Source organism: Gossypium raimondii, chromosome 7 (genome assembly GCF_025698545.1).
Source record: "Gossypium raimondii isolate GPD5lz chromosome 7, ASM2569854v1, whole genome shotgun sequence".
NCBI classification, from domain to species: domain Eukaryota; kingdom Viridiplantae; phylum Streptophyta; class Magnoliopsida; order Malvales; family Malvaceae; genus Gossypium; species Gossypium raimondii.
This window is the reverse complement of record NC_068571.1, coordinates 758,173-830,261: the sequence shown is the minus strand read 5'-3', so window position 1 is coordinate 830,261 and position 72,089 is coordinate 758,173. Positions and strand designations below refer to the sequence as shown.

Here is a 72,089-nt window from a genome sequence, read left to right as displayed (position 1 = left end):
CTAATTTAGTAAAAAAATTATTTAATTGTTGTTATAGATTCAAAGCTGATATAAAGGGTAAAAATAAAATATAAAAAATGGTTCTACAATAAACTTGAGTATTGCATTCAACCCTTACTATAACAGCCTCATTTGTCTGCTAAAATTTTGGATGTTACACAAAGATGACTATTATGCACCTATAACTACATACAAGACACTTATGACACCATTTGAGATTCAAATCATGTTTGATTTAAAAAAAAAAATTAAAAGCTATAATATATTAATCAAATTATTCCAAATATATGCATAATAGAAATTATGAACAAAGCAGAGACTAAATCAAGCATACAACAAAGTTTAATAGATTCGAGCTTGAAAAAAGGACTAATTTGAAAATTTTTAAAACTTTGGAACTAAGTTTCGACGCTAAAGGAACAAGTACCGATACTTTTATGGTAGGTATCGTTACTAAAATCGGTATCGATACCATTTTGACATTTTCCCATTATCAAAAACACTATTCATTTGGTAATACATCGATACATTGGTCAATAGTATCAATACTTTTACCAAAATAGTCAAAATCTAAGTTTTATGTACCATTCATCCTCAAATCTACAAACCAATACAATAGTACATATAGGCATTCAACCAAACTGTATAAATATTAATCAAAACTTTCCAAAATACCATAGTTCTACTAAGATCAACTAACTTTCTAAAGTACCATAATTGATTCTCAAATTATAATCATATCTATACATTTCATACGAAGGTAACAACAATGCATAATCTTAATACAAATTAATTATATCAAACTAATTTTCAAGGCAATCAAAGCATCAACATCCTCATTTGCACATTTACCTTTCAAAATCAATACATGTATCATTTAATTTATTTAACTATATCCAAGCATCAAAGCATGACATTTCATATATACATTCCATCATCATATACAATACCTTTACTTGCAAAGCACATACCATTCAACCTTTAAATTTGACCATTTATACAAACACATTTAACCATTCAAATACTTTAATCATAACTTACTATATTACCTTCATACTCATTCATAATATACCAATTGAACATTCAATTTTGATTTTTCAAAGGACCAAAGTCATCATCATTCCAAGTAAACTCTCATTCACATCAAAACTATATACATATCATATGCACATTCAAGACAAACATTTTATATTTGGATCATTTCACTATCATCTCATAATAATCTCTTATTTACATTAAAACCTAGACACATGCCACATAATCGGTTAAGGACAATTCAAAAGTTTACCGAGACTGAAGTTGGATAGTGTGAGTTCTAGAGTGATCCGACAGACACGTTTTGCAAAATGTCAACTATAGAAATAGAAAATGAAACAGAGTAAGCATTACGAATGCTTAATAAGTTCATAGGAATTAAAATTGTAACACCCCAAACCCGGCCTAAACGTTATGGCCGAATTTGGCGATATCACATTGAAGTGTTTTACGAAAACATAGTTTCAATGAAAAACCCGTTCTATATTAATTCTCGTTTATTAAAAACTCAAGTTATCTTTAGCAGTTTGTTGATCATATTAGTTTGTTACTATATTTAAAACATTGTTTGATGTAAAAGCTTTTACAGTATTTTACGAAAACATGGTGTCTTGCAAAACATTCATCTTTTGAAAATTCGCGTCCTACTACTATCAATAAGATTTAAAAAAAAAATCCCAAATTAAAAGTTAACAGTTTAAAGAGGCCTTATTACAACAAATACCCAATTTAAAATATTATCAGTGAAAATCCAGTTTAGAAGTAGGTGCGGTTGTGTGGCCACCTCCGAGTCTCTCGCAGCACCGGTCCCTAGGACTAGGGATTACCTGTAAGATAAACAGAGGGGTGAGTTTACGAAAACTCAGTGGGTAACCCCATATAAGCAAAATGGCTAATCAGGCCCTAGGCAAGTACAGTCTGGGCCTAAGCCCAATTTAATAACAATTCAGTTCAGTTGGGCCTTAGCCCATTACAGTATCAGTATCAATGTGGGCCTCAACCCATTACAGTGACAGTAACAGTTCAGACATGCAACCAAAAATCCTACCCAACCAGCCTCTACACTCCACTCTGTCCAGCCCAACACTCCATGTGGGGATAAAATCACCCACCTATCCCTACACTCTAAAATTAGCACCGGTTGTGGCACTAAACAGTATTTGCAGCAGAGCTACCAGTATAGTACACTTCCTCCAATCATAATAATCCCATTCCCATGCAACATATCATACATGTATGCAACATATTTATATATTTTGGCATGCATATATACAGTCATACATAACATAAAGCATACAGTCATTTTATAATATAGAGGCATAACAGTTATTTTACCACGTGGGGGCACAACAGTCATTTCATATCAGTTTTGGGGTCTAGGTCTACTTATCAACCCATCAGTAGATCCACAGTCGTCTCGGGCGACCCGTGCAACATTAACAGTCAAACAGTAAAATTGGGCCCAAGGCCCATAATGTGGGCCCACACACTCGTGTAGCCCACATAGCCTAGAATTGGTCTCGGACCTGAAATTTCACATTTTGGCCCAATTTTCTCCACACGCTTGTGTAGTTTACCCGTGTGACGTCCACAAGCCCATTGGGCCCACTCGGCTCATTTTAGCCCATTAAGGCCAAAAATGGCCTAAGACCATGAAATCGCTCATGGTGGCTGCAACAGTCTAATGCCCACGTTTTATGCATTTGGTTTACCACACGAGTGAGCGCACGCTCGTGTAGCGTCAATTGTCATATTTTCTAGCTTTTATCGGTTTATGATTTGGGTAGTGTTTACACACGTATTTTGGTATTTCATCGATATCGTTTACAGAGTACTGTTACACACCTTGGTTCTATTTGCTGAGAAAACCGCCCACGCCTTTGGAACCTACACCTGACCAACAATCCTCAATTATTCACTTAAGCAGTTACTTAATTGAATAAGCATAAGTTATCCCAATCGTTATAACCACAACAACATAACAACCTACCTTTGATTGAGTGATGAAAAAATTCGAATGCTTCAATACCACTTGCAACTCATTCACTGCTCGAGAAGTTCTAAAAACCAAAAAGAACACAAGAGTAGTCATCCTGTCAGTGTATGAAAGGAGTAGACTAGTTACAGATTAAGAGAAAACAAGAAGAAGTGGAGTGCTCTTACCCATTTGTCAAAGAATAGTCGTTACACCGAGGATACAGTAGCGATAGGGGAATGAAGTAATCCGCCTAAATACCAAGATGATAAGGGAAATCGGTTTAAAAGAGAAAGAGCAAAAAACATGAAGGAAGGGTAGAAGGTATATTCAGTCAGCAACAGAAAAAGAAAAGAAAAGGACTAGCCGAACACACACCTTGCATCATTCAGAAAAAAAGAAAGAGAGATACGGTAGACTTGAGCATAAAAAGAAATTTCAAACGAGAAAAAAGAAAGGAGACACTTGGAGTAATTTCAGCCAAATAGGAAGGTTGTCAAAAGTGGAACAGAAGCCAAAAAACTCCTACCACATTCGGCCAAAGAGAAGAAGAAAGAAAAAAACCCGGAATGAGGCATACCAAATCAAGAGTACCACTCTGGCCAAAATTCTTGAGTGCCAGAGTCCACTTCCTGCACAACACTCCTTCTCCCCTCATCGCCCTTGATTTTCTCCTAAAATCCCTCCTCAAATCTCTCCACCTGCACAACTCCCCTCAACCACTCAATTTGAATTCTCCTCAACCACTTCAGTGTTTTAGTCAAACTCCAACACTCCCTCCACGGCTCAGCAGCAAAATAAACACTCCCTTGCCTCTAGTAAGATTCAAACCTTAGACAACTAGCATAAGTAACACGCCACTTACCCCCTAGACCAGCAGGCTTTTTATGTCATGCTTTACCTACAATAATTTAAAAGCCTACTAACTATAGGCAAGGGTTTCCTTCCTTAAAAAAAATTTCCTACATATGCCCAGGCTTGGACCCAAGACTTCTTAGACACTCCCAAACACACCAAAATCACTTAACCACTAAAGAAAACAAGTAGTTGTGTTACAAACATGCAAAAATAAATACTTGAATTTTTGGGGCGTTACAAAAATATTAAGTTCACCTAGATTACAATTATTATAAAAATTTAGCTACTATATGACTTTCCTGTTTCCACATTTAACAACAATAAGATGACATCATCAAATGCGTCTCAAAGCAATTCTATTTAGATAGTACCATTCAACTTAATTTAATGTTGTTTAATTTGTTTCATCAAATATTTATATACTTCAATACATCATTCAATCATCATATAACACATCAATTTGAACACATATCATTATTTTAGTCATATAACATTTCTAATTTATACAATTCAATTCAAATCAATACCATTCTATCAAACCATTGAACATAATAAGCAACATTTACATCATTCCAATTTCATTTAATCATTTCTATTCACAATAGACAATATCAATTAGTCAATTTCTTTTAACCTTAACCATTTAGCCTGATGAACAATAGTAAATAGGTTCAGATACTCGGGTACCTACACCACACTTGTAACATCCCAACAATCAGGGGTTAGTAGAATCGGGTTTGTGAATTGAGAGAGAGTGGTCACGCTCTGATTTTTGAGATTATCTGTGTGTTTCTAGAAAATAAATGAGTTACTGGTTTTTTGGTTAAGTGTTAGTGAAATGGCTTTTGAAATCCAGGTTCGAATTCTTTCCTCCGTACCATTTTTATTAATTTTGTCTCAATATCTAGTTTGGCATGTCAAGTTTATCTTTAATTGTTATACATTTGTTAGTAAGAATGAGCCTATTGGTTCAATGGTGAAGCATTTTCTTTTTCCTTTGGTCTTAAATTCGAATCCTGTTATGTGCAAAAGTAGTAAATATTTTTTGTTAGGCTATTGTTTAATATTTTTAAAAAAAATTTGAGAATTATTCCCTAAAACTCTTTCTCTTTTTCCATCCCACTTCCCCTTCTTTCTCCATTTTGTTTTGCGTGTTGTTTCATTTTTTTGTTGTAGTTCTCCTTTGCTGAAATTTTTGGTGTTTCTTCTTCTGGTTATCTCTTCTTTTCCTTTCTTTCTGTTTGTTTCCATTAAATCAAAAATAACACTATTTTGTGTACTTCACAGCCGCCCTATCTTTTGTATCGACAGTCATTGCATTTTGTCGTACACAATCGGCAACCATCGCATTCTGTTGCACACAATCAAGCATACAACAAAGTTTAATAGATTTGACCTTGAAAAAAAGACTAATTTTAAAAATTTTTAAAACATTGGGACCGAGTTTTAATACTAAAGGAACAAGTACCAGTACTTTTATGGTAGGTATCGTTACTAAAATCGATACTGATACCATTTTGACATTCTGCCATTATCAAAAACTGTTCATTTGGTAATACACCAATACATTGGTCCCTGGTATCAATACATTTACCAAGATAGTCAAAATCATAAGTTTTATGTACCATTCATGCTTAAATCTACAGCCCAACACAATAGTGCATATAGGCATTCAACCAAACTATATAAATATTAATCAAAACTTTCCAAAATACCATAGTTCTACTAAGATCAGCTAACCTTCTAAAGTACCATAATTGATTCTCAAATTACAATCATATCTATACATTTCATACCAGGGTAACAATGCATAATCTTAATACAAATTCATTATATCAAACTAATTTTCAAGGCATTCAAAGCATCAACATCCTCATTCGCACATTTACCTTTCAAAATCAATACATGTATCATTTAATTTATTTAACTATATCCAAGCATCAAAGCATAACATTTCATATATACATTCCATCATCATATACAATACCTTTACTTGCAAAGCACAAACCATTCAACCTTTAAATTTGACCATTTATACAAACACATTTAACCATTCAAATACTTTAATCATAACTTATTATATTACCTTCATACTCATTCATAATATACCAATTGAGCATTCAATTCAAATTTCTTCAAAGTACCAAAGTCATCATCATTTCAAGTAGCCTCTCACTCACATCAAAGCTATATACATATCATATGCACATTCAAGACAAACATTGTATATCTGGATCATTTCACTATCATCTCATAATAATATATTATTCACATTAAAACCTAGACACATGCCACATAACCGGGTCAAGAACAATTCAAAAGTTTACTGAGATTGAAGTTGGATAGTGTGAGTTCTAGAGTGATCCGACTGACACGTTTTGCAAAATGTCAACTATAGAAACAGAAAATGAAACAGAGTAAGCATTACAAATGCTAAGTAAGTTCATAGGAATTAAAATATTAAGTTCACCTGAATTACAATTATTATAACAATTTAGCTACCATATGACTTTCCTGTTTCCACATTTAACAAACAATAATATGAGATCATCAGATGCAGTCTCAAAGCAATTCCATTTAGATAGTACCATTCAACTTAATTCAATTTCGTTTAATCAGTTTCATCAAATATTTATATACTTCAATACATCATTCAATCATCATATAACACATCAATTTCGGAACGCATATCATTATTTTAGTCATATAACATTTCTAATTTATACAATTCAATTCAAATCAATACCATTCCATCGAACCATTGAGCATAATAAGAAAAATTTACATCATTCCAATTTCATTTAACCATTTCCATTCACAATATACAATATTAATTAGTCAATTTCTTTTAACCTTAACCATATAGCCTGATGAACAATAGTAAATAGGTTCAGATACTCGGGTACCTACACCACACTTGTAACATCCCAAAAATCAAGGGTTAGTAGAATCTGGTTTGTGAATTGAGAGAGAGTGATCACGCTCTGGTTTTTTAGATTATCTGTGTGTTTCTAGAAAATAAATGAGTTACTGGTTTTTTGGTTAAGTGTTAGTGAAATGGCCTTTGAAACCCAGGTTTGAATCCTTCCCCCGTACCATTTTTACTAATTTTGTAACAATATCTAGTTTGACATATCAAGTTTATTTTTAATTGTTATGCATTTGTTAGTAAGAATGAGCCTATTGGTTTAATGGTTAAGCATTTTCTTTTTCCTTTGGTCTTAAATTCGAATCCTATTATGTGCAAAAGTAGTAAATATTTTTTGTTAGGAAATTGTTTAATATTTTTTTTAAAAATTTTGTGAATTATTCCCCAAAATTATTTTTCTTTTTCCATCCTACTTCCCTTTCTTTCTCTATTTTGTTTTGCGTGTTGTTTCCTTTTGTTGTTGTAGTTCTCATTTGCTGAAATTTTTGGTGTTTCTTTTTTTGGTTATCTTTTTTTTTTCTTTCTGTTTGTTTCCATTAAATCAAAAATAGCACTATTTTGTTCATTTCATTGCTGTCCTATCTTTTGTATCGACAGTCATTGCATTTTGTCGCATACAATCGACAACCACCGTATTTTGTTGCACACAATCGACAACCATCGCAATCTGTCACTCTCTATGCACCACAGTCGATAGCAGTAGTAGCCTTTTGGCAGCCGTGGTTGATTCCCTTAATGTTCCGCAACACTTATTTTCCACCCCTAGCCATTCACTACATAGATAGGTGTGGGTCCTAACCTTTTGTAATGTGTGTGTGTGTGTGTGTGTGTGTGTTGTGTGTGTGTGTGTGTGTGTGTGTGTGTGTGTGTGTGTGTGTGTGTGTGTGTGTTTTATTCATAAGTGAATCATGTGATTTGATGATAATCATATGCAATTGTGCCTTATTTGAAATCGTTCGATTGTGAACAATGTTTTTACTAGTGGTGGCTAAAAGTAAGTATTCCTCTAACTATTAAGTTGGTGTTAGTCGATGGACTATGAGTGTATTTCGATTATGGCCTAATACAGGTAAGTGAGTTGGGTGACATGATCGAAGGTGAGTATGCCCTGATTTGAGTTAGCTGAATGCGTATGTGTCCCTACTGTGTTGCTGAAAATGATACTTGCCTATTTCTGTGATGGCCGAATATGCCAATAACATGTTTTTAATCTATTAAACTATATGTGCAACTAGTATGTTTTGATATGTTTTATCTGCATATGGGCACGTCTAATTCGAGTAAGCTCATTTACCTGCAAATTCTGATTTGGAGGAAGTTCTAGTAGATTACGATATGTGATTCTGGCAATTTACCTGCAAATTATGATTTGGCAGTTAAACTGCATTACCTGTTTTTGGCGGTATTTCCACAATAAATATGACAGCTTGTCTACATAATTTCTGATGGCTAAAGATGCTTAAAGAAAGAAAAACAAAAGAATGCGGAAAACAAGGAGGGCTTAATTGATTAAGGTGGCACAAGGTGGTGGAGAGGGAGGAGAAAAAGAGAAAAATGAAAGAAAAATTCAAAAGAAAATATGAATATGGCTAGGTAGGGACAACATTCACACTAAAACCAAAAAATAAGGCATTCATAAGGGGACAAAGAAGTTAGAAAGAATTAACAATAAATTAATAAGGGAGTTACAAATAAAATTTGATCAATGAGTTACATAAGCTACATGCATGGACGATTTCACTAAAGACGTTGACCAAATTTGTTCAAAAATTAACAAATTTTTAAGAATGTGGAGACTTGAACTTGGTTCACAATGGAGTTACATAACTGACTTAACTACTATGCCATCATACTTTCTTGTTAAAACACTAACATCAACAACCTAAGATTTGGGGTGTGACACATTTCATGAATTTTTTAGGCATAAGTCTCAAGACATACCAGGCAAGTCTCGAGACATTAAACATTGAAGCTAAATTAGAGGTCCTTCAGCCCAGTGTCTCGAGACATAGGGGTTAATGTCTTGAGACATGGTCCCATTGTCTTGAAACATCAAACTTTGAAGCAAAAATATAGATTTAGGGGAGGCATATCTTAAGACATTGCCTTACATTTTGCTAGTTTGACCCAGGATTCATAACTTGGCCCCATTTTTTATTGCCTTTGAACCTAGCTTATTGTATAAGGGCTCGTTTAAGTTTATTTCGCATGCATAACATGTTTCAATTGCCACACTTACTATGTTTTAGCTTTAATTGATGTTTGATGTGTTTGTTTGAGTTACTTTGGCAAGGAATGTGGCATTTTGCATACAAATCTTCTAATTGGGTCAAGTGTAGGGTGTTACATAAATAATGGAAGAAACTTTTTGTGCATGTTATGAGAATTTAATCAAATTTATTATTTACACCTGACAATAATTCTATGTTGGGAAAATTGAAAAGCTCGCACGAAGCCATGAGATCTTTGTAGATTGAAAATCTAAACCTTTCAACATTCGTTTATTTGCATAGCTCACCATGAGGAATATTTAAGGATTGGAGAGTCTTGAGCACCAAAAGAGCTCATTCTAGGCCCATTGAGGCTTGGCAACACTCGGTTAGGGAGGTCACCAAAGGTAACAAAGGGTGTAACTTTTGACAATAATTGGAAAATTGCTAGAATTACAATAGCGGTTAAAGATCACATAAGCAATTTGATTGATAAAGTTAATGATCGTATCAACACTTCTTTTGCTCTCTCAGATGAAGCCGACACAACCAGACTAGGGGTGGAACTAGCAACGAGAAATGGATAGATCAAAGTTATCTTTTAATTGGATTACTTTGAGCTCATAAATAATGTTTGAAGATTGGCTCGGGTTTAATGACAATTGGATACTATTGTCTAAGACATTCTTGATCTATTTGCCTCTATATGTTTCTTACGTTTCAAAATTGTTATATGACAACTAATATGATCACTAATTAGGTGGAAAAATCCACTAAGAATTGGTGATGTTTGGTGGATTGGGTGACTTGCATTCCACTTCTACTATCTTTTTTTTTTGTCGTAATCAATCCATTGATGGAATAAAATGTTTTATTGGTATATAATTTTATGCACCATCAATGAATCAGATGATATATTGGAAAAGTTGATTTGAAAACAATGTTTTAAGGCACAACAAAAGTTTAAAAGTTTTCTTTCAATTCGACTGATTGTGATGTTTATAGCAACAAACCTTTTACCGATATTATACATGAGTTTTCGGATAATGTGTATTCTCCTCTGTACTCAATCTAAGTTTGATAGAGTGCGAGATCTATTTGCAAATCGATGAAAAATAATGTAAAGCTTTTAATAGCTAGAAAACAACAGACGATCTTTTTCAAAAGGTAGAATTTACTTTGAAAATAACTTGGCAATATTTTGATAGAATATCGATGTAGAGAAGTCTATATTTTAACTTAGCCCGTAGTCTCTATTTATAGAGAAAATAACAAGAGTTTCAGTAGAATAACATTAACTGAATAATGATATTTTAATAGGAAAAGTCGAATCCTACCAGGAGAGCACGTAAGGGGTGACATAAAACCCTCTTAGGAATTAGGGTTTGTTGCCTCTCTATTAAACCAGACCTAGTTGGGCCTTGTCATTTATGAGGTCAATTATATAAGTTATTTGATCTTTAAACCAAATCATAATTTTTCTAGCCCAGTAACTATTTTTCTTATACCTAAAAATATTATTTATTCATTTAATTATTTAAAATAATTAAACTTATTAAATTAGTTTCTTAATCCAATTCTAATTTCGTTAAAGTCTAGATGATTTTACGATGCTAGATTCCATGAGAAAATTAATGTAATTAACTTGTTCTTATGAGGACTTAATTAATTTAATTTCGCTCGAACTTCAATCATTTAATTACAAATTAGTTAAATAATAATTTGAAGAAATTAATTAATTTTCAAATAATCTCTTATTCATAGCGAAAAAATGCGCTCACTATGGATAGTGATATATGTGATATATTTCTCTAGTTTGTAAATTTACATTTTTTTCATATCATCGATTAATGCAAACAATCAAGGTTATACTGAGCTAGCGAAGAAACCGATTAGACATATAATTAGGGTTTAAATAGTTTGCAATTAAGTTTTGACTCTTCGTCTATTAATTACAACATTATTTAGTTATGGAGTCATTCCACTAAAGTATCATGACTGAGCTCTCCCTATTATATACCATTATGAAAACTACTTATCAAATTGTTTGTCCAATGATCTTTTCATATGTGTGTTACCTTTATAGGACATCCTAATCTCTTTGGGATAAATCCGTTTTCCCTATATGATTCTATTTTATCTCATGGTAACCATTACATCTTCCTTCATGAAAAGTCAATTACTAACAATCATTCGTCTTAGGACAAATAATCTGTGACCATGTTACTTTTCATCTATCATGTAATGCTAATGAGAGGATATCATTTACCCTTTTCTTAGGCAATGAATTACACTATTGTAAGCGAAGCTATGTCATGCAAAAGTCATATATCCAACGTACTAGCTTTTGGCTCTATTACCAATTGAATTCAGGATTTCAATACAACAAAGCATATGAGTCACGCACACGTAGTCCATCACTTACTCAGGGTTGGGGTAAGTCACACTATGAATGTTAAAAGTGAATAATTCCATAAACGAATCTAAGATTTATTCTACTTATGTCATGTTCGATGTGCTGTTAGTCCAAACAGTTACACCTATGTTTCTATCTTCTGGGAGTCATTCATTTCAATACCCCAGATAAGGTATCTCCTCATTTGAACTTGATAGTGACATATTAGTCTTTTAATTGATTTTCTCACTTTTGATTAGACTAAGGACTTATTTAGATTATCTACTAATACAAACTGTATTCTCACATTATGATCCAATCACATAATGCAACTTAGTATTAGTTAAACGTTAGATAGCCAGTGAACTAATATTTGTTTTTATTTTGTTTGACATGCACGAACTGTTGAGGACAATATATATAAAAGCTATTAATGATAAGGATAGAGTTTTATTAAACTAATTTATTGAAAAATTACAAATATATAAATGTAATCGTTGCACTAAATACACTAAATCTCAACAGATAAGACATGATGTATAAAATTATAATTATACTCATGTTTCACATGATTATATAAAGTCTAAACATATGAAATAGTGGGCAGAATTGATATGAAATTATTAATTGATCAACATTTATAGTTTATAATTAGATTTAAAGAGATTTTGTTTTAATTGATAAATGGAAATTGGAAGTGCAATGGTAGTTGAGAGAAGATATAGTCCTGCAAGCTGGGACGGGTTTGAACTTTGATTAATTAAACTACAATTAATGATTAAAATGGAAAAAATATATTATTTATGTTAAATGTGAATCGCTTGCTCAATAGATTACTATTAATTTGGTTCATACTTCAAGTTATTATTAAAAGAAATAGTCATAGATTTGGTCGGAACATATCAATAATATTATTCATATTATTTTCAAAATTTCAATCTATTATTATATGTATTTGATGATTTCTATTTTACTCTTTTATTACAAGATACTTCTAGTTGCTTATATTGTAAGAGATGTCGTATCGTTTGTCTCAAATCTTAAACCTGTAGTAAGAGTAACACCTTCATTTTCTAAACCTTCAAACATCTTCTATTGTATTCATAAAATAAATGAAATGAAATGGAGGTAAAATATTCAGATAATCCGCAGTTTTTATTTTGGTCATTTAATTTTTTAATTAAATTATTTGTAATTTTAATCACTTTATGTTAAACTGGCTTGATTATTAAACAAAATGATGATACAAAATAAATTTAATTCTCAATGTTTACTCATTTTAAATCTTAATGGTTCAAAAAAATAAAATAAAACGAATACCTCTAATGATAGAAGAAAATATTATATACAAGCTATGATTCACATGTAAACATGCATTAATCAAGACCATATTAACATTGAATATTTTTAATTATTTTTAAATTTTAATGGCATTATATATTTTAAATAATATATTAAATTCAAACAAATTTAAGTAATTTTTTGAATATTTTATATTTTATAAATTTTAATAACTTAGAATTTTTTATATTCTTTTGAATTATTATTTATAATTTTTTGAATTTTTAGAATCAATACTAAATTGATAAAATGTATAAATGTTGAGGATTAAATTTGTTAATTTTTTAAAAATATAAAACTAAATTAAAAATATATAAATATTGATAACTAAAATTTTACTACATCTCCCGTTGGACTCTTCATAATTCTTGAAAATATTTGTATCCTAAGTCTACTTAGACATGACATGAATTTGTAATGTGATCCTTTCAAATATAATCTTGGAAAAAAATATAATCATATCAAATACATATTCGTTTTGAACAATTACATTTGAATCCGAATAACATTGCTTGAAAAATGAATTAACTCTAGTTTAATTGCATAAAACAGATATGGAATAGCATGGAAGCCTTTGGAATCAAAGGAGATGGAGGACTGTTTGCATGTCCAAGCAGGCGTAGAAACCTATTGAGTTTATCAAAAACTGTAATATCTAGATTTTGAACGTCATTTCCTCTCCAAAAATTTTGGAATTATATTTTCTTTTTGATATAATCACATAAGTCATTATCCGTTATACGGTCTAAACTTAATCTTGTTTGAATCAAGATAATATTTAAATAAAATCCTCTAATAATATTGATTCTAAATTTCAATTTTAATCCAAATACTTAAAAAACAAGTCAACTCCCACCACTTATTCTGACTTAACATAATTGTCCAAAAATGTTTTTCCCATTTCATTTGACATGAAAAGAGAAAGGAATGGCAATGGAAATCTTTCCTTGATATACGTAAAAAGTTACACGGCAATTCAAGTGTTGGAGGTTCATTGTAATGCAACAAAAAGACAATGGCCTCCCCTCCCCCAAATGAATCAAAGATGGAGATTAGTAAATAAAAAGGGCATGGCAAAATGTGATCAATAGGGAACGTCTTCATCTGGCATGTCCCAAGTATCTTCCTGTGTGAGTATCATGCTTCATAAAAGCTACATAAGCTTCAGGTTTTTGAGGCTAAAGACACTAATATACAACAGCATCAATGTGTAACCAGGACCAGCAGCTCAACAACCAATAAAATCCACTAAAAACCAAACAAATTTAGCTAAACATAATACATAGTATGCAAAGAAGGAAAGGGGTAAAAGCTTCGCGTGACTTACGTTTCTTCTCATCTTGTTTATTCTCAAAGAACCTTTTCCTCTTACACTCTTCAATAACACCAGCTTCCATTACCTCTCTTTTTTGCTTCATTAATTTTGGGTATCTCGGCTTTGCTTTTTTGCACTTTCAATTTTGGGTTTCATTAAACATTGGGTCATAAAGCTTTGATTGGGTTAATTTGAGGTTAAGTATGGTCCAAAAGGTTCTGGTACTATATAGCCTTTTAGGGGTCTCGAATATTAATTAAGGAAAAGAGGTTTGCTCCAAGAAGATTATGGCCCTAAATTAATTTTTTTTCTTTTTTTTTGTTGCTAAATAATTTTAGTTTATATTATTATTTCACATATATTTTTGAAGGTTTTATTTTTTTCAAAGCTATTCTTTTGAGAATTTTAAAATTATAGTTTTTATATATATATAATAGAAAACCTTAAAAAAATAACACCTAAAAATGACGAATGGTATATTATGAAGCTGCCTTGGCTTACGAAACCAACAACTAATCAGCAAATACTTTCGAAATAAAATGAATGCACGCAGACAATTATAGATGTATATATTTTCCAAACATATTTGGATTATTCTTACAAGTTACAACTAGTTGTCTGAAATAGTTGACAGTCGTTGAAAGTGCAAATATTTTACACTTTGATGTGGACATTGGCGACTGTTATTTACCTTGATTTTGCCGCATGCATCGCCCTTTATATGCAATTGGTTGCTCAATGCCTCAATCCCTCCGACCCTTTTTATATATATATATATATATATATATATATATAATATTCTTTCTTTCTTTCTAAGTAGCCTTTGCCAAACTTCTAACCCTTTTGCCTATTCATTTCTTCTTCTTTTGTTCTCTTTTGAGATGAAGACGTTTCTATTACAAAGGTCTCCTCATTAAAGAAGGCGAGGAAAAACAATGGAGATGAAAAAAAAAATCTTGACATTAGACCCATTTAATCTAATATTTTAAAAAAATTGTATTAGTTCCAAAATCAATATGTGCATGCAGAAATTGAGCAGTGCCAAAAGCAATGCTACGAGAAGTGCCAACTGTTTCGGGCACATGTGAAGAACAAAGTAGAAAAATAATAAATATTTGATATGTTTACGCAATTCGGTTTTTCTACATCTGCACGACAAGCAATTACAAGCACTAACACTCACCAAATTAACAACCTCACTTTTATACCTAAGGTCTAGATCACTCTCCACTCAAGTTTTTCCCCTAAAAACTTAGGACAAAAACCAAGTGACTCATTTGATTACTTATAAAATGCACTCTAAAAACAAGTTCTAAACAATAGAATGAGTGCTAAAATTCTCCAAACCTTTTACCTACACAAGCTTTTCAATAGGTAAGAGTTTAAGGCTTGTTAAGATAAAGATCAATTACTATCATTCTTCCCATCAAGGCAACAAGGTAATCAAAATGAATAGTATCTTCAATATGACAAGGATAAGTCTTCAAATCTTTAAGATATATTACAAAGTTATTGATCCAATTCAATATTTTTAAAATAGGGAAGTTGATTTCCTTAATCAAATCCAAATCAATCTTGAAGATATGTTTTTATAACAAGTTTGGACATCATAGATGAGCTTGCACAAGTCCAAAGTATCAACTAGAGTCAAAGAGCAAGGATTTATGTTGCCAAAATTTGCCAACCTAAACATGGCAAGTTCCTTTAGCAGGCATAGCCACAACTAGTTGTCACTGGTTTAGGCACTGCTCAAAAACCACCTCAACAATCGCTCATTTTGGAAAATTTTTGAACAAAAACATAACAAGAGAACTATATACAACAATAAAAACAAATGATGCCCCAAAGTAACTCCCCCTTAATCAATTAAACTTAACAATCAAATAAATGAATACATTAACAATCAAAGTATAACATTTACATAATTTTTCTTTGTCTTATTCCCTCTTTTTGTTCAAACAAATATGCCAACACATTCCCTCTCAATGAGATGTTTTAATAGGTGGTGCAATGGATGCTAACTTGTAAACAACTTTGTATGTGGGAGATGTAACTTGTGGAACAAAAAGAATTTCTACAACGAAAACTAGAGGGAGTAAAAATATCTTCATATTGATTTTCAAAAGTTGTTACATCAGTTGCCACTTCACATTGATCTTTTCTCACTCATATCTGTTTCTGGTTGTATCTTGACTGAGTTGCAACTTGTCTTCTAACATTTTCCCATCTTAGGTCATTCAACATTTTATAGTTTTGATATGACCAACCATACTACAACAATGAAAAAAAATCCTACTCTTTTTTATGCTCCTCCTGTCCCTGAGATGGTCTCTGATTCTTCCTCCATACAAATTTTTGCTTCTAACTTCAAGTAGTGCTAGGAGCAGTGGGCACTGGTCCTGCTGCTTACTTCCACCTTTGATCTCTCAATATTTTAAAACACCTAGGTCTGATATAACCAAGAGATCCACAATAATGACAAATAACTTGATGGTTATAGATTACCTTTTTTTTTCATCATGGATCATAATAGGCTTCTTGGAGCATTCACCTTGGTTATCATTATTGGTAGTTTTGACAAACATTGTTGGACTTTACTTCACACATTTTCCTTTCTTCTCAACATAGCCAATGCCACATTTTGTTGAACTTATATTTTCAACAAAAAGGATTTCTTCAAGTTTACCACTACTGTTATTAAACCTTTTTTAGCATGGACTGTGTAGTCACAAAATCCTTCTAAGTAGTCTCCAAACTAGCAAACTTTTCAGCAAGCACAATATCCTTCAACTCTATCTTTTTAACCAACTTCTAGTTTTCTTCCTTGAGTTTGGATTTCCCATCTACTATTTCTGCATTCACATCACACTTTCTTCAATTTTTCTAGCATCGCTTTATAAGTTTGTAGGAACTCATCATTTAAATCTTCATGTAAATTAATGTAAGAGTTAAAGTATTTTTTAACAACGGATGCAACACTTCCATTGTTAACAATAAGGGCAACATGTTCCTTATCCTCTTCATTGATCATTACACTTTTATTTTTGTTTTTCGGAAAGCTCTTGGTAGTATCACACTTTCTTATTTATTTTGAACATCTTATTGACAACCTTGTTGAAGTTTTGAATAAGCAAATCTATATGCTCTTCAAGTTCTAAAACAACAATGTAACCAACAATTGCCATTGGTGTTGTAACGAGTAGTATTATATATTGGATCTGGTGCCCTGAGTGTAGTATATTTGTTTGTAAACTTGTAATTTTTCGAATAGATTAATTAATAAAACAAATTCATTGATTACATTAATATACTTTGTATAATTTTCCTAATGTAGTTTCTGCATGCAAAGCAAAATAGAAGCAAATATTGGCTCACTAGTTGTCTAATGTTTAAACTAATACTAAACGGTATTACGTGGTCGGATCGTAATACGGAAAAGCAACTTTTATTAGTTGATGAACCTAAACATGTCCTTAGTCTAATCGAAAATGAGCAAACAAATTGAAAGACTAATATGTCTTCTATCAAGTCTAATTGGGGAGATATCTTGTCTTGTGCATCGGAGCAGATGACTCCCCGAAGATACAGACATAGATGTGAGTGACTCAACTGTCAATACATTATACTGGACCCAAGAAGAATAGATCCCGATTCCGTTTATGGATTTATTCACTTGTGACATTCATAGTGTGGCATACCTAAATCTTTGGTGGATGATGGACTATGTATACATTCCATCCATTAAGCTGTTGTTGAATTTTCTCAATTACAAACGACAAGTACTTGCGATCACTCTTTTTTGGAATAGAGGAAGCCCCAAGTATTCACCTAGATCATCCACTTGTCAAAACCCTAATTTTGCAATAATTACTTTTACTAACTCAGACGATGTATTGCACGAATAATTACTAAATTAATTAATAATTTGTCCCACCACTTCCTCTTACTTCAAGTTAGAATGGAAAAGTAGAACCAATTAATTTGTAAAAAAATAAGTGTGAGAGTGAAGGTCTATTCCTTAATAGGCGAATAGGATCCCATCTTTTATCCTCAACTATTTTAGCAATACTATGGCTCAACTATTTCATACCTAAGACAAATAAGTAGGGCGATAAAGGGTCCCTTTGATGAACACCACACAATAGCAGCTTAAACTCGTCAATTAACCTTCAATTCTATAATACATGCATCGAAGAAGTCATAACACATTTCATTATAGGTCGCATTAAACTTCTTGAAAACCCTTCTTTTAAAAAAAATCCTCAAGAAAATCCTATCTTAGTTGATCATATGCCTTTTCAAGGTTTACTTTAATTACTATCTTAACCTTCTTGCATCTATGCAATCTCATTGAATGTATCACTTCTTGCACAATAACTATATTATTTGTAACATTTCTTCTGAATACAAAATTGGCTTGATTAGGTGAAACAATTTGTAGCATAATACTCATTAACCTATTTGTAATCATTTTAGTGATCACTTTATAGAGCACCAAGCACAGGCCTATAGGCTTTAATTTCTAAACCAATTTTGAACTAAACACATTCGGTATAAGGACAAAAAGTGTACAATTAGGTTGAAGATCAAATTGACCCCATTGAAATGTCACGGGCCAAAGTGCAAAGCCCGTGACCATGGCACAAGATGTACCCCATAGAGGTCTATCGATTAGATGGGGGACATTTAGCCCACAAGAACTGGCCCGATTCAGAGAGCCACTAAAGAAGCCTATCAGATTGAAGCCTGGTTGGCCCAATGATGAAGACATGGCAACTTAGGCAATTTTGGTAACTAATCTTAGAAGATAGAATAGAATCATATCTTGTAAGATTAGATTAGATTTGATATGGCAAATCTTGTAAATCCCTAAAATCAAGGGATATAGTGAATCTCGTCCGTCGATGTACATGTATCTTGACTGTCGATTTTGGGGGAGCTCAACTATAAATAGAGAGCCTCCCCCTCATTTGTAAATTATCCATTGTAGCTTGAATTCTTAAGAGTAATAGAATTCTTGAGCATTTACTCAAACACTTTGTGTGCTTTCTTTCTTTAGCTTTCTGTTGTTCTCTTGTGGCTTCTTTTGGCACAATCGCTTCCGCTATACAAATTGGTGCCTTGAAGGAGTTCTAAAAGAATCCTCTCTTTTGGGAGTTAAGGCTGACTTGGGCGAGTTTGGACGAACGGATCGTCTAAGGCCGCACGGATTGCAAGACGAAAGGTCTAGTCCCGTGACAAGTGGTATCCGAGCCAAGTTTGAACCAAGTTATATTCGAGTGGTTCGAAGGCACTATTGGGATGTCGAAAGAAGTCGTTGGTCAGAGTGAGCCAATGGAGACCCGTGGGAGGGCTAGAAAAGCCAGTCGCTCGAGGGAAATGCTAACAGCTTTGGAGAACCGAGTGGTCAATCTCGAGGAATCCGTAGGAAATGTAAAAGAGACGCTTGAATTAGTCGAGGGACGCACAGATGGGTTTGACTCAATGGAGGAGCAACTCAGAGATTTTGTGTTGGATTCTCTCGGTGCAAATAGGGTAAAGATAACGGAATTACTCGAGTCCATTGAGGTAAAGCTGGCAGAGAGGGATGAAGCTCTCGAGGATATGGTGCTAGCCATGCAGAAAGAAATGGAGGAGCTTAAGGGGGAGCTCGCGATCTACAAAGCCGCTTTGAGTAATGGGATTTTGGCTTCAAGACCGAAGCAACAGGCAATGGATGTTCCCAAACCGGAGAAGTTTAAGGGTGCACGATCCACGAGGGATGTGGATAACTTTTTGTGGGAAATAGAGCAATACTTCCGAGCGATGGGCATCGAGGATGATGCCACTAAGGTAAACACTGCTTCAATTTACTTTACTGATGTTGCTCTCTTGTGGTGGCGACGTAGGTCCACGGATGAGAAACGTAGAGGAACAGCTATTGGGACTTGGGAGGAGTTCCAAAGAGAGTTAAAGAAGCAGTTTTACCCTCAATATGCCGAGAAGGAGGCTCGGGCTAAGTTGCGTTGTCTCACGCAACAAGGCACTGTTCAGGAGTATGTGCGGGCATTTAGCGAGTTGATGCTTCAAATCTCTGACTTGAGTAAGAAAGAAGCTTTCTATTGGTTCGAGGATGGGTTAAAGCCGTGGGCAAAGCATGAGTTGCGAAGGCAAGGAATCACCGAACTTACTGTAGCCATGGCCGAAGCAGAGTCCTTTGTTGAGCTTGATCCGGTGGGAGACAAGCTTGAGGCATCTAAGCCCAATGGAAGGGGCAATGGTGAGAGAAACCATGAAAAAGATGAAGAGGGACATAGCGATGGGGGTAACAGTACTGATAGCACAAGTGGCAATGGGAAACCACGAGATGCGAAGCGGGGATTAGACAACCCAAGAGACAAGAGGAAGAAGATGAAATGCTTCCTTTGTCAATGACCACACATGGCGCGTAAATGTCCAAATAAAGTGATGATTTCGGCAAAGAAGGATGAGCCGAAAGAGGAGGCGAAGCCTACCGAGGGAAACACATCGAAAGTCAATTCGATAGTGCTCATTCCTGGGAAGAGGAATGAAAATGGGTTGATGTTTGTGGACATCAACATTGCGGGTCAGAAGCGGAGTGCTCTTATTGACACGGGAGCATTGGACTTGTTCATGTCGGAAAAGGCTGCGAAGAAGCTTGGTCTGTCGATTAGAAAATCGAATAAGAAGCTCAAGGTAGCAACTTCTGAAAAAGCCCCAACTGTGGGAGTAGTTCGTGATGTGGAACAACAAATCGGCGAATGGAAGAGCAAGGAAGAATTCGAGGTAATCCAATTAGATGATTACGATTTTGTGCTTGGCTTAAACTTCCTTGTCAGGATTCAGGCAACTTTGCAACTATGGGCCGATCAAATCCATATTGCCACCGGTCCATCAACAAAGAGTATTGTGCCGGTGCATCGGGATGTGAAAGTTGGGACTAAGGTGTTATAGTCAATCCAACTAGTCGAAGATGTTTCGTATGGGAGAAACATTAAATCGTCGAAATGGAATGCTACGAAAGCCCCTTCGGAAGTGTTAGTGGCACAAGGGACCGATATGAAGCCTGTGGGATCGACTGTGGAACTGACACCTTTGGGAAAGGTGGGTTGTGCATCGGGCTCCAAGGGAAAATGAGCAATGCAAAGACAGTCGAGACGAGTAAATGCTGCGAGTAAGGTACATTGCAAACACTCTGATAGTGTTTTGAATTTTGACTTGTTGGATTGGCAAGGTCGTAGGGGCCCTTTCAAAGTTCATAAGCGAGGAGGCCAAGGAACTGTGGGCGGTACGAAGCTGAGGTATGAGAATCGAGGGGATTCCAACAGAAACAAGTCAAAATTGGGGCAAGTTAAAGCAGAGGCTTCTTGCCAACAGAATGTACCGACGAGTGCAACGGTTCAAGATAAGAGGCGACGGAAGCCGAGGCATAAGTTCCGAAGGAAGGGACAACCCGAGGCAACGAGAAAAGATGAATCAAGTCAGTGTCATCCAGAAGTCGCAACGAGGGCGTTGCGAGAATGGGTGGGGGAGAATGTCACGGGCCAAAGTGCAAAGCCCGTGACCATGGCACAAGATGTGCCCCATAGAGGTCTATCGATTAGATGGGGGACATTTAGCCCACAAGAACTGGCCCGATTCAGAGAGCCACTAAAGAAGCCTATCAGATTGAAGCCTGGTTGGCCCAATGATGAAGACATGGCAACTTAGGCAATTTTGGTAACTAATCTTAGAAGATATAATAGAATCATATCTTGTAAGATTAGATTAGATTTGATATGGCAAATCTTGTAAATCCCTAAAATCAAGGGATATAGTGAATCTCGTCCGTCGATGTACATGTATCTTGACCGTCGATTTTGGGGGAGCTCAACTATAACTAGAGAGCCTCCCCCTCATTTGTAAATTATCCATTGTAGCTTGAATTCTTAAGAGTAATAGAATTCTTGAGCATTTACTCAAACACTTTGTGTGCTTTCTTTCTTTAGCTTTCTGTTGTTCTCTTGTGGCTTCTTTTGGCACAATCGCTTCCGCTATACAAATTGGTGCCTTGGAAGAGTTCTAAAAGAATCCTCTCTTTTAGGAGTTAAGGCTGACTTGGGTGAGTTTGGACGAACGGATCGCCTAAGGCCGCACGGATTGCGAGACGAAAGGTCTAGCCCCGTGACAGAAGCACCTCATTCACCAAAGTGCATATTAAATTCCCTACAACTTGCTATTGTTATAAAAACCTTCGTCTAAAGTCCATCAATACTTGAAGCCTTTAACAGGCAATAAAAAATAACACATTTTATATGACATCATTAGAAACATCTCAGTTTAAAAGAAATCCAAGTCTTTTTTCGAAATTCCTGCAAACTAACCTGTAATGGAAACCCACCGGAGCAATATTATCGTCCTCATATAGTTTTATAAAATAATTAATTACCTCTTCCTTGAGTACCTCCTAATAACACCACTTGCCATTTGATAGCCTCAATACCTCAATCTTGTTATGTTTTCTTCAAATCTTTATCGTCTCATGAAAATATTGGTTTTTATGTTTCCCAACATGAACCAATCTAAACGAGATTTTTTATTCGGAAATAAGTATTCATAATTAATAACTTCTTGGAGCTTGAAGTTTAATTTAAAACTCAATAAATCTATTAGAACCATGCCGCTTGAATACTTGTTAATCTCAACATTATTTTTTGCTTAAGAACTCTAATAATCCCAAAGACTTGTTTGTTCCACACCCATTTTGCCTTGGTGAAGGCTTCTGTAACACCCCTAACCCGTATCCGTTGCCGAATTAGGGTTACGAGGCATAACCAAACAAACACAACCATTTAAAAAAAAAAACCAAACTGATCACAAACATGGAAATTAAACCATTTTCTCATGGCTATTTATATTTTACAATCCAAATCTAACCAAAATCATATTCAAACCTATACATGCCATAAGGTCGAGTTCAAAATTTTAACAAAATACCAAAAGAAGTCGATAGTGTGATAGACTATGCTGATGATCCCCGAGCTCGTAACGCGTCTCCAAAATTTATAAATCAAATGGACAAAAACAATCAAAGTAAGCTTTCATAGCTTAGTAAGTTTATAGCATATCTAAAATACATATAAAAGAATGTATATTTAACTCATACACATAAACAAACATATGTATAGACATTATATGCATATAATCAAGTTACCAACATAATCATTAACTGCATATACTGATTTCTAGTGTATTTTTCGTTCGCACTTCATCGATCCATTTATATATAAATTTCCAAATACATATACCAATAACATATTTTTATATTTATCAATTACAAGTGCCGATACACTTATACAATTATAATCCACATATGTCGAATGCGTTCATATATATATATATCCAACAATTTCATGACAACCAATATATGCACATACTCAATAATCACAAAGATTCAAACGTTTATACACTCATCAAACACATTGAAACAAATGTTCATATATTTGTCCATTATATATAATCAAAAGCATATATATATATATATATATTTATACCCAATGCATATAATCACTTAATTTAAACAGATTCACTAGCACTTCATCTACTAGGTTTAAAGTCTAATTCAGGTTCACGGCACTTAGCCTGCTAGGCTTATAGCCCGATTCGGTTCCAAGACTTAGCCTGCTAGGCTTATAGCCCGATTCAGTTCACCAAAGACTTAGCCTGCTAGGCTTATAGCTCGATTCAATTCACCAAGCACTTAGCACGCTAGACATATAGTCTGAATAATTTCACGACAATAAATCGATTGATCTTGAGCTTTAACAAAAGAATCTCAATTCACGAAGTTGTATCTCTTATTTGTATATAAAATCCACACAAAATTCAGCTCAATATTCATAACTTATATCTTTAAAACACATGGATAAATATAAATCCCAATTATCAAATCTAACTTAAATAACTCAATAATTCAACCAAAACACATTTATGTATATATAACCTCATACTTTAGATTCCACTTCTAATATCATAAAATTTAACTTATAATATACTAGATACCTTTAACATTTGAATTCCATATATACCCATACAATTTCATATACCATCTCAATACAGGACCTTATACATGTACATATATGCATATTCAATCTAACAAACATATATTACTCTATACTTATATTCAAACAAGAACATATACCTATATACTCATACATATTCAATTTAATATATATATATATATATATATATAAATATAATTTCATACTTATACTCAATATAAATATTTATTCATAAGTATACATACTTATTCTCTCCAACTTATACAACTATTTTATACTAAATTCACACCTTATTCACACACACACACACACACACATGTTCGAATATATCTCATACCTTTGTAATTTCATACCTAATTTCAATACAACAAATTTTACATGTATATACATGTATATTCGAATATAATTTGTACATATATGTTCATACCTAAATTTATTTCAAGGACATTCATATGCATATTTGCATATTCATAGTCATTCGAATCTAGCATATATATATATATATATATATATATAATTTCATACTTTCAATTCCAATTTTATACTTTTAAAATCAACTCAACACACATGCCATTGATATACATGCTCATATGCTGATTTAATAAAATTAAATAGCTAATAGACTTACCTCGGACGATGGAAAATCAAAATCGGATGATTATTTGACTAATTTGGCTTTTCCCCGATCTAACTCCGGTTTCTTTGGTTCTCGAACTAAATATATTCAAAATAAGATAATTTATTTATTAACACATTCAATTTAATCCAAAAACACATAATTTGGCAAATTACTATTTTTCCCCTAATATTTACACCTTTTTGCAATTTACTCCCTATTGCATAAAACACAATTTATACAAAATTTGCCCATACCACACAAGGGCCGAATATTCATGGTTCTCATACAAGTCCACACATTACATTTATTTCACATTTTAGTCCCCAAAAAATTAATTTCACAATTTAGCCCTATTTACTCAATTTCACTAAAAATTCCAAAACAAAACATATTAATCTATCACATATCTTTCATTTTTCATCATCAACTATCACAAAGTCCAAGCATTCATCAATGGCACATTCAAAATCATCAACAATTCACAAAATTAAAACATGGGTTTTGAAGAACACAAAGCAACGATCTCAAAAACGTAAAAATTATCGAAAACCGAACAAAACACATACCCGAATTAAGCTCCCAAAGGTGCCGAATGTTTAAAGCTTCCAAAGCTTTATTTTTTCTTCTTAGAATCGGCCAAGAAAGATGAACACATGCATGGCCATTATTTATTTATTTAATACATATTAATATACATTTTACAATTTTAACCTTAATGGTTTAATTAGAAAACTATTTAATGGTTGTCTATTTTTGTCCATGCATAATTCTAATGATTAAATTACAACATAAGGACTCCATATAATAAAAATCATAGCAAATAGGTACCTTTGCATGTAGCATGCTAATTTTGCATTTTACACGATTAAATCCTTTTAATTAAATCGAGCACACCAACGATAAAATTTTCACACGAAATTTTCACACATATAAATTAACATACTGTAGACTAAAAAAAATAATATTAAAATATTTTTCTGACTCGAATTTGTGGTCCCGAAACCACTATTCCAATTAGGGTCAAAACCGGGTTGTTACAGCTTCAATGTTTTCAAATAAAATACCCCAATTTATTCCATGATTTGTAAACCAAATCAATAAAGGAATTATGCTCAAACCATCCAAAACAATCTAAAAGCTCAAGTTGTTTGATGGCTCTCTTCTCAATCAATTCTAACTAGCAACATGAGTTTTGACACATTCTTCACTCTAAGGTAGACGAATTGGAAGTGGTAATACATAATTTCTGAAGACATAGAGGCATTCCAGCACACCTAATACACTACAATTTAGAAAGCCTTAGTCTTCAATACATTGCAAAAATTTGAAACCCAACATAGAAATCAGTTTTTCAACTTGCAAGCTACTCAATCTAGTTTCTAAAAAAGAAACAATTCGGCTCATAATCTATGTAATATTCTTTCACAACTCAATCATATCATAGGCATGCATATTGCAGGCCATAATTAACCTCATATCTTACAATGCGTGGACGTTCCCATAATTGACCTCATCACCAAGCTTTTTAGCTTTTTCCACTCATATAATAGCGTCATTGGATTCAATGGCTACGTTTACTTGACCCACTATAATTTCCATAGCTTTTTTACTTGGAGCTAGGTTAAGCCTTTGTACCCAAAATTGAACATTTTACCCATCTTGCCATCTTTTTACCATTGGTTTATTAGGTGGTTTTAGTAGTGTTGATTTTTTATTTTTTTTCGAAATCACCTGAATTAATATTTTGGATCATCATTTTCATCCATAATCACTATAGAGTGTTTTATTCCATCCAACGATGAAGCAACTAACTGGGCTTTAAATTGGATTTCATTTAGACCTCTTACTTGCTCGACCTTATTCACTTCCCTTATTGGAGCCTTTCTTAATTGACCCGTTTATCCTATTGATAAATTGTGTTTGGGCTTTAGATCAAGATTAATAGCTCTCTTATTATTCAATTTAATGCCCCTTCATTATCTTTTTCAACCAAATTTACATCTAGACCCTTATTCGTTACTCATTGTTTCTTGACCCCAATGTTCATCTCTTTCCCCGTTTGTCATCGATTTCTCCTTTCCATCACCATCTTTGGACTGAAGTTATTACTTTCCAAACATAGTTTCTACCTTGCTTTTGAGTTACCAGAAAAACTGTGTCCGTATTTACCACAATTAAAACAAAAAAGCTTTATATTCAAATCCTTGAAAAGACCTTTTGATTTATAATTTTGAAACCAAAGGTTGTCACAAGTTCAAGCTTAATGTCATACAAGAAATTTGACCCCAGTTACCATTGTTCATTTGGAAATTAATTTTAAGTACTCTCTCAATTGCATCTCCAATCACTCAAAGTATACTTTTGTTGTATAAAGAACTCAACAACCTTGATATCTTCATCCAAGCCACAACCTCTTACAAATTAGGCTAGGAGGTTGAGAAATCAAGGTTTAAAGTTGCCCATTGATTGTCATTGGCCCTTCTAGTAAAACATTGATATAGTCATTGATGGATCTAAATCTACCCATAAAATAATCATTTTCTAGGAACCTGTTGTGATGGATTCCATATTGTAATTGCTTTATTCTAAAGGGCGTTGAGTCCTATCTACCTCCCCAAAAGTTTAAGAATTAGCATTTTGGGTATGCTCCTTTCAACTAACTCATGGACTCTATTAAATAATCTAGTGGAAGGGATCCTATTCACCTGCTCAATTATCACATCTCCCCAATTTAAATTAAAACCATCTTCATCAGATTCTACCATTTCACATGCACCCCTCTCCATGAATTCATTAACTTGTCTTTAAATGAGATTCTATTTTTCTTAGGAGGTCTCGACACTTGTCACCTTCATCAAGAAGGTCATCTTCTTGCCGCCTCACTTTTTTTGTAGCCTTACCCGGATTGTTAGTTTCTAGAGCAATCGTCTCTGGATCAATTTCCATTGTTTCAACTCATTTATCCATCATTCCTTCACTTTAATTACTACTTTTATTTGTAGATTGACAATAAGGCACGATTGAAGAAGTTTGAGATAGCTAGATTGTAGAATCTGAGCTTGTCATTCTCAAGATCAAGAGAGAGGCCATTCAAAAAGCATTTTTTTGCTTTGGAACATATTCAAAATATTTAATATATTTCAATATTTATAAGTGAAAGTTATAAAATAATCCAATATAAGTTAAACTAATGAACTCTCATAGTTATTAAAAGTTATATCACTTTATTATTGACAGAGTTGTGACTATTCGAATAAATATCTATTGAATAGTTATTATTATTGCAAAGACAACTATTGGAGAGTTATGCATGTCTAAAGAGACATGAAAATGTTGGGAAAAAATCTGGTTTGAAAATGGTTTTCTTGCATAGCGGAAAATAAAAATTTTGAAGACCAACTCAGTTTGCGATATTTATAGCAATAAGCCCTAGACCGAAATCATACATGTGTTTTCGGATAGATGGATCCTTATCGTTTCCAACTTCTAACCAAACGATCTTCTCCGCTATTCTCGTACCACGAATTCTTCGAGTGTTGATTTGAACAATTTGAATCAAACACAGAACTAGAAATAGTTTTCTTTTCTTTTAGGGTGAAAAAAGAAAATTCTCTTCTCAAATAGAACTCGACAAAATCGTTATTCCGAAAATGATATTTAATTCTTAGAAAATAAAAGTCTCTCTATTTTTGGGAAGAATAACAATATCTAGAACTTGTGTCAATAGCTCTATCAATCTCATCTATTTATAGGGATAGAATGTAGAACTCTTGTTAATTGTAGAAGTTTATTTCAACTTAAAAAGTGAAATCCTAGTTCAACTAGGATGTAGGGGGTGGTAACCTTAGTTAATGATACTAGGGTTTGCCGTCCCCCCTTGTTACATAAGGGGCTGTTGAGCCTCTTCCATATCGAAGTCCAATTATAGTAATTTTCGAGATTTTAACCAAATACTTTATAATTTGATCCAACCCAATATTTATTTTTTATTTCCCAAAAATAAACTTCAATATATTTCCAATTAAATAATTTTCTCAACCCAATTCTAATTTCGTTAAAATCATGACAACTTCACCGTAAAAGTATCTATAAAAAATATATTTAATATTTTTGCATTCAACAGTTCACTATGATCAAATGATTTATTTCTATTTTCGATCTTTATTTAATTCAGAAAAACATAAATTCATTTTTCAGGTCATATTCATTTTTCATTTTCATTTTCATTTTGGAGAAAACCTTAATCATTTCCAAATGTTTCCTATTTCTCCATTTCACATTTTGTTAATTTCTATTCATCTGATTTAACATGCAATTCATTTTTGGTTTCAACGAGCTAGCGGAGGGACCGATTGGACATGTTCAGTTCAGGCTCAATTATTTATAATTAAGTTCTTGTTTTTCATCTATTAATTATAAACCAAAAATGAATTGCATGTTGAATCAGATTGTACATATTCAATTCAGGCTCAATTATTTATAATTAAGTTCTTGTTTTTCATCTATTAATTATAAACTCATTTAGTCAAGAAGTCATTTCACTATAGTATCGTGACTAAGCTCTCCCTAGCAGTATACCATTACAAAAGCAACTCGATTAGTTAGCCCAATGACCTTGTCATAAGTGTGTTACCCTCATAGGATATCCTTAATCTCTTTGGGATAATATTCGTTCTCCCAATATTATTCTATTTTATCTCATGGTAATCATTACATCTTCCTTCATGAAAAGTCAATTACTACCAAATAATAATCAAGTCATTTATCACAAAGACAAACGATCCATGACCATGTTTACTTTTCATCAACCATGTAATGTCAATGAGAGGATATCATTTACCCATGTCTCGGACTATGAATTTCACTATTGTGAATGACGCTACATACTGCAGAAGTCGTACACCCAACGCATTAGCTTTCGGTTCTTTATATATTCAAACACAGGTTTTTACTTACATCAAAGTGTACGAGTCACATATGCATAGTCTATCATCCACTCAGGATTTAGGTATGTCACACCATGAATGGCAGAAGTGAATAAATCCATAAACAGATTTAGAATCTTTTCTTTTTTGGTCCAATCTGATGTACTATCAGTCTAGTCTGTAACAGCCTAATTTTCAGTAGTGTTGGAAACAGTGATTCGAGATCACTAAATCTGACCGGTGAGTTTTAAAATCTAATAAATAAATACATATGAGACAAGTGTGATTATAGAAGAATTCTTGAATTAGTGAATTTTGTGTTTTAAAAAGAATTTAATAGGTAAATTAGGTCTAAAACGAGGTATCGTGACCTCAAATTCATAAGTCGAGCCATAAATATTTTTATAAATATTTATGGAGTTTAATTGAGTTAGTATAAAAGTTCCGTTAGAAAATTTTAACGTTTGGATAGTTAATTAACTAAAAAAGACTAAATTGAAAACAGTGTAAAATTTGTTAAATTGTGATTAAATAGCTTAAGTGACTAATAAGGAGGGATTTAAAAGGAAATTAGGCTCAAATTATATGGACTGGACGGTTGGGCAAGAAAAATCAGTAAGAAAGTAAGGAGAAACAAGGGCAAAATTGGAAACTTTACAAATTAAATATATAAAACAAAGACAAAAGTGAAAAATCTAGAGAATTCTTCATAATTTATCAGAAAAAATGCCATAGGAGGTTTGAAACAAGCTTTTTTCACATATTTTTATACCATGTGAGTTCAATTCTTGCTTTTTCTTTGAAATTTTTATGTTTTGTGACTTTTACAACTAGGTCCAACTATTAAATTCATTAGTTTTTGATTCCATAGGTGATTTTTAAGTTATCATGAATAATTTATGGAAGTTTATAATGAATTATTATAGATTTGAAGTTTTATTTCATTATATTATGATTTTATTAAGTGATTTTAGTAGAAAATGATTTTAGGACCAAATTGTGAAAAGTTAGAAATTGGGTTTTGTACTTAAATTCTGAATATAAAAGGCTGTATAGTAGTCTAAAGTGATTAGATAAAGTGTTATTGGAGGAAAAATTTGTTCAATTAAAGTGTTAATTGACTAGGGACTAAATTGTAAAAATTATAAATTTTGGGGTAAAGGTCTAATTTTAAAAATTGAAGAGCATAAATTGCGAAGTGAATTAGTATTGAATTAGATGCTAATGAATGGAAAATTTTATATTATAGATCGGGAATTCGAAGATAAACGCAAAAAAGAGAAAATATCAAACTAGTCCCTAAACCTTTACAACTCCTACAAATTGGCCTAGGCAAGTTCATACGGCTAAAATTTTATGATTAATTGTTAATGTGGGAATGATATATTGTATCAATTCGTATATTGTTGTTGAATTATGATTATGGTAAAAATGAGAAAAAAAATGAGATTGTTAGTTCAAATTAAGGGATACGCAAGATTGAGTACATACGTTTGGTAATCAGTGATGAATTTACGAATAAGTCCATGGTGAATCCATGGCAAATTGTGAAAAGTAGGTATGGTGTTTCAGTGAAGAAAACCATACTGGGTTGTGAAAAGTAGGTATGGTGTTTCAGTGAAGAAAACCATACTGAATTGTGAAAAGTAGGTATGGTATTTCAGTGAAGGAAACCATACTGAGTTATAGCATTGTAAAAGATTCAAGCAAATCGTGGCACTGGGCAAATGATGTACTCAAATCCATAAGACGATCCTTAATTTGACAAGTATTTAAAAATGCAATTGAAGCTAAATGTTGGAATATAAGTTGACATCTGATATTGAGTTTGATTGAGTAAATTCATTGTTTGAGATTGTGGTTGGCAGGAAATGTTAAATTTTTATTTGTTTATTAATATTGTTAGTGAAATTTTGATAAGATTTTATTATGAGCCTATGAACTTACTAAGCTTTCGTAAGCTTACTTGTGTGTGTTTATAGATTTTATAGATTGACGATATATATATATATATATATATATATATATATATATATATATATATATGTTTGGAGGATCGATCTACATCAACGATCACACTATCCGATTTATTCCAGTAGATTTTGTTAAACAACTTTTTGATTTATATGGCATGTATAGGGACTTGGTCATTTTGTGTGTATCCTTATGATATGGCTAAGGAGTAGTAAGTAAATATTCGATAATGATTAAATATTGAAATGGCTATATAAGAACATGTTTTGGTGCTGTGTATGCCTAAATGATAGTTAATACAAAGAAACTATAAAAGAGTAAAAAAAAATTTGCAATGGAACAGTTTTTGGACAACAGCATTGACGTGATTTTGAAAAATCACCAAAAATGGTGGAAATTGAATTAGAAGCTGAATGAGAAATGAAATTAAAGCTGAATGAGCCTATTTTCACATGAAAGAAATAGAGTAAGCAAAAGAGTTATATATTTTTAGATATTTGTATTTTAGTGAGACAGGGTAAGAATGGTTTTTGAAGTCTCCTGTTTTGACTTTAGAAAATCATTAAAAATTGTACAGAAAGAATTATGAGTTATAATTTATATGTCTAGATTCCTTAGTCTATTTTCAATAGAAACAAGCGGAAGCACCATATGAATTTTGTACAAAGAGATAATTGATTTTTAGTGAACAGAGGTCAGAACCGTCGGACAGTGAAACAGGGGAGACTTTAACGAATAAACTATACTAATTGGCTAACCCAAAAATTCTAGAAATTTTATGGTAAGAAGATATATGAGTCTAGTTTCAGGGAAAATTTACGGATCTAAATTTTGATTTCGTAAATCGAGTTATAATTAAATTAGTGACAGTTATGCAGGTGGACAGATTTATTGTGAATAGTGAAATAAATTATTTTAATTTGTTTAAGTTTTCAGAAAATTTTTAATGCTCCCGGTTTGGACCCGAATCATTTTTGTTGTATGTTTTAGGGTCTCGAGTGCTCTTTTTAGGGACATATTGATTGAACGCGAGCGAATTAATTTTAAAAGCAAATTTTTATGCTCCGAACTGGTAAGTTAAGTCAGGTAACACCTCGTGCCCGACTCCGGCAAAGGTCTCGGGTAAGGGGTGTTACACAGTCAATCACATCTATGTCTCTCTCTTTTGAAAGTCACCTGCTCCGATGCCTAAGACAAAACATCTCCCCAATTGGATTTGATAGACAACATATTAGATTTTCAATTGGTTTGCCCATTTTTTATTAGACTAAGGAGATGTTTAGATTGGTCTACTAGTATAAGCTATTTTTCTGTATTATCATCTGACCCCATAATATTGCTTAGTATTAGTTTAAACATTAGACAACTAATAAGCAACATTTGCTTCCATTTTGCTTTTCATGCAAAAACCATATAAGGACATTATACAAAATATATTAACGTAATCGATGAATTAGTTTTATTAACCAATCTGTTTGAAAAAAATTACAAGTGTACATTGACGAAAATACTACACTTAAGACACTAGATCCAACAGAAAACTCTTATAAACAGCAGTTAGATTTCATTTAGATCACATACTAAAGACACACGAAAAACTTCTATTTTATTCTTCATATTTTGGTATTATTAGATTGTTCTATAAAGAACTATTGCAAAAGTCTATTATTTGATATTCTTTTTATACATTGTTGAGTAATTAAATAAAGTGGTATGTTACATGCTTTTAAGTCTTCAATGAATTTATCATAATATTATTTTAACTCCACATACAATCACTATCAAGTCCTAACAAAGATATATAATAGCATAGTTTTAATAGGATTCACATGTTTTTATTGATGACTTTGCGATGAATGAGTAATTTAATATGTTATGACCAAACATTAATTCACACTTTCCTTCTTTTGATTTTATCATTACAATGCATGTTTCATTTTAAAGAAACAAACATTGATTTTCTTTATTTCAGTTTTATCAATGCAGTTTAGCGTTTATCATCTCTTTTTCACCAAAAACAAAGAAGCACCAAACAAAACACCAGATGCTGCTTACCTAGGGTGGCATGCCAGTTTCAAAGGAATAGGTGGATCTGAGAAATCTCCAGACGAAACAAGATCAAAAGCAAACTTATTTGCAGCCTCAGTGAAATGAACTCCATCCCAACTCACTCGAACTGATGGATCTTTACATGATCCCACCGTAATGTTTTTGCCATTAACACTAATTTTTCCTCCACATATTGCCTCTTCGCTATAGTTGTACTTACCTCCATAACCACAACAAGCAACAAGAGGATGTTCAAATCCTACAAGCATTCCAAAAAAAAAAAAAAAGACTTATGTTGGTCATATCAATTGGCACATAAGAAGTTTAAGCTGAAATAAAACAGTAATAATTTAGTATCTTTCGGTATTTTGTTACCATTTTTAGTCGGATGAGTGTATAAAGAGTATAGAGCGGCGTAAAGGTCTACATAAACAATTGTAGCCAAAGGAAACTCAATCCTAAGTCGAGCCAATGCATTCTTCAACTCGACATTGAAACGTTGAGCTAATAGATTATATGGCTTGGCACAACCGACAGAGTCCTTTTCAGCTAATGGAAAACTTGTTAGAATTTTTGGAAAGCAGCCGAGTGGCCTCGTGTTGTAAACCCAAAATGATCTTGCTCCTAAATTGTATAGATTCTGCAGTGCATGAATAAAATTCGTTGAACCTTTTTTTAGTATAATATGACAAACCAAAGAATTACTAGTGACATTTTTTTTTAATTTGAGGAAACCTTGATAATGTCTGAGAAGTGGTTGACTATATCAGGGATGGCAGCGATAACTTGCACTATGGTCATGTTAAGGAAGAGACTTTGCGTGAGATCATTTTGGCCGATGTCAAAAGTGTATAATGCCTTGGAAAAAGTTTCCTCCCTTGGCATTAGACTTGCATATATTCCTCCTACAAAATAAAAACATATCAATGGCCTTAAAGAAAAATTAAAGTCAAAATGAAATTAAAGATGACAATGATTAAAATATTATGCTAAATTCAAATTCATTTGTTATACTAAATTACAATAACGTATGGAGATATTATCTATTTCCAATAGTTTTATACTATATCGATAATTTTATCTTGAATTTCGAATTTTAATTTGAATTTTATTTTTAAGATGAAAATATTGAAATTCAAGATAAAAATACTAATGTGACATAAAATTATTAAAAAAGAGATACAGTTAACATGACATTATTGTTTCATACAATTCTTTACTTGAGGTATATAATATGTAGGTGCAAAATTACTTACCATGTCTTCTAATAATTTGGGATCTATTTTTGAACTGGGCAAATTGTAAATATTGTAAAGGTAGGTAGAATGGACTGGCGTGGCCATAGGGGACAACATCAGCCATCGGTAATCTTATGGTGGAAGACGCCGTCGCAAAATTCACGCCATGTGAGAAATTGATTGCTAGTGAATTCAGGTAAGAGCTTAGGAATGACAAATCCAAACTCTCAGCTGTTCACAATAATAGCCACTAACAGAAATTAAATTAAATTAAATTAAACTTGCTCATAATTAATGAGGAAAAAGAAACTTTGAAGGAAACTTGGAAACATATAAGATAAATTATATTTATATTCATCTAATTATTAGTATTTTTTATTTTAATCACAATTATTATTGATATTTAATATCTGTATTTTAATTCTAAAAAATTCTATAAATTTAATCCTCCACTTTATATATTTTATCAATTTAATTTTAATTTTTAAAAATTAGAAAAAAACTTTTAAAAAATCCTTCTTAAACTAAAACATGAAACTTAAAAAAACCCATTTCAACCTAGTTGCTCAAGTCTCAACACCTAATGATTCTGCTAAACCCTAAATTAGAACATGAATTGATATCATACAGTAAAGTAACTCCATTGACAGCTGCATGAAAAGCTTAAATGTGTTTATCTTCTCTCTCGAAAAATTTTGGGTTCTGATTCATTAGAACGTTGGAACTTCATACAGGTCAAACTAGCATTATTTAATGGAATAATTATCAAAATATTAAATACCGATAATGTAAATGGCTAAAATAGAAGTCTTTTTGGAGTTAAGTGACCAAAATAAAAACACATTAACAATTGAGTAATTATTGGTGTAGTTTACCCAAATATATAAATATTAAAATTTAAATTTATGAGGTTGTTTATAAATTTTTATAATTTTATAATTAATTAATAATAAATAATTAAATTTAAATTTTATTAAATAATAAAAGTAACATTATGGTAACTTCTTTTAATCAATGATAGTTTTTTTACATCTTTTGTAATGAAAATATATAATATTTATTTTCATTCAAAAAAACATTTTAAATCATGGATTAAATCTTAGTTCAATTGGTACAATTGTTGTAGCAACAATAAAGAGACTTGAATTCAAACACGCTTAAATGTGAAATATCTTTTAATTTACGAGGAACTATGATTAGCTAAAAAATCACTTTAAAATATACTTTTATTAATAAATGTTAAAATAAAAAAATAATAAATATAATATAATTGTTAGTATTTTTTAATAAAAAAATATGGAGAGAATAATTAATCAAGTACCAGTGAAATCAACGATGAGTCGTCCATCACAAAATCTCCCGGCCGGCATTCCGAAAAAGGTGTCTCCATTAGGTGACTTAAGTTGAATGAAGGCGGCAGCGTAGCCACCGGTATCGGAATTAGAGGCACCGAAATTAAAAATCGCTGGAAAACGACAACTTTCCGAAGGTAAATCACGATTGAAATTGGTAGCAGAACCAAATAAAAGAAGCGAAAGAAAACTGAATATGGTACTGGTAGGATCCATGCATGTGCCTGGAGAAAAAGAAAGGGATGTTAGAAATAAACACAAGAGCTAGTGATACATAACAGATTTCTTCATTACCTCTAGTTTGTGATTCACACGTTTTTCCTATGATCATTTATATAGCCGGTGATATCTATCTTTGCTGATGTCTAGAAGGCTCATTTAAATTACTATAATTAATAAAAATGATTTGTAAACCTTAATTAAAAAATTAAATATAAAATTAAAGTTGTAATCTTCATCTTCAACAAGCAATTTTTTAAACTATCTGCTCCTAAATTTCCTTTGGGTAGTTGAGACATCAATTTCACAATATCTTTGAATATGATTGTGAAATTATTGAAATATTAATTATTTAAAATTATATAAATGTGTAAAACTATAAAATGAATTCTTCTCTATGTATATGTATAACAACAATAGACTTATAAATACATGAAATTGTATTTTTATGAGAAAAAGGGTATAGTAATCTAAAGATCAAATTCCAATAATTTACATTGTGTTTGGTTCAGTGTATTAGGTAATCCATTACTGACCGATTACGCGCCTATTACATTACGCCCCTATTCCGGCGTTTGGTTCGCTGTAATAGGTATTACGCGCGTAATACAATCCCGACCTAATCCCTAAATTCCCCGCTTTTCTAATCCCTTCCGAAATCGAGTATTACACATTACGTCCGGCTTCCCTCCCCAACTCTCTGTTTTACCCTCCCTCCCTACCCGACCCTCTCCTCTTCTGTCCTCATAATTTCTCCTCCCATTTCCCACTGCTTTCGTTGATGATTCTGTCCTCATCGTTTCTTCTCTCGGTCTCGGCGTTTGGTTTTTGAGGTATGAATAAACTTTTCATTTCTTGAAGCATTTTACATGATTCTTTTCGTAATAAGGAGTTTCAGCCATTTTTTGAATGAGTTGGGTTTTTTCCCAGAATTTTCCCTTTGCTTGTTTCTGCTAGTTCAATTTCTTCGTTTTTCTTTTTGGTGCTAAATACTCACTTGAATATCGAGTTAACTCTTTTTCTTTCTGCTCGTTCTATTTTTTCGTTTTGCTTGTTTCATTTTTTGGTGCTAGTTCCAGAACCGTTTTGCTTGTTATACTAATCGATCCCAAGGATCGGGTGGAAGCGAGGGGAAATAAATTTATGCTAAGTGATGCATATTGATGGTGTGAATGTAGTTCACACTTGTAAAGCAAAGCAGTAAAGCCGATAAGATAACTACTTGCTGATCTGCATGGATTCTTTTTGACTTTGCAAAGCTTTTTTAGATTGAAACATATGCTTTGCTTGCACAGTGTGATCAAATAATGCAGATGATTGAAAAAAGTTGCACAATTCCTAGTTTTCTTCTTTGAAAAACTCTTGTTTTGTACCAGAACCCACCCTTTCTGTTCCATTTCTTAATTTGTTTCACCTCCTTCATTTTTCTTGGTAAAGGGATTAAAATGCATCTACTCAACACAATGTTAATTTAGTTTTGTACTTTTTATTAATATAAATATGGCTAATTGTTGGTTTGTTTGATGCAAACCAATTCTACTTGTATTTTTTAATTTAGTAATTACTTGTTAAAACATTTAAGCTGACTATGCCACCACATTTAGCACAAGTCTCGGCTGTTCGGGAGGCTTTATTATGGTTAAACCCTGCCCATATGTGAAGGATTTGATTTGTGTTGAGATCAATTCTCAACACGTTTTCAATGCCGTGGTACATCTCAGAGTTCAGCACTCTCTTCATCTTAAGGCACAATTTCAAGTCTTTTCCTTCCCTTTGGATGAATAGAAGCACAAATAAAATGAATGCTCTTGCAAAAGTGACTTTTATTCAAACGAATCGCATCATTTTTACCTTGATTTTGTTCCTAGCCATCTCGACCTCCTTCTTTATAGAAGCTCCATGTGCAATCTCTTCTTTATCCTGTTCTTATTATCCTGTTCTCTTAATATCAGAATAGTATCCTTCTTTATATCAACTAAAGCTTGACCATCTTTATATATACTATCTAATCTTCCTTTTATGTTTTCTATATTGAACTTCAACTATTTCTATAATTTTCTTAGATGGGAATTTATCAGCTTTCCCTTTTCTCATTACAGGTTTCTTGTTCCAACACTTCTTCATCGTAGTCGTCCCCGATTTGCTCATTACAGGTTAGTTTTCCATTGGTATTCATGGAGATCAGCTAGTATTTTTTACTGTATATATATATATAGTTAAATTTTAATTATGAGAATATTAATAATCTGAGTTTGCTTAGCCAAGTGATGATCTTGTATCCGGTTGATGTTTTGGTATAAATGAGATATTGCAGTTCTAAGTTATACAATTGTGAGTTACTAAAATGCGACCTGTATGTAGATAGATAAACAAAATTACGTTGTAAATGTGAAAATGCAATATATATATTGAAAGAAAAAAAAGAAGAAGAGATTTTAAAAGTTTATCAAAATTCAGTATGTTGTTTAAAGAGATTCTTTTTATATTACAATATCGAGGATAATCAGAGACTTTATTTTGTAAATCACATTAACAAATGCTTTACTCGCATCAACATTGGATCCAAGCGATAATACAACTTAGATAAGTGAACATGTTTGGTGGTTAGTTTTGGGTTCATTCGATTAAAAAATGCTCAATTGTGGGTCAAAACTTTATAATCGGTACCGATACAAATAATGCAAACAACTGAAATTTTGGTTACTACAAATGGAATGTAAAGATTACCCAAAAGCTTTTGTCGAGTAGCAATAAATGTAAAGATTACCCGATGACAATGCTTATCCGATGACAATGATTACTCTTTAACAGTTTATTTGTTGTTTAGTTGAATAGATTTTGCGGAATCACTCATTTCCTTTGTTTTTATCTTGTTTTCATAATGTTTGCTGTAATATTGATTTTGAATCATATATATTCAAAGCTGCCAAGTTGGTATATTTTATTATCTAAAGGACTGGTTACTAAAAGAGAGGCTGCTTTGGTTATTCGATGATTATGTTTATAAACTGATTATTTTTGTAACATCGATTTGCCTTTTCTCATTACAGGTTCTTTGTTCCAACACTTCTACATCGCAGTCGTCCCCGATTTGCTCATTACAGGTTAGTTTTCCATTGGTATTCATGGTTTATTAGTATGTTTTCCCTGTATGGTTATGTTTGTATTGCTGTAGCAGCTTCTGTTGTTTCCCAAATGAATATGGTTTTGTTTGTATGTTTGTATTGCTCATTACAGCTTTTGTTTGTATGGTTATGGTTATTGCTGCATAATTATTGTTCTTTTTTATCACCAATTTGTACGTGGATGACTCGAAATGGCACACACACACTTTTTGTTTCCCTTATTCATTTGCAGAAACAATGAACCATACCCCAATGTCTTATGACCGTTATCTTTTATTTGATATTTTTCTTTTATGCTTTATTAAAAAAATATTAAATTTTTTTAAAAAAAGAAAGTAGTATGTATTCAAATCTAAAGTTGAAAACTTTTTGAATTTAAAATAGGTTATATGTTTTTACTAATAGGTAACATTTTTTTTAAAGAAAGTAGTATGTATTCAAATTATTGGTGTATCAATGCACCAACTTTTTACTAATATATAACTTATTAGTGAAAGCGTACATAAAATCAATGTGATACAAATTTGATATATAATTTATTAGTGAAAGAGTACATATAAAGAGTACATACAAATTAGTTTCTAATATATAATTATGTTCAACCTTTAATTGATATTATTCAAATAATAATAATTATGTTCAACCTTTAATTATGTTCAATCTTAAAGAGCATTATGCCTACAAGTAATGGGCTTAAATAATATTAATTTGTACATGTAAATACAATACTAGATTTCAATCTTTTCCAATCGTAATCGCAAATACAATATTGTTAATATTAATTTGTACATGTAAATGAGATAAGAGTTATATATATTTTACAAAATAAAATTACCATTTAAAATTTTATAAAAGTTTTAAAACTTCAATTTCATTATTAAACCAAATCTTCATTCTTCATTTTATTTATTTTATTTATTTTGAAATTAGAAAACCTTAATTAAACTAATCATCAATAAAAAATTATTCAATGATCAAACTTTGATACTCACCTTTATTAAATCTTAAATTTCATTATACGAAATTAAATTTAAATTTAAATTTAAATGTCCAAACTATCAATGTCCAAACATTGAACATGCTTTAATTAACTAATCAATATATTTATACGAAATGAAATGTTCAAACTAATCAATGTTCAAACTTTGAACATGCTTTATAATTTTAAATTATAATGAGTTTAGTTATAATCTAACAAATACCAACCTTCAAATTTTAGGTCAATTATACATATTATATTAAATTTTAATATATTTAAAATGTAAATAAATATATTCTCTTTCATTATTATTTGGGTGATTGATAAAGAAATGAAATTAAAGTTGCAACGATATCATTTAATAGATATTTTTTTTGCTTCGTGTGTTCTAAATTCGTGAGTTTAAACTATGTGTGTTCTAAATGTTGCAGTAATGGCTCGCCTGCCTTTAATTGCACAAAGTGTGAGGCGTAAAAGAATTGGTATTGCTGTGACAATATGGTTGGAAATCTGTAGAATCGCGATTTGGTTCTTATTTAGAATGGCCACCAGCCATAGCCTACATAGACCAAGGATTAGGTCTTATACCTTAGATTTTTATGCAAAACGGGATTATGTGAAAAGGCTTGTATATGCTAGTGACGAGACCTGTATTGAACAAGTTAGGATGAATAGAACTGCCTTTTTTAAACTATGTGAGATGTTAGAATCGATAGGGGGATTGAAGTCGACAAGGTTCATGCTTGTTGACGAGCAAGTAGCAATGTTTTTACATATCATCTCCCATCACCTGAAAAATCGAGTTATCAAGCATTACTTTAGAAGGTCCGGGGAAACTGTTAGCAGAGCATTTCATAGTGTTTTAAACGTTGTCATACGCTTAGAAGATGTGTTATTTAAAAGGCTGGAGCCAATTACAGCCGATTCTTCTGACACAAGGTGGAAATGGTTTAAGGTATTGGACTGAGTTTTATATATAGCTTCAACAACATTTAGTTGATTTAGCTTTAAATTAGTATTCTAACTCAAGGTTTTATATCATGTGATATAGAATTGCTTAGGTGCTCTTGATGGAACCCACATCAAGATTAGGGTTCCAACAGTTGATAAACCTAGATATCGAACGCGAAAAGGTGACATAGCAACAAATATGCTAGGTGTTTGTACACCTGAGATGCAATTTGTTTATATTCTTTCTGGTTGGGAAGGTTCAGTTACCGATGGATGGGTTCTTCGAGATGCCATTAGTAGAAAACATGGATTAAAAGTTCCTCATGGTAAAGTGTATAGTTAAAGGACTTTGAATTATTCATTAAGATCAAACTTTGTGTGCTGAATTAATCATTTTTTAAAAAAAATTATTTTATAGGTTGCTATTATCTAGTTGATGCTGGATACACAAATTGTGAGGGATTTCTTGCACCATTTAGAGGACAGCGATATCATTTGAATGAGTGGCGTCAGGGTTATCAGCCAAGTTCTCCGCAAGAGTTTTTTAATATGAAACATGCCTCAGCACGTAATGTTATTGAAAGATGCTTTGGCTTATTAAAACTTAGATGGGGAATACTTAGGAGTCCATCGTTCTATCTTAGATGGGGAATACTTAGGAGTCCATCGTTCTATCCTGTAAGGGTGCACAACAGAATTATTATTGCATGTTGTTTGCTCCATAATTTTATTCGAACCCATATGAGTATTGATCTCATTGAAGCAGAGGTGGGAGAAAGATTACCTACAAATAATGTGGTGGATGACGATGAACCGAATATCACAAATATTCATCCATCGGATGCTTGGGCTACTTGGAGGATGGAACTAGCCAACCAAATGTTCGATGAATAGCAAGCATCTAGAAATTAGTTTGTGAAACTTTTGTATTGATTTTTGTATTGTACTAAACTTGTTGAATTATAATATAATTTCTTCTAATTCAGCATGTGTTATAATTTTAAATTTTTTGTGGAACGAGCTTTTGATTCATGATATTGAACTTAATTTCTTAGATTTTATAAAGTGTTGACCTTTTGAATCATGATATTAAAATAGTAATTATATCTAATGCAATGTTTTTTTTGTTCTTAAGATCATTATGTCAGGTGTTCCAGGATCAAATGTTTCTTCTCAAGCTTCTCGAGGAAGCAAGAAAAAATGGGTTCCGGAAGAAGATGCAGCATTAGTTTCCTGCATGGTGGACCTGCACAATGTTGGAACATTTAATGCTGATACCGAGTTCAAAGCCGGTTATTTGAACGAGTTGGAAAGAATGCTACAAAAGGTTTTACCAAATGCAATGTTGAAGGCGAAACATAATATTGAATCAAGGATTAGGTTATTAAAAAGGGAGTGGTCAATCGTCTATGACATGCTTAATGGCCAAAACAATAGCGGTTTTGGTTGGGACGAGCATAGGCAGCTCGTTGTTGCTGAAGATGCGGTTTGGGAGTCCTATGTAAAGGTAAGATTATTTCGAGTCTTTATTATCTTATTTTTATCAAACTTATGACTAATATGATTTCCTCATTTTTTTAGAGTCACAGAGAAGCCGCTCAATTCAGATATCGTACTTTCCCTTACTACGACCAGCTTACTACCATATACGCAAGAGATCGAGCAACTGGGAAAGATGCTCAAACAGCTGCTGATGTTCTTGAAGAAATAAATGCTGAGGATGTTCGTACTACAGCTATGGATGAAGAAAGAAACTCATTCTATGACTGCGAAGCTGACATCCCTTTGGATGATATGGATGTTTCTGCTGTGGAGCCGCAACGAGATAGAGACCAAGGGGGTTCCTCATCTTCAAACAAGAGAAAGAAGAAATCTGATGCTCGTGATATGTCTTCTTCATTTGATGAGGCTACCACTTTATTGGCAGAAAACATCAAGGCCGTTGGCGATCAAATCAGTAGGAGTATTGCCTCCGAGGTGGTAGTTCAATGAGGTCGAAGAATATCAAAAGATGGAAGAGAAAGCTTCAAATTTATATTCAGCCTTATGGTCAATTGAAGGTTTAACCGATGATCAGCGGTATGATGCTTTGAGTAAAATTCCCGATCATCCAACTCAAATGATCGTTTTCTTGATTTACCTTCATTGCCCGATTGGAATGGGTCAAGATTTCTTTCTCACCATTAAATATCAATGTTCAAACTTTTGATATTGTAAAACTATATGACATATGGATTATGATGTACAATTTCATTTTCATCTAACCTTTTCTTAATATAAGTTAATTAAGTTTATGCGAATATAATTCTCAAGTTATATATTGATTTTAGTAAATTCATATAAGAACATTTTATTATTAAGAATTTTATGAAATTATATATCACTATTAAATTATATTTAATATTAATTATTTTAAATTGTATAAATTCATATAAGAAAATTTGTTATGAAGAATTTTATGAAACTATTTATTAATATTAAATTATATGTAATAATTATTATTTTAAATTATACAAATTCATAAAATATAATTTATTAGTTATAATTATTTTAAATTTTATTACATCATATATTTTAATTAAAATATATTTAATATTAATTATTTCAAATTTTCTTTTATAGTATCATATATTATGATTTGAGTAAATTCATATAAGAATATTAATTATTAAGAATTTTATTAAATTATATATTTTAATTATAATATATTTAATAATAATTATGTTAATTTATATTTTACAAGATATCATATATTATGATTTGAGTAAATTCATATAAGAATATTAATTATTAAGAATTTTATTAAATTATGTATTTTAATTATAATATATTTAATAATAATTATGTTTAAATATGATTAAATTATTTATTATTATTATTATTAATCTTATTAAAATTTAAATAACAATAACAAAAATCATTTTCCAAAACAAATTTACGCTAAGGGTATTCTAGTCATTTTAGTTTTTTCCATTATGCTATTACACCTCTATTCCATTCAATCAAACACAAGATTACTATTACGCCTCTATTCCATTACATTCAACCAAACAGTTGATTTGCTATTACACCTCTATTTCATTACACCTCTAATCCAATACACCTCTAATACAATATAGCGAACCAAACGTGGCCTTAATTTCAATAAAAATCCCATCTTTACATCATAGTCTCGATTAACAGAAAAGTTAAGAGATGTTCAATCATAAAAACTATCGACAATTCCCTTTGTAGCGACCTATAATCTACACGGGCGCTAGTCGAAGGGATTATTGAAAATTTGAAAACAAAGTCTCGATTTTCTTTTAAAAAAAAAGAAGAGTCGCCACCGATCTTTTTTCTAGGTGTGATCGGACACCTATTAAATTCTCTCTCTCTTTTTTAGAAGAAAAATTATCTTTTAAAATTTCTTTAAAAAAGAGTCATTTTTAGGTCTACGTCAAAATCCAAAGAAAATTAGAGTTTAGGAGTCGGTTACGCACAAAGAAGGTATTAACACCCTCGTGACGCCCAAAATTGGTATCTCGTTAAACGTGCGTTGTCTTAATTTTCAAAAATATAAGTTCAATTTAATATTTACGCACAAAGAAGGTATTAACACCCTCGTGACGCCCAAAATTGGTATCTCGTTAAACGTGCGTTGTCTTAATTTTCAAAAATATAAGTTCAATTTAATATTTAATCGTGATCCGATTGAAACACAAGAATTTTGATAAATTACATATTATTATATATTTTTAAAATTATAATTTGATAATTTACAAAAGATAAACATTTTATTTCAACACGGGAATCTTTTAATTTCTCGATTTTTAGAAGGGTGTATTTAACACGAGCAACAATATTCACCCAACATAACGATGAAATCAACAGCTTAATGTCAAATCAGTTCGTTGCCTTATTTATTGAAATTATTTAAATTAAAAAAATTGCAACTAAATAAACATAATAATATTTCTAAAATTAAAAAATAAAAATATTTAAAAATGCCAATAGTATTAAAAACGAAATGCCAATAGTATTTAAAAATGCCGAGTTCAGGCCGGGCCCAAAAAAATTTTCATCCCGCATCCTAGGCCCGAGCCCGGCCTAGCCCAAAATATGGGCCTAAAATTTTGTCTAAGCCGACCCGAGAAAATATTCCTAAGCCCGACCCAACCCGACCCGAGAAAATATTCCTAAGCCCGGCCCAGCACGACCCATTTTTTTAATAAACACCAAAATTTTATTTTAAAAATAAAAAAATATTTTAAAAATATTTGAAAATTTAAAAAATAAAATATATATTTATTATATTCGGGCCGGGCCGAGCCGGGCTCAAGCCAAAAAATGGTGCCCAAGGCCCAGCCCATTTTCTAAACGAGACTTTTTTTGGCCCAAACCCATATTTCGGGCCTAGATTTTTACCCGAACCCTCCCATATTTTAGGCAGGCTGTCCGGCCCATGGACACCTCTAAGTGATACATAATAGATTTCTTCATTACCTCTAATTTGTGATTCACACGTTTTTTCTATGATCATTGTAATACCCATTTTTACCCGACTGGAAGCTTCAGTCGACGACGCTCAAGGGTTAAAAGCAAAACCCTAGCGGAGCAGCAACCTTTTTTTATTTTTGGGAAAAATAAAACAGAATAGGTTTTTTTTTAAAATTTATTTAGCTTAAATAAGAGCAAAAAAACGGCGCCGTTTGATGAGGATAAGGTCTGCACATTCTCGCTCTAAAGGGTAATTTGTGCAGTTAGTCCTCTCCTTTGCGCTATGGTGTTCAATTTAACCTTTTGTTATTCTTTTAATTGGGCACGGAGATTTCATTTGTATGTCATTTTAATCCACACTAAAGCGCTGCGTTTTGGGTATTGGGAATATTTCCTCTTCGATCCCTCATGTTATCCGCGCGTTGCACTTTAGCTTTTTTTAGATTCTGTTTTTTGCCCTTTTAATTTTGTTTTAGTTTCAATTCAATCTTTGGCCCGCTATTTTACTTTATTTTATTTTATTTTCTCACTTTTTAATTTTGTTTCAATTCTAATTTAATTTTTATTAGTTTAATTTTAAATATAATTAGTTCATATTTTCGACATATTTATTTTTTAAATCTAGTATTATTTAATATTTAAGCTTAACATTGTTTTAAATTTATCATTAGTATTATTTTAATATTTAATATACTATTATTTTAAATTATCATTAATATTATTTAAATTTATCATACATCATAATTTGAAATTTATCATGTACTATAATTTTAAACTTATCATATCATTATTTAGATCTATCATATACTATTTTTATGTATATATTTTTATATAAGCTTAATATAATTGGTATGTTTTTTTTTAAATGGTCTTATTTTATAATGTATTTATTTTTAAAATTTTCTTTTATATTTTTACATTTTAAAGAATTATATGATAGTATTCTCATACAATATTATTATTATATGTATATAATCTGTATTTTTTATTCTATGAATATATTTTTATTTTTATATTATTATAACTATGATTTTTTAGTTCCCTTTAAATACGTTCTTTTTTAAGCTACTTATATGTATATAATTTCATTCTTTAAAATACCTTTTTCTATATTTTGTAATTTCAACTTTTACATATTATTACATATATCATTATTTATATCGAGTTTTCACTTTATACGTATCACTTATTAGATTAATATATGTATATTATTTTGTATAGTGCTTATTTTGCTTTTCCTCATATGCAACATTTATTTTAAAATTTGTTTAAATATTATTGTCTCACATAGTATTTATTTTTAACTCAATTTTGGTTATTTCAATTTCTTGTATATTATTTATTTTAAAATTTTGTACATATACTTTATTGATTTACAATTTCCATTTCCTTCATGCCATTTGTTTTTAGTTATTTCAAAACTTGTACATTTGGTTTGCATTTGCATTAATTGGCTCGTTTTATTAGCTTTTGAATGTTGATATTGATATTGGCATAATGTACAATTGAGATTATTGTTGCTATGTTTGTTTGTATTTATTTATTGATTATTCATTGCTTATTAATGTATATTTTATTTTCGAATTATCCTTTTGCGTTGTACATTATCATTCAATTGCAATACGTTCGTTTAAAAGGTTGTTTTATTAAAATATTGAAATCGTTTTTATCCATAAGTTTTTCAATATATTCAGTATCCAAGATTCTCGAGAAGATTGTGCCCTAACTTACTGGGCTTCAATTTTCCTCGTTGAATTTAAGTAATCATTTTCAACATGGTATGCTTGGTTGGTTGGTCTAAGTCTGTTTAGTGTATTTGCATTTTGGGTTACATAAGTTGGATGATTTTACCCCTCTAAGTGGGAGTGAGAAACTATTCTTTCGTGAGGTTTTCACCTTCGTGCAGGATAGTGGATCGCTTTTGGGATACATCTATACCTATGTCTTCGTGAGATTTTCATCTCCGTGCAGCCATAGGGAAATGTATTCCCTTGAACTGAACTTGGTCCGCATGAGCCTATAATGGGTGAGGATTAAGGAATCTGCTGGTTCGGGTACCTTTGCCCTAGAAGCCAAACCATATATAGTGAACTTTAGGAACTTGCCCTAGATAGAACTATGCCAAACCCCTAGAGGTCACCCGAATAGGCACTCTATTTATTTTCTTGTTTGCTTTTACTTTGTACTAACTTGTTTTTGTTTTGTTTTTATTATGATTGCATTGCATTTGTATCTTAAAAAAGAGGTGTTGATTCAAGTTTGATTAATAAATTAGAGAGCTTGTCATGGAAAACGAATTTCTTGATAAAGTGGAAGATAATACGGCTGCCTGAATATATTCCGAGAAACACAGGAAGGGTGATGAAGGAATACATGACTTTTTACTTTGTGGCCCGAGGATTCAAGCTGATTATTCAAGAGTTTCCGACATTCCAAGTTCCTTAAAGAAGCTGATGAGCATTACGAGGATGGGCAGACGATGGATCGCGACCAAGATCAAGAAAAAGGAGCTAGTAGTGGCATTCATTGGAAATTTACGAGATTTATCTTAAACATACAAATGAAGAAAGAGATCGATGTTTCTTAGAGTATAAGGGCGATGCCGTACATGTATCCGTTTTATGTAAAGAAGTTTGTTTCTTTAGTAAAGTTCTCTAAATGGAATTGAATCAGAGTCAACGTCTTTTTTTGCATTCATTTCATACATTTGTATTACATGACATCATATGTATTAAAGATCGTTAAAAGGCCCTAATTAAGTAAAATTATTTCAGTTAATCTGGAAAACCAACACCCTTACGGTACTCCAGCAAAAACTAAAGGAATGGACCAAAGGTTGGAGAGATTAGAGTGGATGCAAATACAGATGCTAGAGCAATTGACCAAATTTCAACAAGATATGAAGGACCAGATGCTAGAATTTCAAAGAAATATGATGAACCAATTAACCCAGTTATTGGCAAGAGGGTTAGAAAAAGGAAAAAACCCAGCAGTCCACTTTGGGGATGATAATGAAGACCCTACTTATTTGCCAGGCTTTACACTAACAATTACCTAGGTACAACCAGATAGGTATCCACAAAAGGTGTCTGTTAACATTGGACCCCAAAAATATCAGACCGGTACTTCAACACCAATAAACTACCTGACGAGCTCAGGTTCCAATCTGAATTGCAATCTAACCAATCCTGTTGTCTTTAATGATCTAGCGGAAACAAAACAGGCAAGAGTAAAACCCTCAGATACTTTAAAGTCCCCAAGGAAGAGGAAAAATGAGGTGAATAATGCGAATATGTATAACAAGGGCTATTCAAAGCTGATTACCGCAGGCCAGCCAAGGACAATTACCACTAGTCATCAGATCCCTCCAGAGCAAGAATCTAATTTAGGACCGAACTCAGAAAAACTTCAGTTCATGCCAATTCTAATGCCGTATAGGAAGCTGTATCAGAGTTTATTCGATGCACACGTTGTTTCCCCTTTCTACCAAAAGCCTATACAACACCCGTACCCCAAATGGTATGACGCAAGTGCCCAATGCGAATACCATGTGGGAATTATGAGACATTCTATAGAAAAGTTGTAATGACCCAAAATTCACAAGCATCAAAAAAGTACATTATCGGGCTTTCGTCTTAGTAAACCGAGTCATAAAAAAATTATTCGAAGTAATTATGAGTTTAGTTGAGTGCTTAATTATGTATTAATTGGGTGAATTTAGTTTATTTAAGAGGAATTAGAAAAAAAAGGACTAAATTGAATCGGGGATAAAAGTTGAATTATAAATTAATAGAAAATAAAAGAATTAAAATGGCAATTAAGCCATTAACAAGAAATGAGGAGCCAAAAGTGATAAAAATCTTAGATTTTTATTTTTAAATATATTAATATATTATTATATAATATAATATAATATAATATAATATATTATATTATATTATATTATTATATATTAAACAAACAAAATAGATGACAAATGAATGGTAAGATTAAAGACAAGTGTACTAGTAGTAATTATATAGGTACACTTGTAATAAAAATAAATATGTGCTTAAATAATAAGTAAAAGATTTTTTATAATATATTATTATTAATATTATTAGTTAAAATAAAAGAAATAAAGTAAAGTAAGTAAAATAAAAGAAAAAGAAACAAAAGAAGAACAGAAAAGAAACAGAGAAAGAGACGAAAACAGGGGAACAAAAAGGGAAAGAAAAGAAAATGAGAAAATTGGGATTTTAAAGCTTCAAGTTTAATTTGTAAGCTAAATTTAGCCCTTTTCTCTTAATTTTGATGTTTTAGAAGCTTTAAAACAATTTTTTGTTGAAATTAAGTGGAGGTTATGGAAGTTCATAGGTTTTTGAGCATGATTCATGTTGAACAAGTTGTTAAATTAGGGGTTTAGTTGATAGAATTTCTAGTTAGAATAGATAAAAGATTAAATTGTAAACTAAGTTATAAGTTTTACATAGTTGGGATTAAGTTATAAAAAGCCTTAAATTAAGGTTTAATTATGAATATTGAATAGTTGAGTTAAATATGGTAAGAAATTAAGTAGAAAAGAAGTATAAATTAAGCTAGAAAAGTAAGTAAGCTTAGTTAGAATTAAATTGGGAATAAGTAGGAATTGAATAAAATTTAATTATTATTTTTTTATAATTTAATGATGTAATTAATTGTGAAAATAATTATTATTTTCGTAGCTAACAAGGAAAACGAGGCATCGGCATCCAAAGGAAAAGAAAAGATCGTTGAGGAGTAAACGCGTACCAAGATATGCCCAGGTTAAGCACTGATATTGTAATTTGAACAACAGCACGATGTTAGAAATTCGCAGTATGTTCAAAATTTACATCATGAATGATGCAGTGAAAATTATCATATCTTTTCCCATTGAAGCCGAGTTTCTCTGAATTTTTGTTGGATTTTATCTTGATTGAAGAGGAAGATCCAAGGATTTCCATCATAATTAAATTTCGCCCTAGAAGGCTCTTTGAGAGAAACCTGATGTCAAAGAAGATCTTTCGCATACAAGGTGAAAGTGGAAGATCTTGTGTGACAGACTATCTAGAAAAGCATTGATTCTGATCAAAAGAGAGAACAAGGACTGTAACACCCCTTACCCGAGACCGTTGCCGAAGTCGAGCACGAGGCATTACCTGACTTAACTTACTAGTTTAGAGCATAAAAATTTGCTTTTAAAATTAATTCACTCACATTCATTCAATATGTCCCTAAAAAGGAATCTCAAGACCCTAAATCATGCAATAAAAACGGTTCGGGTCCAAACCAGGAACATTAAAAATTTTCCGAATACTTAATCAAATTAAAACAATTTATTTCACTATTCACAATAAAACTGTCCACCTGCGCAAAAGTTACTAATTTAATTATAACTTGAGTTACGAAACTAAAAATTTAGATCTGTAAATTTTATCTGAAACTACACTCATATATCTTCTTACCATAAAATTTTTAGAATTTTTGGTTTAACCAATTACTACATTTTATTCTTTAAATTTCCCTATTTCACTATTTGACAGCTCTAACCCTCTTCACTAAAAATTAATTATCTCAATGTACAGAATTGGATAACATTCTCGTTTTTTATATTGAAAATAGACTCACTAAGGAATCTAAAATATAAAATGTAACTCCAAATTCATTTTTACAATTTTAATGATTTTCTAAAATTAGAATAGGGATTTCAAAAGCTATTTTAATCCTATCTCACTAAAATTGAAATATCTAAAATATACAACTATTTTTATTACTCTATTTATTTCATATAAAATAGACTCATTCAACTTTAATTCTGTATCTTATTCACTATCTAATTCAATTTCCACCATTTTTGGTGATTTTTCAAAATCACATCAATGCTGCTGTTCAAAAACTGCTCCATTGCAAATTTTTACTCTTTTATAATTTCTTTGTATTAACTATCATTTAAGCATACACAACACCAAATCACGTTCTTATATAACCACTTCAATATTTAATTCATTATCGAAAATTTACTTGCTACTCCTTAGCCATATCATAAGAATACACACAAAACGACCAAGTCCCAATACATGCCATATAAATCAAAAAGTTGTTTAACAAAATCTACCGGAGTAAATCTGGATAGTGTGATCGTTGATGTAGATCCGATCCTCTGAACATATATATATATATATATATATATATATATATCAATCTACAAGAAACAATAAACACACACAAGTAAGCTTGCAGAAAACTTAGTAAGTTCATAGGCTCATAATAAAATCTTACCAAAATTGCAGAAAGTTTTTTTTTTGAACGCAAATGAGATGAGTATGGGTGATTTGAGTTCTGAAATTTAAACGGGCTAAATGTATTGATAGGGTTAATTTACGATCATAAGTTGAAATGAATATCTGTTTTGAGCTGTGATTTGTTTGGTAATGCCTAGTAACTTTAATCCTGCGATGGGCTCGAGTTCAGGGTGTTACACATTTCCAACTTCTAACCAAACGATCTTCTTCGTTATTCTCGTACCACGAATTCTTCGAGTGTGGACTTGAACAATTCGAATCAAACACAGAACTAGAAATAGTTTTCTTTTCTTTTGTGGTGAAAAAGAAAATTCTCTTCTCAAATAGAACCCGACAGAATAGTTATTCCAAAAATTATATTTAATTCTTAGAGAATAAAACTCTCTCTATTTCTAGCGAGAATAATAATATTTAGAAGTTGTGTCAATAGCTCTATCAATGTCATCTATTTATAGGGATAGAATGTAGAACTCTTGTTAATTGTAGAAGTTTGTTTCAACTTAAAAGCGAAATCCTAATTCTAATTAAATAATTAGATCAATCCAATTCTAATTTCGTTAAAATCATGAAAACTTCACCGTAATAGTATCTATAAAAAATATATTTAATATGTCGCATTCAATGGTTCACTATGATCAAACGATTTATTTCTATTTTCGAACTTTATTTAATTCAGAAAAACATAAATTTATTTTTCAGGTCATATTCATTTTTCATTTTCATTTTCATTTTGGAGAAAACCTTAATCATTTCCAAATGTTTCCTATTCTCCATTTTACCATTTTTGTTAATTTTTATTCATCTAATTCAACATGCAATTCATTTTTGGTTTCAACGAGCTAGCGGAGGGACCGATTGGACATATTCAATTGAGGCTCAAATTATTTATAATTAAGTTCTTATTTTTCATCTATTAATTATAAACTCATTTAGTCACGAAGTCATTCCACTATAGTATCGTGACTAAGCTCTCCCTAGCGGTATACCATTACGAAAGCAACTCGATTAGTTCATCCAATAACTTGTCATAAGTGTGTTGCCCTCATAGGATATCCTTAATCTCTTTGGGATAATATTCGTTCTCCCAATATGATCCTATTTTATCTCATGGTAATCATTACATCTTCCTTCATGAAAAGTCAATTACTATCAAATAATAATCAAATTATTTATCACAAAGACAAACGATCCATGACCATGTTTACTTTTCATCAACCATGTAATGTCAATGAGAGGATATCATTTACCCATGTCTCGGGCTTTGAATTTCACTATTGTGAATGACGCTACATACTGCAGAAGTCGTACACCCAACGTATTATCTTTCGGTTCTTTATATATTCAAACACAGGTTTTTACTTACATCAAAGTGTATGAGTCACATATGCATAGTCTGTTATCCACTTAGGATTTAGGTATGCCACACTCTAAATGTCAGAAGTGAATAAATCCATAAACGGATTTAGAATCTATTCTTTTTGGGTCCAATCTGATGTGTTGTCAGTCCAGTTAGTCACATTTATGTCTCTATCTTTTGAAAGTCATTTGCTCTGATGCCTATGACAAAGCATCTCCCCAATTGGATTTGATAGATGACATATTAGATTTTCAATTGGTTTGCTCATTTTTTATTAGACTAAGGAGATGTTTAGATTGGTCTACTAGTATAAGCTATTTTTCTGTATTATAATCCGACCACATAATATTGCTTAGTATTAGTTTATACATTAGACAACTAATAAGTAACATTTGCTTCCATTTTGCTTTTCGTGCAAAAACCATATAAGGACATTATACAAAATATATTAATGTTATCGATAAATTAGTTTTATTAATCAATCTCATTGAAAAAATTACAAGTGTACATTGACGAAAATACTACACTTAAGACACTAGATCCAATAGAAAACTCTTATAAACAGCAGTTAGATTTCATTTAGATCACATACTAAAGACGCACAAAAACTTCCATTTTATTCTCCATATTTTGGTATTCTTAGTTTGTTCTATAAAGAACTACTGCAAAAGTCTATTATTTGATATTCTTTTTATACATTGTTGAGTGCTTAAATAAAGTGGTATGTTACATGCTTTTAAGTCTTCAATGAATTTATCATAATATTATTTTAACTCCACATACAATCACTATCAAGTCCTAACAAAGATATATAATAGCATAGTTTTAATAGGATTCACATGTTTTATTGATGACTTTGCGATGAATGAGTAATTTAATATGTTATGACCAAACATTAATTCACACTTTCCTTCTTTTGATTTTATCATTGCAATACATGTTTCATTCTAAAGAAACAAACAATATTGATTTTCTTTATTTCAGTTTTATCAATGCAGTTTAGCGTTTCCTCTTGGTTATGATAAATCATCTCTTTTTCACCAAAACCAAAGAAGCACCAAACAAAACCCCAAATGATGCTTACCTAGGGTGGCATGCCAGTTTCAAAGGAATAGGTGGATCTGAGAAATCTCCAGATGAAACAAGATCAAAAGAAAACTTGTTTGCAGCCTCAGTGAAATGAACTCCATCCCAACTCACTCGAACTGATGGGTCTTTACATGATCCCACCGTAATGTTTTTGCCATTAAAACTAATTTTTCCTCCACATATTGCCTCTTCGCTATAGTTGTACTTACCTCCATAACCACAACAAGCAACAAGAGGATGTTCAAATCCTACAAGCATTCCAAAAAAAAAAAGACTTATGTTGGTCATATCAATTGGCACATTAGAAGTTTAAGCTAAAATAAAACAGTAATAATATTGTATCTTTCGACATTTTGTTACCATTTTTAGTCGGGTGAGTGTATAAAGAGTATAGAGCGGAGTAAAGGTCTACATAAACAATTGTAGCCAAAGGAAACTCAATCCTAAGTCGAGCCAATGCATTCTTCAACTTGGCATTGAAACGTTAAGCTAACAGATTATATGGCTTGGCACAACCGACAGAGTCCTTTTCAGCTAATGGAAAACTTGTTAGAATTTTTGGAAAGCAGCCAAGTGGCCTCGTATTGTAAACCCAAAATGATCTTGCTCCTAAATTGTATAGATTCTGCAGTGCATGAATAAAATTCATTGAACCTTTTTTTAGTATAATATGACAAACCAAAGAATTACTAGTGACATTTTTTTTTAATTTGAGGAAACTTTGATAATGTCTGAGAAGTGGTTGACTATATCAGGGATGCAAGCTATAACTTGCACTATGGTCATGTTAAGGAAGAGACTTTGCGTGAGATCATTTTGGCCGATGTCAAAAGTGTATAATGCCTTGGAAAAAGTTTCCTCCCTTGGTATTAGACTTGCATATATTCCTCCTACAAAATAAAAACATATCAATGGCCTTAAAGAAAAATTAAAGTCAAAATGAAATTAAAGATGACATGCTAAATTCAAATTCATTTGTTATACTAAATTACAATAACGTATAGATATTATCTATTTCTAATAGTTTTATACTATATCGTAATTTCATCTTGAATTTCGAATTTTAATTTGGATTTTAATTTTTTAAGATGAAAATATTGAAATTCAAGATAAAAATACTAATGTGACATAAAATTATTAAAAAGAGATACAGTTAACATGACATTATTGTTTCATACAATTCTTTACTTGAGGTATATAATATGTAGGTGCAAAATTACTTACCATGTCTTCTAATAATTTGGGATCTATTTTTGAACTGGGCAAATTGTAAATATTGTAAAGGTAGGTAGAATGGACTGGCGTGGCCATAGGGGACAACATCAGCCATCGGTAATCTTATGGTGGAAGACGCGTCGCAAAATTCGCGCCATGTGAGAAATTGATTGCTAGTGAATTCAGGTAAGAGCTTAGGAATAGCAAATCCAAACTCTCAGCTGTTCACAATAATAGCCACTAACAAAAATTAAATTAAATTAAACTTGCTCATAATTAATGAGGAAAAAGAAACTTTGAAGGAAACTTGGAAATATATAAGATAAATTATATTTATATTCATCTAATTATTAGTATATTTTATTTTAATCATAATTATTATTGATATTTAATATCTTTATTTTAATTATAAAAAACTCGATAAATTTAATCATCCACTTTATACATTTTATCAATTTAATTTTAATTTTTTAAAAAATTATAAAAAAAACTTTTAAAAAAATCCTTCTTAAACTAAAAACATGAAACTTAAAAAAACCCATTTCAACCAAGTTGCTCGTCTCAAGTCTCAACACCTAATGATTCTGCTAAACCCTAAATTAGAACATGAATTGATATCATACAGTAAAGTAACTCCATTGACAGGTTCATGAAGAGCTTAAATGTGTTTATCTTCTCTCTCGAAAAATTTTGGGTTCTGATTCATTAGAACGTTGGAACTTCATACAGGTTAAACTAGCATTATTTAATGGAATAATTATCAAAATATTAAATATAGATAATGTAAATGGTTAAAATAGAATTTTTTTTTGGAGTTAAGTGACCAAAATAAAAGCACATTAATAATTGAGTATATAAATATTAAAATTTAAATTCATGAGGTTGTTTATAAATTATTTATAATTTTATAATTAATTAATAATAAATTAATTAAATTTAAATTTTATTAAATAATAAAAAGTAACATTATGGTAACTTTTTTAATCAATGATAGTTTTTTTTACGTCTTATGTAATGAAAATATATAATATTTATTTTCATTCAAAAACATTTAAATTTATGGATTAAATCTTAGCTCAATTGATACAATTGTTGTAGCAACAATAAAAGGACTTGAATTCAAACACGCTTAAATGTGAAATATCTTTCAATTTATGAGGAACTATGGTTAGCTAAAAAAAATCACTTTAAAATATATTTTTTATTAATAAATGTTAAAATTTTAAAAACTAATAAACATGATATAATTGTTAGTATTTTGTAATTAAAAAAAATATGGAGAGAATAATTAATCAAGTACCAGTGAAATCAACGATGAGTCGTCCATCACAAAATCTCCCGGCCGGCATTCCGAAAAAGGTGTCTCCATTAGGCGACTGAAGTTGAATGAAGGCGGCAGCGTAGCCACCGGTATCGGAATTAGAGGCACCGAAATTAAAAATCGCCGGAAAATGACAACTTTCCGAAGGGAAATCATGATTGAAATTGGTAGTAGAACCGAATAAAAGAACCGAAAGAAAACTGAATATGGTACTGGTAGGATCCATGCATGTGCCTGGAGAAAAACAAAGGTTATTAATATATATTTATTTAATCTTAAAGTTATCCCCAAGTTTGCATTACCATTCAACTAAAATTTTGTTCAATTGGTTTTATTATAGATGAAGATATCATAAATAAAAATGGTTATTAAGTATAAATTTTAAATAATAATTAAAATCAATGATTATATATAAATTATTTATTTTAATCACAAGCAGTATATTCACTTTTAAAATGAATAAATTTGTTTTTAACCTTTTGGTCAAATCAAAAAATAATTTTAAAATAAATAAACAATAAAAAATATTCGTTCATTCAATTAGAATATTAATCAATAGAACTTAAGGCAATAAAATAGAGATTTATAGTTTTTGTTTCTCTCAATTGCATCTCCAATCACTTCAAGAATACTTTTTATTGTATACTACCAATAAGTATTAGGGGCAATAGTAAGACATATTGTATTCCCAAAAAGAGATACAAGTTCAAACCTTGGAGATAACATTGATGGACGAGACAGCCACGGGCCCCGAATATGACCGTAAAACAGATATGAAGAATATCAAAAAAGAAAAAACCAGCAACATCCAAGTCACCACCTCTTACGAATTGGGCTTATTTTCTAGGAACCTACCGTGATTATCACATCTCCCTCATTCAAATCAAAACCATTTTCATCAGATTCTACCATTTCACATGCACCCTTCTAGGAATTCATTACCTTGTCTTCAAATGAGATTCTATTTTTCTAAGGAGGCCTCAAGACCTGTCACCTTCATTAGGAGGGTCTTCTCACCACCTCATTTTTTTTGCAGCTTTACTTGTATTATTAGTTGCTAGAGCAATCGTCTTCGGGTCAATTTCCGTTGTTTGAACTCATGTACCCCTCACCCCTTCACTTTAATTACTGCTTTTATTTGTCGATTGACAATGAGGCACGATTGGAGAAGTTCGAGATTGCTGGATTGCAAAATCTGAGCATGTCACTCTCAAGATCAAGAGAGAGGCCATTTGAAAGCATTCTTTGCGTTGGAACATATTCAAAACATTTAATATATTTCAATATTTATAAGTGAAAGTTGTAAATAATCTAAAATAAATTAAATTGATGAATTCTCGAAATCATTAAAAGTTATATGACTTGATTTGTAACAGTCCGTTTTCAGTGATTTCGGAACCATAGTTTTGAAAAACAAGTCAGTAAATATTATTTATTTAATATTTATGAGTATTTATTAAAGTCATATTAAAATTTGGTTAAGAAATTTGACGTTTAAATAGTTAATTAATTAAAAGGACTAAATTATAAAAGCTGCAAAAGTTAGTTATATTAGTTAAATGTATTAAATGAGTATGAAATTTTAAACTAATGGACTTAATGAGTAAAAATATCATACCATTAGATAGTGGACGGTTATGGTTTGGTTTTTGGTGAAATTTTGATGATTTTTAAAGGTTAATTTTGTAATTAGGTAAATTGTTAATTAAACAAAAGATGACAAAGGTATTATCATCTTCTTCTTATTTTTCTTTTTGTTTGAAAACCGAAAAGCCATAGCCAAAATTTGGAAGCATTCGGCCAAGCTACCTTTGTGTGCATGCAAGTATTTTGTAAACCGTTTTTCATGCTTTTAATGTTTTTGAAGTTGTTTTAGCTTAATGTAGCTAACCCGAGGGTTAAATTGTAAAATTTTTAAAAGTTTAGGGGCTTATAATGAATGATTTAGGTGTGAATGTGAACTTAGTTGATAGATTCATGAGTTTGATAGATAGATATAAGTATTTTTAAGTGATTTTAGGTAATTTTAATGTTTAGGATATATTTATGAAAAGAGTAAAATTTCATGTAAATAAGTTAAAATGATGATAAATATGGGTTGTTTGTGAACCCTATGAAATTTTGCTAGCATGAATTTTAGTTAATTGTGGTTAAATTGCAAGTTTCGGGTTTAAGGACTAAATTGCATAAATGTTAAAATATGAGGGTAAATTTGTAAATTCACAATGATAAGGGTTATAGGCTTGAATTAATTATGTAAAAAAAATTAATGGTTTAATTGAATGAAAATTATTATTTAGATCAAGAAACGGTCAATCAGACTTAAGTCGTGGAAAAGCTAAAATATAGAACTAGTCGTCAGCTTTGTCATTGCAACTGTTTTCGTAGAGGTAAGTTCGTATAATAGTTAATTTATTTCTCGTGGAATTGTTAAATGCTAATGAATAACTAATTTAGCTAACTTAAATGTTTAATGTGTACTATATGCTAAATTGAATTACATTGCTATAATAATCAATTGATGAAATAGTTGATAATGCGGATTACAAGTATATAAGTATGAAATGTTATAATGGAAATGAAGTTCAAGGATAAAGGTATGAAAAGTGTTTCATTTGAACTTTGTGAATACCTAGGATACAAATGACATGTCATTAGGGGTTATACGGTTTCGGGTTTTGGTCTTGGATGTCCTACTGATGACGAGGTCTTGCATTTGTTGCAGATTCTCCACAGTCGTGTGAGCAGCATTGTGTAGCTTAACATCCCGACCCATAGCTCGTGTGAGCAGACCTATTTCATAGCTCATGTGAGCATTACAGATACGGTTACAGTTACATATACAGGCACACTTTGTGTAAGCATGGTTCTCGTGTATCCGACATTGTTTCATTTGGTTCAACAGGTAATAAAGGTCTAAACAAGTAAATTCAATTTTATGAAATGTTATGTGAACATGATAAGTGAAATGGAAAGTGTTACCATTTTTGCTTGTTTGGAATGAACAAATGGTACATGTTGGAAAGGTGATAATGTAATGTAAATTACTATGATTCTAGTTTATGTGCATGATATATATAAATCACATGTTTCATGTACGAATTCACGAACTTACAAGTTTGGTGATGTAAATAGGAATTGGATAAATTTATGAGCATGGTAATGTAACACCCCTTACCCGTATTCAACTCCGGAATAGGGTATGAGGCATTACTAGAACACTTACACATGTAAACGTATTAAACTGAGTTACAAAATTTCATTCAAATTTAAACTCTTCAAATTTTTAACATGCTTTTATAATTCTTTATAACATATCCTCAAAATATTATATTCATAACAAATAGGGCCTACGAGACCCGATACTTACTTATGTAATTCAAAGCTCCATTTCCGTTTTATTCAATTCACAATATTTCGTGTTCACAATTCAAATTAATTTCTCAATCCAATATATATATTTCAATACCACACTCTCATACTATGAAACTTTATTTTCCCATATGAGCTTAAACCATGATCATCACATATCAAAGACAAATGTTCTTGACATTTCCATCACATAAACCGAATTAATCAATGCAACTCAATGATATAATCATCCATATATCATTATTATCATATATATATATCAAGACTAAATTTCTTATACATTTGGTCAATTGCTTTTCAAAACCGCAATAGTTCCTTCGGTACCAATACGTATTTACCATTCAATTTAACATTTACCGATTATAATCGGGCATATGACCATTATACACAATTATTTCCTACATTTTATTGTCCTCCTCCTCCTCTCCATTCCACATCCTTTATGTGTATATCACATTTAAACAACATTAACTATAATTTCTCTATTCACTAACATGTATATTCAAAGCTGTCTATTCAAGTCATAGTCACTAAATTATTTTTACCCGGAGCTACAGAACTCCAAATTAAGATCCATAAATTTTATCCGAAACTAGATTCACATATATTCTTACCATAAAATTTTCATAATTTTTGGTTTAGCCAAATAGTATAGTTTATTCTTTAAAGTTTCCCCTATTTCACTGTTTGACAGTTCTGACCTCTCTTCACTAAAAATTAATTATCTCACTGTACAGAATTCGGATATAGTTTCCGTTTGTTTCTCATAAAAATAGATTCACTGATAATTCTAAACATATAAACTTTATCCCATAATTATTTTTTACAATTTTTACAATTTTCCAAAGTCAAAACAGGGATTCCAAACTCATTCTAACTCTGTCTAATTAAACTTCAAATATCTCAAAATATATAACTATTTTGCTTTTTCTATTTCTTTTATGTGAAAATAGACTCATTAAGCTTCAATTTCATATATTATTCAGCCTCTAATTAAATTTCCACCATTTTGGTGATTTTTCAAAGTCACACAACTGTTGCTGTCTAAACTGTTTTGTTGCTAAATGTACTCTTTCATAATTTCACTTTTTCACTTTCAATCACAATTCAATTCAAAATTCACTTTTCCATTTCTAAGTCGATATTCAATTCAGTTCCACACCTATATTCATTATTCAATTACACTTAGTCAATTTCCGTTGAACACTCGAATATACATAGATACGTAGAGAATTAGCACATAAGTGCCACATCGATATGTAGCCGGCCACCATCGATACGTAGCGAAGCTACCAACGATACGTAGCCGGCTACCAGCGATATGTAGCCGGTTACCACGATACGTAGTGAAGCTACCATCGATACGTAGCCGAAGTTACCATCGATACGTAGTCAAGCTACCAGCGATCAATAACACCGAAATGTCCACGGCTCGCTCACACAAGCCGTCAGTGTCGCAACACATGCTAGATCACCCAAAGACCGGGACTCACTGTAACATCAGTAACATCGATCTCTAGTGACATGTCACTTGTATCCACTTCTATTCCTAAGTTCAACCGGAATTTACACTTAACACTTTATTTTAAACACTTTATCACTTGAATAATTCATGAATAATTTTCCTTCCACATTCAATATTAATTCACATATCAAATATAATTCACAATTTATAAAAATATAACTATTATTTACACATAACTTATTTTGATGCAATAATATAAAAATTTAGCAATTTAGTCTTTAATCTTTCCTTTTCTCCGGTCAAGGTCGATTCCACTTCTTTCTTGATCTATAATAACACATTTGACTTATTTAGTACTCACATTTATCAAAACAGTCCTTGACTCAAACTTTGGTAAAATTATAATTTTGCCCTAAACTTTTACATATTTACACTTTTGCCCCAAAGCTCGTAAATTAAACTTCATCCCTTATTCTTATGTATTATGACATGTTGAACATTTTTCCCTTCTATAGAAACATCAAATTCCAACTCTAACACTTACTTATGAACATTTAGTATTTTTATCGATTATGTCGTTTTACTCGTTTTCACTCAAAATCGCTTAGCAAAAGTTGCTTAACATAATTCTAAGCTTCATATTCTATCATGAAACATCAAAATTCACACTTTTCATCTATGGGTAATTTTTCGGACATAAATTCTAGCTCGAATTAATGGTAGAGATAGCTTAAGCAAGTTATCGGGATGCTAAAAATACAAAGAACAAGAAAAAGCGGGCTAGAACGGACTTACCATGAAGCTTGGAAGATGAACAAACCCTAGCCATGGTGTTCCCTTGCTACATACGGCCATGAAGAAAAGAATTGAAGAAGATGATAATTTATTTCATGTTATTTTGTCTTTATTCATTAATTAAGGCATTTTACCAAAATGCCCTTAAATAGCTTACTTACTAACCATGTCTATTTTTGTCCATAAATAACCAATGGTCTAATTACCATTTAAGGACCTCCAATTTAAAATTTCATAATAATTAGACACCTCTAACTTGTAGAACTCAACTTTTGCACTTTTTACAATTTAGTCCTTTTGACTAAATTGAGTGCCCAAACGTCGAAATTTTCGAACAAAATTTTTACAAAATAATTCCGTGAAATCGTAGACCATAAAAATATAAGAAAAATAAATTTTTCCTTGTCAGATTTGTGGTCCCCAAATCACTGTTCCGACTAGGCCCAAAATCGGGCTGTTACAGGTAATGGAGATATTCATTACTTTTATAAATTGATCTTAATTGGCAAATTTACGTTTAAGATTATACGAGCTTACTAAGCATTATTTGCTTCTGTAGTTCTTTTTCCTTTTTTGTAGATCATCGGAAGGCTTGATCGGTTGGAATCTAGTCAGAGCATAATCACACTATCCATCCATCACGTTGGTAGATGTTTTATTATTTTGTTGATAGTTATAAATGGCATGTAATAGGAGTTTTATACTATTTTGTCAATATGGTATGGTTTGAGCTTATTATAAGCTTACTTGTATATATGTGTCCTTAATTTTTCTCTTCTAAATGTTTATGAAATATGTGGTGTTGATCACTTAATTGTGTCTCTTGGAAGTATATCGTTTATGGTATAATGGAATGTGTATGGAATGGTTATTTGATATGTTTGCTACATGTTTAAGGTGTGAACTTGTAGCATTGTAATTGAATTGATTTGGTGTATGAATTGTGGTGCTAAGTGATGGCATATTGGTTAGGTACCTAGGTTGATTGATTTGGCGTGTTTTAGGTGTGTTTGATTGTGTTTTAATGTGTGAAAGTGTTTGTAAATGATTTGTCTTGGTGAGTAAGAAAGGGTTGTTGAATTGGCTTGCATTAGGGGTTATTTTGATAGCACACAATCTGGGACATAGGTTGTCACATGGACGTGTTTCATTTTAAATTTTAAGTTGGTCCACACAATCACAAAGAGTTACATAGCCTGGCGACACGGTCGTGTGAACTTACTTCGAATAAACACACGGTCTGGCATACAGCCTGCGACACGACCATGTCACCCTATTTCGAATACTCACACGGGTGGGCACACGGGTTGGGACATGACTGTAAGATCCATACTTCGAATTGTACACGATTAGCCACACGGCCTGGGCCTTGTCACACGGCCGTGTGACCCCTGTTTCCAAAATTTTCATATTTTTTATAAATTTTTTTGTTTCATTTCAAATTAGTCCATGATTGTTCCCAAACTATTTTTAAAGCCCCGTAGGCTCGGTTTAAGGCCCATAGAGGTATTTATGCTATGAATGGATATTAGAATTGAATGTTAATGTTTTAAATTGATTAATTGTTCTATGTGATGTTAATTGTTTCAATTTGTACTATAATTTTCTGTAACCCTAATCTAGTGACGGAGATGGGTTAGGGATGTTACGTGATTATTATTGACAAAAAGTTATGATTATTCGAATAAATATCTTTTTAATAGTTATCATTATTGTAAGAAAACTATTGAATAGTTATGCCTGTCTAAAGAGACATGAAAACTCCTATAAATAGGAGTTAGATTTCATCTAGATCACATACTAAAGACAACTTCCATTTTATTCTTCATATTTTGGTATTATTAGATTGTCGAGTGCTTAAATAAAGTGGAATGTTACATGCCTTTAAATCTTCAATGAATTTATCTTAATATTATTTTTAACTCTACATGCAAACACTATCAAGTCCTAATTAAGAGAAAGCATAGTTTTCGGAGGATTCACATGTTTTTATTGATGACTTGGCGATGAATGAGGAGTAATTTAAGATGGTATGACCAAACATTAATTCACACATTCTTTCTTTTGATTTTATGATTGCAATACATGTTTCATTCTAAAGAAACCGTCGAAACCATTTTTTTGAAAAAAATAAAAATTTTAGGTTGTCGACTTTTTAAAAAAATTAAAATTGGGAGTAGCCACCAATCTTTTATTGAGGAGTGATTGGATCACCTAAAAAGAACGGCTTTGGTCTACGAGTTTTAGAAAAATGGATCCGGGAGTCAGTTACGTACAAGGAAGGATTAGCACCCTCATACGCCCAAAATTGGTACCTAGTTAATTAATTAATATCTTAATGTCAAAAATTTGAAGAAATATAATCCTTAGAAAAAACTTAAAAACGTTACGTATTAAAACCTTTATCATTTCAGAGAAAGAAAATGTCACACCCAATATGTTAGGGCACGACATTCTAATTTTCCCCAAAAATGAATTAGGCCAAAATACTAGTGCAATAAAAATTTAAAAGAATATCCATTTATTCAAGATTTAAGAAATCGTGGCCCAATACGTTAGGGCACAATTCCTTGAGAATCCCAAACTCGGAATATTTCCTTTATTATTTTTTTAAAATATTCATTTCGAGAAATCAATGCGTCACATCCAATACGTTAGGACACAACGTGTTGAATTCCCAATAATGAGTTCTTTATTTTTTTATTAAAGAGAAATGCTCGATTGTTAGATTTAACGAAGAAAATCGGAACCCAATACGTTAGGGCTCAATTTCCTTGAAAATCCTAAATACGAGCATTATCTCAATTTTGAAAAGTTTGAAATCGAGTAAAAAAATGATGTGATGCTATATTAAATAATGCAATAGTAAATATCACAGTGGCATAGAAATAATATAAATAAATGAATAAATAAAATCAATATACATAATAAAAATAATCACATACAAAATATCAAATAAATGATCAAAATAAAAAAATCTTTTAACATATAAACGAAAACATGAATTAATAATCGAGTGAAGAAAATAAACAAAACATAAAGAATAAAAGGCACATAATATATACATTGAAATTAAAAGTCATACACATAATTTACATATAGAATATCGGGCTATGAAACTTATACATACATGATTCATTTATGAAAATAAAGGAAAAAATATAAACTATAAAGTATATTAAAAAACATATATTTGCATTTTTTTAAAAATAAATATATTCATATATATAAATAAATAAAATTGGTTAAAATATTAATATGTATACATACATATATATACTAAAATAAATATATACATATAGATTATAAAAATAATTACATATAAATAAAAATAAAATAAAAATAATTATATTATACTACAAAAATAAACCTGCGTATGTAAAAAATATATACATATATTTTAAAAATAATAATAATTAAATATGAAAAATAAATAATAAAAAAAACTAATTAATTAAAAATAAAGAAAATAAAAAAAAGCTAATTTTAACTGTAAATAAAAATTCTGAGGCAAATCTGTAAATAAATGGAGACTGAAGGACCAAATTGAACGCGCATATTACATGGAGGGACCGGAAGGGAGATTTTCCCTATTTCCCTAAACGGCGTCGTCCAATTAGGATCGAATTGAATTTTAAAATGAATAAAAGGGTAAATTCAAAAATAAAAAAAAACTTAATTTTAAAGATATTAAAAGGCGGAGGGGCTAAATAAAATAAATAAATAAAATTTGCAGTGATATCATCTTCTCCCTTTTTTAAAATCGTAAATAAGTAAAAAAATAATCGAAAGAAAAAAATAGTAAGCCACCTTTAAAAAACTGTCAATCGTTCTCTTTTTTTATTCCTCCTTTTTCTTTTTTCTTTTTTACAATGAAGGGAGAGGCCTCTATTTATAGCTGAGCCTCTCCAAATCCAACGGTACAGATCAATTACATCAACGGTGAAGATTAAAGGGTATCTACAAATTAAATCTCTAAGATTACAAAATCACATCTTCTAAGATTACATATCATATCTGTTCTTTTTTACACAATACCTAGAACTACCCATAGCTCCTCCCCAAACCATAAATAGGAGGATAATGAGCTTCAGCGCACTCAAATCCACATCCTCCTACATTGACAACGATATCCATGCCAATCGAGCTAAAACTCGATTGGCTTCTTTATTTCAATTTTACCAATGCAGTTTAGTATTTCCTCTTTGATTATGATAATTCATCTCTTTTTTACCAAAAAAAAACACCAAACAAAACCCCAGATGATGTTTACCTATGGTGGCATGCCAGTTTCAAAGGAATAGGTGGATTTGAGAAATTTCCAGACGACACAAGATCGAAAGCAAACTTATTTGCAGCTTCAGTGAAATGAACTCCATCCCAACTCACTCGAACTGATGGGTCTTTACATGATCCCACCATAATGTTTTTTCCATTAACATTAATTGTTTCTCCACATGCTGCATCTCTGCCATAGTTGTACTTACCTCCATAACCACAACAAGCAACAAGAGGACGTTCAAATCCTACAAGCATTCAAAAAAAAAAAAACTTATGCCGGTCATATTGATTGGCACATAAGAATTTTAAGTTAAAATAAAACAATAATAATATCGCATCTTTCGGTATTTTGTTACCATTTTTGGTCGGGTGAGTGTATAAAGAGTATAGAGCAGAGTAGAGGTCTACATAAACAATTGTAGCTAAAGGAAACTCAATCCTAAGTCGAGCCAATGCATTCTTCAACTCGGCATTGAAACGTTGAGCTAATCGATTATACGGCTTTGCACAACCGACGGAGTCCTTTTTAGCTGATGGAAAACTAGTTAGAATTTGTGGAAAGCAACCGATTGGCCTCGTGTTGTAAACCCAAAATAACCTTGCTCCTAAACTATATAGATTCTGCAATGCATGAATAAAACCATTGAACCGTTTTAGTTTAATATGACAAACCAAATAATTAATGGTGACATTTTTGTTTTTGTTTTTTTTTTTTAATTGAGGAAACCTTGATATTGTCTAAGAAGTGGTTGACTATATCAGGGATGGCAGCGATAACTTGCACTATGGTCATGTTAAGGAAGAGACTTTGCGTGAGATCATTTTGGCCGATGTCGAAAGTGTATAATGCCTTGGCAAAAGTTTCCTCCCTTGGCATTAGACTTGCATATATTCCTCCTACAAAAAATAAAAAATGAAATTAAAGATGACAACTAGTAAAATATTTGTATTTTTTGTTTGAGAAAAAATATTTGCAATTTCTATATTAGCTAAATCCACATTTACATTAAATTCAAATCCATTTATTATGCTAAGATGTAGGTGAAAATTTACTTACCTTGTCTTCTAATAATTTGGGATCTATTTTTGAACTGAGCAAATTGTGAACATTGTAAAGATAGGTAGAATGGACTAGCTTGGCCTTGGGGGATAACATCAGCCGTCGGTAATCTTATGGTGGAAGACACCGTCGCGAAATTCGCGCCATGTGAGAAATTAGTTGCCAGTGAATTCAGGTAAGAGCTTAGGAATGGCAAATCCAAACTCTCAGCTGTTCACAATAATAGTCATTAACATAAATTAAATTAAATTAAATTAAACTTGCTCATAATTAATGAGGAAAAAAAACCTTTGAACCAAACTTTGAAATTTATAAGATAAATTGTAGTAATCTAATTATTTATTTTCAATACATAAGATAATATTTATTTTAAAACAAATCCAAAAATAATATTTATTTACATTAGATAATATTTACTTTGAAGCAAACCCAAAAATAATATTTATTTTCATTTAAAAAAATTTAAAACATGGATTGAACCTTAAGTCTATTGGTACAATTGTTGTAGCAACAATAAGTAAGACATAGATTCAAATGGATTTAAATGTGAAATATCCTCCGATTTACTAGAAATGATGACTAGCTGTAGGAATTGTTTAAAATTTATTTTAAAGTATATTTTTATTAACAAATGTTAAAATTAATAAATAATAACTATAATATAATTATTAATATTTTTTAATAAAAAAACCTGGAGAGGATAATTAATTAAGTACCAGTGAAATCAACGATGAGTCGTCCATCACATGCTCTTCCGGACGGCATTCCAAAAAAGGTGTCTCCATAAGGTGGCTTAGGTTGAAAGAAGGCGGCAGCGAAGCCACCGGTATCAGAATTAGAGGCACCAAAATTAAAAATTGCCGGAAAAGGACAACTTTCTGAAGAGAAAACGCGACTGAAACCGGTAGTAGAACCATATAAAAGAAGAGAAAGAAGAATGAATGTGGTCGTGGTAGGATCCATGGATTTGCCTGGAAAAGAAAAGGAGAGGGATGTTAGAAATAAACACAAGAGCTAGTGGTATATAACAGATTTCTTCATCATTAAAAGACGAAACTTAGATGTAAAAGTATATATAAATCCATTGATTAGTTGAAATTTTCAAGATTTGTGAATTTAATTTTATAAATTAATACAGACGTAGTTTTTGGTTTTCTATTTTTGAAAGATAAAACCTACGTGTAATTGATGATAACTTTTGCTATTAATTTTAATTTTAATTAATTGATCATGAATTATCAAATAATTATATATATTTAATTAAAGTTTTATCAAACTATCCGCTCCTAAAATCACGGGCAGTTGAGACATCAATCTCATAATATTTTTAATATGATTTTGAATTATTAAAATATTAATTACTTAAAAATTGTATTTTTATAGATTATCTAAAGATTAAACCCACATAATTTAATTTCAATAAAATCCCACCTTTATATCATAGCCTCATTTAACAATAGAGTTGAATCATTCAAGGATGCAAGTTTTATTTAAATAACTATTTTTAGATATAGTGTAAGTGTATAATGTAAATATATTACTTATGAGTGAGCAAAACTCAATCTATGTAAGAAAAGTAGGAAAGAAAATTAAATTTCGAGTTCATCGAATTGAGTTATTTGAATAAATAGTTCGAGTTTACAATTCAAATAATTCAAATAGTTTGAATAACAACTTGGTGTAAATACTCCTTTGGTCCCTATTAATTTTGAAAATGAGAAAATTGGTCTCTCTCAACAAAAATTACAAAAAATTCTAAATATTTATAAAATTCTAAAATTTATATTTTTTAAATTCTAGAAATTTAAAATTTTAATTTTTTCTAAAATAATAATTTTGGAACCTAAGTTAATTAATTATTCAAGTTTATCGTATTAAAATATTTTTTATTATTTTGTTTTAAAAACTAGAAAAAGTTTTCAAACATATATGGTTTCAAATTTATGTACTCTAACATAGAATTAGTTATATTGTAACAATATTTTAATTTGACATGTTTAATTTTTAATTTAACTCGAACAATTTTACTTAATTCGATTCGATTTGATTTGAATTCTATTTCCTCGACTCAATTCAAAAAAAATTCAAATCGAGTTAAGATAATAAAATAAGACTTGCTTCTAATTTTTGTCAAATCAAAAAATAATTTTAAAATAAATAAACAATAAAAAAACCGTTCATTCGATTAGAATAGTCAAATAGTATGTAAAATGAATTTAAGGCAATAAAATAGAGATTTATAATTTTTGTAAATGGGTAAATTCCATTTTAAACCCATCCATATTTTATTAAATTATTTAAATATCCTCAATATTCCTAAATCACAATTTTAGTCCTTGTTGTTTCCAACCTTTTAAAAATTAAGAAGTTCTTTTATTAAAATTAGAAAATTAGATCCTATCATTTTTATTTGTTCTAAAAAATCACCTTTTAGTAAAAATCAAATAAGTTATTTAAATAATTATAAATTTTATTTTTTAAAATAAATTTATTATTATGGTCCAAAGCCCAATTTGATAAATAAATACGATCATAGAAAAGATATATTTAATCTTTTTATTACAATATATTACAACTTTAAAAAAAATTAAACATGATAAAACTAATTATGATCAATTATAGCGACATGCAGAATTATCCCTATCAATATATACTTAATCTTAAATTAAACTAAAATTTTGTATAAAATTAGAAACTCTTTTTTGTGTTTACTAGAAATGCAAAAGTTATAAATTTTGTTTTAAATGTATTCTAACTAAATTTAGAATGAAGAGTGTGCTATTCTTTCTGTCACATTTTATGGCATGCAGCACCCAAGGAAATTTGTTGAGGGATTCAAAATTAAATTGTAATTTTTATTTTAATAATTTATATCTTTATAATTTTTAAAAGATTAAATCAAAATTTTATTATTTTAGAGGATCAAAGTATAATTTCACTTTTACTAATTTAAAATTTTAAAATTTAAACTGCATAAATAAAATTTCCCATTTTGGGATTCATGTTTGTATTCATGTTACACTTTGGGTAAGTGTTCAAATTGCTATACATTTATATAAAGTTTCTAAGTTCACAATTCCGTTGTTACTTTAAGTTTTGCATTTCTTTAGTATGAAAAATTGTGCAAACAAAACTAAATAACATTAAGGATTTGTTTATGTAGTTCGATTTTCCTACGTCTGTAGAACCTAGTTTAGTGGTTAATTTCATTATCTTTAATAACGAATATAACAAGTGATTCACACTTTATCACTACCCAAATATAGAGATCTCACTCACCTCTAAATCTTTCCTGAAAACTTGGGCAATAAACACTTAACAATATTTATAATAGTTTGCACTCTCTCATAAAAACAATTAATCCTCAATGAATAAATTAAAGTTCTCTAAATAAACTCTCATACATATCTTAGACAAGCCTCAAAGCATATGTCAATTTTCAACTTACTACCATAGAATCCAAGTTGATACAAAGTAACTCCTTAAAAATAACCATACAACATAAACATTCAAAGCACAATTAATTCAACATATGTTCTCTAAAATCAGCAACACAATCTCGATTAAATCTTCACATTTCAAGGGTTAAATTAATTCACTCGTATCTAATTCAATCTTCAAAAGTCAAAGATTGATTTCCATTAATGGACCATAGTATCTTCAATAAAACAACACATTAACAAATCCAATGATTTTCTTCATTAAATTATCAAATCAAATAAGACAAGTAATAAACTACCTACCACCGAGTGTCACTAAGCTCCATTCTTCGCATCTTGCCTCAAAAATTTAATTTATATAAATTTTGATACATTAATAATTTA

The 72,089-nt window shown here is 31.1% G+C and overlaps 4 protein-coding genes and 1 pseudogene across 4 annotated transcripts; 2 read left to right on the top strand and 3 right to left on the bottom strand.

Moving 5' to 3' along the window:
* Nucleotides 1-22,908: 22,908 nt before the first annotated feature.
* Nucleotides 22,909-36,629, bottom strand: LOC105769544 (esterase). The gene is made up of 8 exons (XM_012590244.2): nt 36,550-36,629; nt 36,225-36,479; nt 34,922-35,134; nt 34,401-34,570; nt 34,041-34,305; nt 33,672-33,924; nt 24,727-24,812; nt 22,909-23,091 (listed from the first exon to the last, which is right to left on the bottom strand). The coding sequence occupies exons 1-7, from the start codon at nt 36,584-36,586 to the stop codon at nt 24,743-24,745; spliced, it is 1,263 nt and encodes a 420-aa protein (XP_012445698.2). The 5' UTR covers nt 36,587-36,629; the 3' UTR covers nt 22,909-23,091; nt 24,727-24,742.
* Nucleotides 36,630-36,948: 319 nt separating this feature from the next.
* LOC128042422 (uncharacterized protein At2g29880-like) lies at nt 36,949-43,521 on the top strand. Its single transcript, XM_052633455.1, has 5 exons — nt 36,949-37,307; nt 38,574-38,627; nt 39,525-39,578; nt 42,665-43,036; nt 43,111-43,521. The coding sequence occupies exons 4-5, from the start codon at nt 42,671-42,673 to the stop codon at nt 43,519-43,521; spliced, it is 777 nt and encodes a 258-aa protein (XP_052489415.1). The 5' UTR covers nt 36,949-37,307; nt 38,574-38,627; nt 39,525-39,578; nt 42,665-42,670.
* LOC128042599 (protein ALP1-like) lies at nt 41,026-42,527 on the top strand. The gene is made up of 3 exons (XM_052634016.1): nt 41,026-41,533; nt 41,630-41,855; nt 41,948-42,527. Exons 1-3 carry the CDS (start codon nt 41,120-41,122, stop codon nt 42,421-42,423), a joined length of 1,116 nt encoding a protein of 371 aa, XP_052489976.1. The 5' UTR covers nt 41,026-41,119; the 3' UTR covers nt 42,424-42,527.
* Nucleotides 43,522-54,747: 11,226 nt separating the features above from the next.
* On the bottom strand, nt 54,748-57,518 carry LOC105765705 (esterase-like; annotated as a pseudogene).
* A 9,217-nt stretch (nt 57,519-66,735) lies between these two features.
* LOC105769550 (esterase) lies at nt 66,736-69,349 on the bottom strand. Its single transcript, XM_012590258.2, has 5 exons — nt 68,982-69,349; nt 68,263-68,475; nt 67,933-68,102; nt 67,562-67,826; nt 66,736-67,450 (listed from the first exon to the last, which is right to left on the bottom strand). Exons 1-5 carry the CDS (start codon nt 69,226-69,228, stop codon nt 67,194-67,196), a joined length of 1,152 nt encoding a protein of 383 aa, XP_012445712.1. The 5' UTR covers nt 69,229-69,349; the 3' UTR covers nt 66,736-67,193.
* Between the last annotated feature and the right edge of the window lie 2,740 nt (nt 69,350-72,089).

Excerpts from the sequence above, each read along its gene's own strand:
- LOC105769544 (XM_012590244.2), bottom strand. The coding sequence starts at position 36,586 with ATGATCATAGGAAAAACGTGTGAATCACAAACTAGAG. Across the intron at positions 34,306-34,400 it reads ACTTCTCAGACATTATCAAG|AATCTATACAATTTAGGAGC; the intron begins GTTTCCTCAAAT and ends CATGCACTGCAG. Across the intron at positions 33,925-34,040 it reads CACTCATCCGACTAAAAATG|GATTTGAACATCCTCTTGTT; the intron begins GTAACAAAATAC and ends GAATGCTTGTAG.
- LOC128042599 (XM_052634016.1), top strand. The coding sequence starts at position 41,120 with ATGGCCACCAGCCATAGCCTACATAGACCAAGGATTAGGTCTTATACC. Across the intron at positions 41,534-41,629 it reads CAAGGTGGAAATGGTTTAAG|AATTGCTTAGGTGCTCTTGA; the intron begins GTATTGGACTGA and ends CATGTGATATAG. Across the intron at positions 41,856-41,947 it reads TGGATTAAAAGTTCCTCATG|GTTGCTATTATCTAGTTGAT; the intron begins GTAAAGTGTATA and ends ATTATTTTATAG.
- LOC128042422 (XM_052633455.1), top strand. The coding sequence starts at position 42,671 with ATGTCAGGTGTTCCAGGATCAAATGTTTCTTCTCAAGCTTCTCGAGGA. Across the intron at positions 43,037-43,110 it reads TTTGGGAGTCCTATGTAAAG|AGTCACAGAGAAGCCGCTCA; the intron begins GTAAGATTATTT and ends TCATTTTTTTAG.
- LOC105769550 (XM_012590258.2), bottom strand. The coding sequence starts at position 69,228 with ATGGATCCTACCACGACCACATTCATTCTTCTTTCTCTTCTTTTATAT. Across the intron at positions 68,476-68,981 it reads ACTCATCGTTGATTTCACTG|CTGAGAGTTTGGATTTGCCA; the intron begins GTACTTAATTAA and ends TATTGTGAACAG. Across the intron at positions 68,103-68,262 it reads CCAAATTATTAGAAGACAAG|GAGGAATATATGCAAGTCTA; the intron begins GTAAGTAAATTT and ends TATTTTTTGTAG.